The sequence below is a fragment of the Hevea brasiliensis genome, chromosome 11 (genome assembly GCF_030052815.1).
Source record: "Hevea brasiliensis isolate MT/VB/25A 57/8 chromosome 11, ASM3005281v1, whole genome shotgun sequence".
In the NCBI taxonomy this organism is placed as follows: Eukaryota; Viridiplantae; Streptophyta; class Magnoliopsida; order Malpighiales; family Euphorbiaceae; genus Hevea; species Hevea brasiliensis.
Window position 1 is genome coordinate 92804101 of NC_079503.1, and position 72089 is coordinate 92876189.

The 72089-nt window shown below is 33.4% G+C and overlaps 4 protein-coding genes across 8 annotated transcripts; all 4 read left to right on the forward strand.

Annotated features, from left to right (window-relative positions):
- Positions 1-5702: 5702 nt before the first annotated feature.
- On the forward strand, positions 5703-9458 carry LOC110649622 (uncharacterized). Of its 2 annotated transcripts, none has more exons than XM_058130321.1 (5): positions 5703-6366; positions 7207-7256; positions 7530-7607; positions 7940-8552; positions 8690-9458. In XM_058130321.1, the coding sequence occupies exons 1-5, from the start codon at positions 6214-6216 to the stop codon at positions 9218-9220; spliced, it is 1425 nt and encodes a 474-aa protein (XP_057986304.1). In that variant the 5' UTR covers positions 5703-6213; the 3' UTR covers positions 9221-9458. The 2 variants fall into 2 exon arrangements, with proteins under 2 accessions (XP_057986304.1, XP_057986305.1); XM_058130322.1 differs by having other exon boundaries at positions 6211-6347.
- A 10350-nt stretch (positions 9459-19808) lies between these two features.
- On the forward strand, positions 19809-28635 carry LOC110649620 (uncharacterized). 4 transcript variants are annotated; one of them, XM_021804281.2, is made up of 16 exons: positions 19810-20081; positions 21190-21273; positions 21395-21502; positions 22528-22563; positions 22863-22973; positions 23190-23273; positions 23354-23472; positions 23993-24094; positions 24665-24781; positions 24906-24971; positions 25398-25464; positions 25862-25915; positions 26178-26273; positions 26392-26418; positions 26555-26590; positions 27981-28635. In XM_021804281.2, exons 2-16 carry the CDS (start codon positions 21226-21228, stop codon positions 28392-28394), a joined length of 1485 nt encoding a protein of 494 aa, XP_021659973.2. In that variant the 5' UTR covers positions 19810-20081; positions 21190-21225; the 3' UTR covers positions 28395-28635. The 4 variants fall into 4 exon arrangements, with proteins under 4 accessions (XP_057986306.1, XP_021659974.2, XP_021659973.2 ...); XM_021804284.2 differs by lacking the exon at positions 27981-28635 and adding an exon at positions 27065-27554; XM_058130323.1 differs by lacking the exon at positions 26178-26273 and having other exon boundaries at positions 19809-20081.
- A 1574-nt stretch (positions 28636-30209) lies between these two features.
- Positions 30210-30791, forward strand: LOC110649618 (secretory carrier-associated membrane protein 1). The gene has a single exon (XM_021804279.2). It carries the CDS (start codon positions 30210-30212, stop codon positions 30789-30791), a length of 582 nt encoding a protein of 193 aa, XP_021659971.2.
- A 1612-nt stretch (positions 30792-32403) lies between these two features.
- Positions 32404-42403, forward strand: LOC110649619 (secretory carrier-associated membrane protein 3). Its single transcript, XM_021804280.2, has 13 exons — positions 32404-32732; positions 33507-33572; positions 33805-33912; positions 34011-34073; positions 38686-38719; positions 39082-39204; positions 40749-40811; positions 40919-41012; positions 41274-41319; positions 41409-41476; positions 41631-41679; positions 41813-41878; positions 41992-42403. Exons 1-13 carry the CDS (start codon positions 32673-32675, stop codon positions 42076-42078), a joined length of 927 nt encoding a protein of 308 aa, XP_021659972.2. The 5' UTR covers positions 32404-32672; the 3' UTR covers positions 42079-42403.
- Positions 42404-72089: the final 29686 nt, after the last annotated feature.

Consider the following 72089-nt stretch of genomic DNA (forward strand, 5'->3'; position numbering starts at 1 on the left):
ATTTATTTATTTTAATAATAAAATAAATATAATATAATAAATAAAAAGTATATATTTATTTAAATAATAAAATAAATTATGTAATATAAACTCTTATCAGTCAATTTACATATCTCTAACAGTAAATAAACAAAATTTTACTAAATAGTTATTTATTATAAATAATTATCAGTTATCAATTATTAGCTGTATTTAATAGTTAAACTGTCACGACCCAACCTATGGACCGGACCGGTACTAGGACCTGGGCCAGCCTAAAGCCCCCGAGGCCCGTAGTAAGCCTAACCATTCACTAACCCAACTCTAAGGCCCATTTGGGCCCAATTTCAAGAAATCAACCGGACAGAGTCCGGCCATAAAATGGACCTTTCAACGGGGAGTTTTTGACTCGACCGACCTGTAAACACAATAAATACTCAATTGGGGAGCTCAGCTCACCCTCCACATACTCATCAGCATAAAAATAAATGAGAGCTTAGCTCCCTCATCCAATCCATCAAACATGCATAGAATATTAAGTTTACAGGTCCAAAATAATAATTTAGTTTACAGACCCATATCAAATAAACATTTCTAACACATGCGGAAATTCTGAGATTTAACAAGTTTATACAAACATTAATAATCGACCTGCGAGGAACAAAGCAGGTTAACCTAAAAAATATTCTCCTGTGGTCTGGAAAAATATTAAAAAGGAGTGAGCGTTCGACTCAGAGAGTAAAATATCAATTTTAACCATAATCTCTATAACTATCTAAAACTAATGCACCCTGTGGAGTGAAATGCAACACCAGCAATAATTTCACATCATAACATCAAAAAGGCAATTTGGAGCACTCACACACTCAGTGATATCAATCATAATATATGGGAGCTGATCCCCTATACAGCTCTCTTAAATCCAACCTGGTGCCAGCGAAGAATTCAAGCCGGACTTTCGCTTAATAAACCAAATCGGGGGTCCCAGCGAAGAACTCAAGCTGTGACTACCCCCCGAAGGATCGGGTCCCAGCGAAGAACTCAAGCCTTGACTACCCGTCCTATCCATAGTCCACACCACATCACAAGCACGCCAACGCACGCACATTGCTCCAAATTACCACAACAACATCAATGGCACGTTAACACTTATGAATGCAACATAAATCGTGCCTAGAGTTTAACTATATAAATATATGCATATAAGTGATGCATGAACATGTTTGAACATATAATAATATCGAAATTACAATTAAAATTAATATTTTACTCACAAACTTGACAACGGTCACTGTGGCGGCTGGGCGGAGGAAGAAGGCTGTCCCGGCTCACCTGAAAATTACATTACAATTATTTAATACAAATGACTCAATACAAATCAAGAAAAGACCAAATACGTCCTAAGTCGTGCCGAAAATCCGGCATAGTCTCCCCTATACCTAGTACCTACCAAACCTGCAAAATGGCTCAAAACACACTTCTATATTCACAATCCATATATCCATAGCTCAATCATATCACACAGCCCCTCCTGGGCCCATCAAATCAGTCATCCATCACAATACGTAAAATTTCAATTTAGTCCTTATAATTAATCATTTTTGCAAAAACTGCCCAAATAAGCTATAAAAATTCTAAAACTTTGCCCCGTGGTCCTTAACAATATTACTAGGGTATTGCAAAAAGAATCATAATTTTCTGAGCTACCACGAATATTTTATGGATTTTTAATCCTATTTAAGCACTAGAAAATTACGAAAAAGCAAGGTTCGGGTTTACCTTTGCCGATTCCGACTTGAGGCAGCGCTCGGGATGTCGACAATGGGGGTAGCCAAAACTTGGTCCAATTCGAGACTTTTCGGTAGCAGTGCATGCGGCGGAAATTCACGGACCTGGTCAATTGTCAAATTTTCACAAATTGAGGATACCTACACGAAGCCCGCAACACAGGGGTTAGTACATAAATTTTTCAGAATTTTCTAAGCTCATTTAATGCTCGGAAAGACACTGCGAAGTTCCGTGAGACCCATCGAAAAACGGTGTCGAAAAAATTCGAAATTTATGTCGCCGAAACTCTGGACGAGTGGAGCGCTCTGGTACTCTCGGTTTTCTCGTGGGATTCACGGTTTGCGAGAAATCTAGCCCGAAAGTCAAAATGAGCTAAAACTTCCCGAGCAAAAATTGGACAAACCACTTGATGGATTTCGGTGTTCTTGGTGTCTATGGAAAGCTCTCGACGAGTAGATGATTTTAGACACAAGACCCGGTCCAATTGGTGGCCGGATCTGCCGGATTTAGGCCGGGAAGTCGAGGAGTCGCGCGCGCGCTGCGCGTCGTTTTTGTGGCCGTTTTCCGGCGTTCCAGGAGGCGGCCGGCCGTGGGGGAGGGCTGAGGTGGCGCGCCGGCGAGGTGGGGAGGCAGGGGAGGTGGCGGCGCGGCAAGGGGAGGAGGGAAGAGAGAGAAAAGAGAGAAAGAAGGGGAGGAGGTCGGACGCGCGCGGGGAAGGGAAGAAGAAAAAGAAAAGGCCGGTCTGATTCGATCGTTCCGATCCGATCCGGTTCGATTCGGCCGGTCTGATTCGATCGTTCCGATCCGATCCGGTTCGATTCAGGATACAAAATTTTAAATTTTTACTCTGCCTCGGGACCGAAAACGAGGTCCAAAAATTCCGAAAAAAATTTCAGAAAACTCAGAAAAATTCGTAGACTCCAAATATATTTTTAGTTTTGCTACGTGGTCTTTAAATAAATTTTTAAAAATCATCAAAGTTTATATTTTCGGAAAATCGAACCCAATTTTTAAAATCCGAAAAAATCTCAAAAAAATTCCTAAAATTTAAATAAAATTAAAATATCAAAAATGCTCATAAAATAATAAAATTTAAAATTTTGGGGTGTTACATAAACTAAACAGATTCTTAATATAATTTTATTTTAATCTATTGCTATTCAGATTAAAACCTTTATCAATAAATTAATATCATAATGAACTTTTTTAAAATAAATCATTCATAAAAAAATAATTTAATTAAATTTTTACACAATCAAATTTAATTTTTATTTTTTTAAATGAAAATTTTAAATTAAAAATTAAATTATTTCATTGCAAAAATAAGAAACTAATTAAAATAAATTAATTAAATTTAATTATTGTAAAATTTTAATTTTTAGACAATGGGAATATATGATATTTCTAACATAGAAATATTATTGCTTTTATCACATAATGAGGTCGAACATCAATAGTAAATTTATTAATTTAATCATTAATTGTTTAATTTAGTTCATAATATAAATTATTTCTAATATTGGAAAAGTGTTATTTATGCTATACATTTCTACATTTAAATTATAATATAAATAGTAAACTAAAAAAAGTTAAAAAGATAATAATTTAATATCCATAAATATAATAATTTATCGTCTTTACTATTATATTTTCTTTTTAAATAATATATATATAGCTAAAATATAATACTTGAATTAAAGAATGTGAAGTCTCATATCTCATGAGAGGGAGCATGAATTCTAAGAGCACTCAATAATCTCTTTTTTTATATATCTTTTGAGTCGATGGTTTAAGATTATATTTCTATTTTCAAATAATTTTAAAATTACACTTATCTATATAACTTAAAATATTTTAAATTATTACTCTTATATTTTTCTATAAAATCAAGTAAAATAAAATTTATTAAATAAATTATTTAAAAGTATCAGTTTCTAAAAATGAGTATCTGAGAATTTTAAAGAAAAAATATTATCAATTCATCTATTTAATGGAGTCAAAAATAAAAATTATTAAAAATTTTATTTTAAAAAACTATAACTTCTCTTAAATACAAATTCATAATTATTAAATCTTAATTTCTTTTTAATTACCTTATAAAACATCTCAAACAAAATGTTGGAATTAGAATATCCTTTAATAAAATCAATTTTGATACTATCCTATTTCCTTATGAGTGAAACTAAGGGTTTATTTGATTTAATTGTTGAATACAGCTAATAGTATTACTGTGTTAACCGATAACTGATAACTAATAATCGATGATAGTTGATTTATATTAAGTGTTTGATAAAACTATATCTAGCTGATGTTATTGATATGTGAAATGACTAATAAGGGTATATATTACATAATTTATTTTATTATTTAAATAAATATAAAATTATAAATCTATTATATTATATTATATTATTTTATTATTAAATTAAACATATAATTATTAAATTAATATATTGTATCATTTATTATATTATTAAAATAAATATATAATTATTAATTTATCGTATTATATCATTTATTTTATTTTTGAAATTAAAAAATAATTATTTTTAAAAAAATTAAATAACTTTAAAAATATAGATAAAATAATAAAGCAATTATTATTGTTAAAAAAAACCTTATAATTAATTTTAAGTTTTTAGATATAAATAAATATTTTATATTATTAATAAAAATATATTTTAACAAAGTTAAAATACATTAATTAAAATATTAAAATTATAAATAAAAAATATAAAATTATTAATATTATTAATTTTTAAGTTAAATAAAAAATGATAATATAATCAAAATAAAAAATAAAATCAAATCAGCTATCAACTGATGAAAAATAGCTTTAAAAAAATAGAGCTGATATAAACTGCAGCTAATGGGTGCCATATCAGTTACTCATCAGCAATCAACTTTATTTTTATCAGTTATCAGCTATACCCAACAGGTAAACTAAATATTCCCCTAAATCCATTAACCACCATTAGCTTTTATAAAAAAAAAATACAATATTAGCTATTAATCCAAGGCAAAATAATTATTTTAATTAATATTTTAAATAATACAACATGATTTTAATAACCAAAGTATCGGTTAGCCATAAACTTTTTTTTTTTTTTAATTGAATGGAAACATAATGATCAGTAGTAATTAATTATCTAATGAAAGATAGTTTTCTCTTTTCTTAAAGAGACACTTAGTATGACATTAACAAAGCGTGATTAATTATTATAAACTTTTGTCATATATAAATATTATTTAGATATTTTAAAAAATTATGTTAATTTTTCGGGTATTAATATTTATACTAGATTAACATTAAAAATTTCCTAAAAAAAATTAACATTAAAAAATATATTAATAATTATCTTTTTAAATACTAAAATTTATAAAAATAATATTTAACATTTAATTTTTTGTACGTTCTACTAATCACATGGAAATTTAAAGCTACAAAAAGGTGTAATTATAAAAAATTTAAATTTATATAAAAATGAATATATTTATTATTAAATTAAATTTATACATATATATTTATATATTATATATATATATTTATAAATATTTAATTTAATAATAATTAATTATACTATAGGTCATAATTTGACATGAATTAAACTGTAAAACCCAAAGTCCCAAATGATTAGAGAAATTAATGTCTATATTGAAGAAAGTGAAAGACAACTAAAAAGAGAGAGAAAAGTTACCTAGAAAGACCAGGCCAGTCATCACCCACAATATTACCAAAAACCAAACCAAGAGCGGCTAAGGATTCCCTCTCCTATTCCATCTCTTCATCTAATGACACTTTTATCCTCTTTCATACCCTCAAATACACTGTTTTCAACCAGGGACAGAATCGTCATTCCACAATAAAGTTGATACATAATCGAAGATAAAGACCAAATCCTGTTTGCAGAGGGAAGAAGAACAAGTATATATATATATATATATATATATATATATATCTTTGTTTCTTCAAAAGAATTTTAAATTTCGCTTGAAAAGCCCATGTTTTCCCATTAATAACATTCCCAATTCCCTATCTTTCTTTGTAACCAAACAGAACCCATCTCTCTTCATTCTAGTATTATCTGTTTCTTCTCTTCTTTTTTTCTCTATAAACGAAGAAGAATCTGTCAACCCCGTGTCGTACGCAATTATAATTTTCTGTGATTTTTTTTTTTATATCCTACCCAACAAAAACCAAAATTATATAATACCAAAAGAAAACCCCACCTGTTTTTTTTCCCTCGAAACCGCCTTTTTCTTTCGTTCAATACCCAGAAGGCGGTTTTTGGTTGTTTGCTTTTACCCTTTGGTTCCATTCGCCGTTCCTCTTCATTCGTTTCCTGCAAACTCTAAAGTGAGCCAGGGGTGCGTAGGATTAGTAGGTGGAGGAGGAGGTGGTGTGGTGGAGGAATCATAGCTAGGCGTACACGTGGACGGTGAGAGATGATGAGCGCGGAGGTGGTGGCAGTGAGGTGGGGCACATGGGAGAAATTATTGTTGGGTGGAGCCGTGGTCCGGCATGGTACCCGAGATTGGGATTTGGTTGCCGCTGAGCTTCGAGCCCGAACCGTTTGCCCGTATAATTTCACACCTGAGGTTATTTATTTTATTTAATTAATTTTTTAATAAAAAAATGAATTTTATTGCTGTTTTTATTATTAAAAAAATTCCGTACGGACATGGCATGATGATTGGATGGCTGGTTTTTTCTTTTGTCCTTTTTGACCTTTGTTTTGTAGATTTGTGTCATCATGGGGCATAAAATGTCGAATATACCCTCATTATTTGAGGACAAATTTGGAAATACACTTTCTTATTTTCTTGGTGGCATTTAATTATTATTAAAAAAAAAAACTTAGTCCTCTTTGGTTGGAAACTAGCAAGAAAGTGACGTAGGATGTCTTGACTTTGCGCAGGTCAATCACCTTCCTGGCTTACAAGCTAAGTTAGAAATGTTATTCAACTAATGATTATAATAATAATTAAATATATAAAAATAAATTATTTTTTAATAAAAAATAATAATATATTATTGTGTGAAGGGGGTTAGGATTTCGAGGGGGGGGGGGGGGGGGGGGGGTTAGAAGGTCTTCCATCTCGTCCCGCACAATGTCATGTCGGGATGGGATCGAAGAAAACTGATCGGGTGTGGCCAGGTCGGATAGGATCAGGAACTTTTGCCATCCCTGCCTTAGGAAATGATTAATAATGTACCTTTTCGATTTCGGTTGATTAGGCTCACACTGAAGTTCAAACTTCATAGATACATTCATTGCTGATTTAGCCTTTGTTTAAATCAGGTCTATTACCGGATACTCTTCTTTTACTAGCGTGTAAAATCTAATGCTGCTTGAATTTGCTGTTATATAATGCTATGTGTATGTATGCATGTATGTTTGGCAATCCAAGTATAATGAAACAGTATCCCAATTTCAGGTATGTAAAGCCAAGTATGAGGACTTGCAACAGCTTTATTCTGGATCCACGTAAGTATATATATATATATATATATATATATATATATATATATATATATATATTTTGGTAATACAAATTATAGTTTTCATCCAAATTCTGTTGTATTTAAATGGTGAACTTGCAGCTTGATTAGGGTTCTTAAGTTTCAATATCCTTGTTTTACCTTTTGTTTTAAATGGTTTAACTTTAAGCAAAATTAATGTATATCTTTGCATATATTTCAATGATTAAATTCCTAAATCAAGTGGCTTATCAATTACTTAATTTTATATATTCCTCAGAACTCTGTTTGAAGAGCTGCGAAAGCAGCGAATGGCTGAGTTAAGGCGAGCTTTGGAAGTATCTGAAGGCTCAATTGGGTCAGTAAGCTGTCCTTGTTCGATTTCTAGACTTTTTATGAACTCACAATGCTATGTTAAGATCAAAAGACATTCAGTTAGTGTCCTAAAGTGAAAACTGTGGTGCTCCCAAACCTTTCTGCTGAGGTTCTTAAAAGATGGTAGTAATATCTATTCACAACTCTCAAGTGCCATCAGTGGACAAATGATACTATCATCTGGATAGATCTAATGGATTTCTTTAACTTCCTTTTGCTATTCTGGAAATTTGTTCTATGTTTGGAAGGGAATCTTGCAGTCTGCAGCTCTGAATTGTGCATTGTTCTAACCATTTACACACTTGTCTATTTCAGGTCACTGGAGTCAAAGCTTGAAATTCTCAAGTCTGAGAGGATAAATGACAGCAATGTTGGTTATGACTCCAGCCAGACTGAATCACTTGTACCATTTCAGAAATTTGATGGAGTTGAATCTTCCAGTAAAGAGACATCAAAAGGTGGACTATCGGCAGGGAGTTTCACTCAGGAAAACAGGACAAATTGGTCCCCTGAATGTCAAATGCCAGCTTCTGCATCAGTTGAAGATGCTGAAACAAAGCCAGAAGTTCCATCGTCTCCTAAACAAGAGAGAGTTTCAAACATAGGGAATCTTGCAGATGCCATTTTTATTGGACAGGGATGGGGTATAAGGAGAAGGAGAGGGAAGAGAAAGAGGAAAGATTGTAGTAAGGATTTCAAGGAAGGGAGTGTTGGAGAGAGTGCTTATTGGGGGTCAACTGATGTTTTATCAGCTACGCGATGTAAAGAGAATTCAACCAGCTGCTCTGGTCAAATTGGCAGATACATTTGTATTGATGATAAAAGCAAAGGTTCAAGCAAGGATGGACTCACTAATCTCATGGAAATATTTGATTCTATTGCAGAGAATAAATGTGCCACTGTCTTTCGTCGACGGCTTGATAGCCAGGTATAGATGCTAGTCTACCTTCTGAAGTTGGCTGCTTGCCACTGTTGTATTGTGCCCTGGCATGATATATTTATTGCTACAAGAGAATCCTTTGTATGAATCAGCTGACTTGTGCAGTTTTTTAATTCTTGTAACAGAAGAGGAGAAGATACAAGAAAATGATTTTGCAGCATATGGATTTTGATACATTAAGGTCAAGAATTGTAGATCACTCCATTGTATCGGTTAAAGAAGTCTTCAGAGATCTGCTGCTAATTGCTAACAATGCCCTTGTCTTTTATTCCAAGACTACACGCGAATACAAGTCTGCATTACTTCTCAGACACATTGTCACAAAAAATTTGCGACAGCATTTGAAGGATTATATCAGCAAGACTACTATTACACTCCTCTCTACCACACCACCAATACTTGATCCTCCTGTGAAACCCCACAGTCCTCGGCCAGGTAATCACAAACAGTTAGGAACGGTGTCCAAGTCTGGCAACACAATTGCAAAGACTACAAATGCAGCTAAAAAACCAAGTAATGTACATTCTCTTCCATCAGCGGAGTTCATAACTTGGACAAAGAAAGGATCCGGCCGTCCAAGAAAAGCTGGGCCTGGATGCACTACCCATCAACCTGGAAATCTACTAAAAGGAATACAAGGAACTGTGGCTAGGTGACAATGTTGTACACTGTTGTTGTTCTTCTGCCAACATTTTGAAGCACTTTTAGTCGATGTAACAACTCTGGTATAATATAATTTTAACACTCACAGCAAATAGAGAGAGGAATATTGCGTGAACAAAATTAATGTGTAGTTGTAAATTGATTGCGGCTTTGATGGTTTGGCTGATTGCTTTAGCAATTAGAGACCTCGTTTATTATCTATTAAATGGAAATATGTCTCACTTGTCAAAATGGCTGACAATAGCATCTATTTTTACCCTAATTGTGAAAACTTTTTAAAATTTTTGTATCGATAATTGGTGTATCCTAATTCAAAATTTAGGAAATTCTTATCTAGATTAAGTCGATGGTGGACTTAAGATATAAACACATGGGATCTATGGTTTTACTATGCATATTAATGAATTCTTTTGGTTAAAGACAGAAGAAGAAATATAATAGGCTTATTGACCTGTGTAGGATATGGTCAACCTCTGAGGTTTGTAAATTCACATATTCCTTGGCACAATTCCTTGCAAAATTATATAACAGTCATTGTTATTAGAGTAAATAATCAGGATACAACATATATAAGGTTAACAAAATTGAAAAAATGTGTAACGTTGGAGACATTTATGGAAAATCTTGTTGATCATCTTCTAATACTTTTTCAACTATAGCTTTCAAAATGTAATGAGGAGGTTTGTAATGGTTCTAGGTTCACAATTAATTTTTTTTTTTTTTTTTTTTTAGTTCAATTGCTTTTCCACTGGTCATTTTACTTGGTATTTATGAGTCTAATTTCTTATATGTTATGTTATTATAATCATTTTAGGAATATTTAAGTGTTAAAATTCTTGTATTGAAAAAAAGATAAAAAGTAATAGCCATCGTATAAGTGGAACAATGGCAGAGTTATAATTTTTAGTCAGTAGGCGTAAATTTTTTTTTAATTTATTAAATATTTTACAGAAAAAATTTTTTTTTACTCTAAATAAATAAATATATATATATATATATTTTAATAAAATATAATTATATTAAAATTTTGATTTATTATATTTTATCTTGAAATGAAATGTACAATATTCAATTATATCATTCATTATGGCCTTGTGAAAATTTGACAAAAAATAGTTATATATATATATATATATATATATATATATTCTTTAATTATATATTAAATATAAATATTAGTAATTATAATCAATAAAAATAAATAAATAATTTATCATTTTAAATATGAACTTTTTTTTTAAATTTCAACTCCTACACTATAATTAAGCATTTGTATCAATGTAATAATCTCATTAGAAGATTTTTAAGTTATTTATTTAATAAATAACTAAATAATTATAATATTTTTGATATATTTTAGATTAAATTTTTAGTAATCCCATACATCAGAGTAAGGAGAAAAATTTCAATGAAAACATTGAAAAATTTTCAATAGAGGCACCAAGAAGCGAAATATATATCTATATAAAAGAAAATCTTAATAAAAATTAAAAAGACTTCAGAAATTCTAGTGGGCCAATTGCCCTTACTAGCAAAGCCTTGACTCCGTCCTTGATTGGGAATGATTTTATAGTTACATTGCTTTAAATCTTGATTTACATGTGATATCAAATCCATAAATTTATTCTTTCACAAATTCTATTAAGAGAGATTCTCTCCAGTCTTCCTAAACCTGTAACAAATGGTGTTAGGGGTGTGTAAACGGTCGGTTCGATTTCAAATCAAACCGAACCGATAAAACTTAAAATCAAAAATTAAAAATTTTAAAAATCGAATCAAATCAATTAATAAGAGAAAATCGAACCGAATTAAACGATAAATATCGGTTCGGTTCGGTTTTAAATCGATTAAACTGAAATTTATAAATTGAGCATTTGATTTTTAACTGGGTTCGGTTCGATTTTAAATCGATCAAACCTAAATCTTGGGATTCGGTTCGGTTTTCTTTGATTTTCTTGATATATATATATATATTAATAATTTCGGTTCGATTCATTTTTTTTTTATTTTTTTATGAAAATAACCAAACCAAACTGATTAACCGAAATTATTAAAAATTATAAATCGAACCGAACCGATTGAATTTATAACCGAACCAATTGGACCGAATTGACTCAGTTCGATTCGATTTTTCGGTTTAAACAGAAAATTGCTCTTCCCTAAATGGTGTAGCACGAGTTTTTATGTTTTATGGGTTATGACTGAGGAGTAATTGTTGTAATCTTATAAAAAGGAGTTTGTCTTCTAATGGTGGATGTAACAACCAGACAAAAAAAAAAAAAAGATGGGACTTTGGCGTGTGACAGTGGATTTCCATTGTCACTGTCATCTTTTTATAAAAAAAAAAAATTAAAAAAAATCGGGAGGAGGACCCCCCCCAAAAAAATTTCTCTTCTCTCCTCTCTTACCCTCTCTTCTTCTTCTTTCCTTCTCCGGTGACAGGCTAGCGACCTTCCAAGCGGCTCCCCACTAGGCTGGCGACCCTCCAGCGACGGCCAGAACCACCAGAAACGGCGTCAAGAGAGGGAGAAGAGAGAGAAAACGCACGCACAGTGGGCAGCAGCTTTCCGGCGCGATTCTGACTTCATCCGACGTCCGATCGAGGCGATTCAGGTGGCGTTGAAAAGCTTGTTCCGAGAGCTTTCTTTTGATACCAATTTTGCAGCAAATGGAGGTCGGATGAGTGAGATATGGAAGAGAGAAGTTTCGGGTTTTTCAAGCTTTTTCGTCAGATCTAGGACGATCCGACCGTTGGATCGATGATCCGAGACCACATATGGACTGAGGAAGAGGGGAGGAATATGATGGTATGATCAGATCCGGCAAATATCATCGGCGGTCGGCGGCCGGTCACCGTGCGCGGTGGTTCCGGCGGTGGCTCCGGTGGGCTTTGGAGATGATTCAACTTTCATATACTTCTTCATAAATTTTTGGAATTTTTGAGACACAGATAAACTTCGGGTAAGATTATTTTCATTATTTTTCTGTCTGTGGAGCATAAATACAGTGTTTCTTAAACAGGAAAAATTGGAGAAAAAATTCTAAGAAAAATATATAATGAAAGTAAAATTATTTGGAGATATTCTATGGTGTTTGTTGAATTTTTGAGTGATTGTAGAGTATTTTTAAAAAATATAGATGGATTTTAGTTAGATTTTTAACATATGGGCATATAAGATTATTTGAAATTAAGATATTTAAATTTTATATGATTGGTTTTGAGTATTGCTTGGGTTGAAGGGCCCAGGAGGGGCCATATAATGATAATGAGATATGAGTTGAATTTAGAAGTGTTATTTGAGCCTTTTTGCAGATTGAGTAGGTTCCAGGTATAGGGAAAACTCTGTCCGATTTTCGGCATGAATTAGGCTGTCTATTGCTTCTTTAGAGTTTTATCTTAAATTAGTACTAATAAATTTATAATTTAATTATTAGGTGATCGAGGTTAGCTATTTTTCTGCATCCATCAGCCACAATAGTCATCGGTGTACTGTGAGTAAAATATTAAGTTTAATTATAATTTCACTATTATTATATGTTCAAGCATGCCCATGCATCACTTATATGTATATATCTATGTAGTTAAACTCTAGGCATGTTTTATGTTGCATTCACAACTGTTAAAGTATCATGTATGTTGTTGTGGTAATTTGGAGCAGTGTACGTGCATTGGCGTGCGTGTGATGTGGTGTTGGCTATGGACAGGACGGGTAGACACGGCTTGAGATCTTCGCTAGGACTCGGTCCTTCGGAGGTAGTCACGGCTTGAGTTCTTCGCTGGGACCCCGATTTGGTTTATTAAGCGAAAGTCCGGTTTAAGTTCTTCGCTGGCACATGTTAGATTTAAGAGAGCTGTATAGGGGATCAGCTCCCATATATTATGATTGATATTACTGGGTGTGTGAGTGCTCCAAATTATCTTTTTGATGTTATGATGTGAAATTATTGCTGGTGTTGCATTTCACTCTACAGGGTGTATTAGTTTTAGATAGTTATAGAGATTATGGTTAAAATTGATATTTTACTCTCTGAGTCGAACGCTCAGTCCTGTTCACCATATTTTTCCAGGCTACAAGAGGAGACATTTTTCAGAATAACCTATCCCTTTCCTCTCAGGTTATGAAAAGATTACTTAATTGTATTATTATTCTCCAAATTTGTAATTTAGAACTCCGCATGTACTAGTACTAGTATTAATCTTGTCAGGGACTGCGTGAATTTAAGTTTTTGTATTAATAAATGAAAAATTTTTATGAGTTTTAAATAGTTTGTAAATGATGTAACAGGGTTGAGCTGGGCTCCCCTAATTTCAGTTTCTGATAATTACTGGATTAAGTTGGCCCGAAATGAAATTATAACAGTTTGATTTAAATTATTTTATATGCATATTGGGTCTAAATTGTAGGCCTGGTTATGGATTTGAGAACAGTAAGGCTTACTACGGGCCTCGGAGGCTTTATGCCGGCCCAGATCCTAATGCCGGTCCGGCCCATAAATTGTGTCGTGACAGTGGATGTGTATTAATTTACTTAAATTAAGGATGATAGTACTTATGGGTGACTTAGAGCCGAATGAGTAGTGACCAACACATATTACTCCTCTTTTTTTTTTTTTAATTAAAAAAAGAAGTGTTATGGATAAAATTATAATTTTCATAGTGCTTCCACTAATGCTAGTGCATGTTGAACTCAGTTTCTTTGATATTGACTAACATCTAATGATATTGAAGATAAGTTGGAGGTTACTAAGTCCAACCAAAGCTTCACCAGCCTCCTATCCTATCCTTCCACGGAAGGGAAGAAGAGTGCCAACTAAACCCACTCAAATCCCATCAAGTGAGAGGGAGGAAAAGACTCCAAATGTGGAGAAAAATACAAAATTGTATAGAGATATATATGAAAATATAAAGGGGTGTCCTCTATGGTTTTATTTTACTTCATTTTATATTTATTCTACCTATTTCACAATTAAATTAAATTTTAATAATTAAACTATTGATAATTATTTATAGCTTAAGACTGACTTTGCCAATTAAAGAATAGTCTAATTTTTTTTTTTTTTATTTTTGTTTTACATTAGGTATATGGGTTACTGCTTATATTTTAAATAAATGAAAACAAAACCAATCATCATGTGTTTGACAATACAACAATCAATAATCCCATCAAATGAAAGGGTGGAAATTGTGGCATACACACAAATTGATTTTGGTTCTTGAAGCTTGATAGTTAAATATGGACAAAGAATAAAGAATACATGAAAATGTTGAAGCTAAATGCTAAGATATCAAGTGTCCCTTAAGCTATTTCTTTTTGCTAAATTGTCTTTTCAGGCAATACCCATTTATTCATGACAATGTTTGATTTCAGCTCACCATCCATATTCATGAATAATGCTCTTATTGGTTAACGCCTGAATTGGGACAGGTTCAACCTGCAGAATTTAGAAAAAAAAAATGGAATAGATTTTTTTTTTTTTTTTTTGTAAATTTAATCTTTGTTCTTAATTATATCATTTTGAATGCTTAAAATTTTCAATTTAAATACATTCAAGACTTATTTAAATTAAAATGTTTTGATTGTGATTCAATAGCATATAATTGCTTCTTGATAAGAAAAATAACATATAATTACAAAAAATAACAAAACAAAGTTTATGTTTTTATATGACCATTCGTATCTCATATTAAACTTTTAGTATAATAGTAAATATTAGATACTGTAATTGGTATCAGAACTGAAATTATGAATTCAAATTCCTGGCAGGTAACGGATGGATTGTTGACAATGAATTAAGATAGCTTAATGGACCAGCATCCTGCTCAGATTCTTTCAACCCATGATATTTGAATTGTTATGCCATCAAAAATTAAAGTTTCGCTTTTATTAATAATTTAAGTTTTTAGCATGATGATAAACTTCTTGCTCCCTTGTTTTCAAAAGGCGGCTGTTGGCCTTACTAGACTAGCAGCAACCTTTCCCTCTTTTATTCTTGTTTTTTCTTCTAATTAATAAAGGAATTCTTTAATATCCATAAATTTTTTCATGGATTTGTTTAGCTTTTTCACACTTTGGTGGAGATTCGTTTTTATCTTCTGGGTGGAATTTCACATCTTTCAAAAAGAGTTATTAGGTTCTTGAGAAATCTTTGCCTTAGCTTGATAGACAAGTTGGTTTTCAAGTAATCATGAATTTTAAGGTGAGTTTTTCCAATGCCACCAGTTTATAGACAATGAAGAATATTTGGTCCAATTTTTTTTAAGGTTCAAATTACTTTAATTTTATTAAAATATTAAACAAATTGAATTAAAATTTAATAAATAAATCAATATAATTAAACCAACATTTTTTTTATTATTCAGTTTAAATGAATTAACAAAAAAATATAGTTTATATATTATTTCACATTAATTTCTCAATTATTGTAAAAAATAAAAATGTTATAAATAAAAATATAATCATAATTATTTATTAATAATAAAAATTATAATTAATATTTGTTAATTAAAAATTTTGATTGTTTTGTTCAATTTGGTTAATATTTCAAATGTAATTGAACTAATAATTACAAAAATTATAAGTATTAATAACTGAAGTAAATCAATAATTAAATTACTCTTTATCAAAATAAAAGAATTTAATTGATTTAATTTGATTTTTCAGATTATAACTCAATAATGGATGCTTTAGGCATCATGCTTATATGAAATTGTAATTTTTATTTTATTATTAAAATTTTTTATAAAAGTAGGAGATGAATGAAAGTTTTAATAGCAAGTTTATTTTTTATAAAATAAGGACCCTTTAATTTAATTGTTAGAGAATAATTAATTATAGATAAAAATCTTATTATATATATATGTGTACGTCCGCGCACATAAGAGCAGGGTAAATTTGAACCGCTTAATTATTATTATTATTTTTAATTCCTAACATGATTGAAAGATGACCAAACACTTTATATTGTGTGTTAATGGAAAGAAAATAAAAAAAAATTAAAAGAAAATTAATTTTATTTCTCACTCTATTTATATTTGATTAAGAAGAAAGTAAAAAAGAAAGAAAATTTTAAAAATCAAATAAATGTTATATTTCACTTTATTTTTTTTTTCAAATTGATAGAAAAGTGAGAGAAAAATATTTTAAATTACAAAAATATCCATACATTTCTTAGATTCTTTTTGACCTCATTGGCTCAATCTCTTGGTTTCACTTTTACTAGGCTCTCAATAGCATCATAACAAAATTTAACACTAAAAAAAAGGATTAATTTCACTCACATTCTATGACTTTGAGGTTATTTCATCATCTTCAACTTTAATTTATAAGGTAAAAATTCTCAAATTTTAATTTAAAACCATTCAAAGTCCTTTTGGCTAGTAAGAATTGAATACTTTGGCCATAAGCTGATCTTATCTAGATATTAGACATAATAAAAAATATTTCTCTTTTTGTTACTTAAAAGAGAATAGTCTCTACAACTTAGAAAATGCATGAAATGTGAAACGATCCAACCAATGGGCTATTATCAGTGTTAGGGATCAGGTCAGCTTAAGACTGCCGGAATTCGTAGTAAGCTTAAAATTTGTAAAATATACACATATTTCTATATTTCGCCATCTAAGTATTATCCAAACCATTGCACTTTAGTCTTTTCACACATACTTAGACATTCATAACATAAAAGTGATTCATAAATTGAACCTTAACATACATAAGCACTAAAGCGTAATGGTTTAACGTATATACTCCCAAAGGAGTTGACATAAATATAGACATCATTGCTCATACTAAAAAGATTATATACTTCAATTTTCTATTATCACCAGTACAATACTATCCATTCACATATTACATGTCCATCTATCCATACATTATATATAAAAAAAAGCTCTAAAGTTATCCCTGATGCTCTCTCTCCATAGAATTCTTCTAATCTTAAAAACCTGCATCTGAGTATTAGGGGAAAGAGGTAAGCTTACACAAGTTCAGTGAGTAAACTAATCAACATTATTTATATTATTCATTTCATACACATGCAATGCATCATTCGAATGGGTTTTGCACATTACAAATATTTCACGTAAGATGAATTTGTCACCAGTAACTCATCAAATCCAAAGTGCTCGGCTCTTACAGAGACTTCTCAGGACTTTTGCTTAAAACATGAAATGTATCATGCACCCGAAATAACTTAGAGATCTCCCTTGACGGGATATCGTAAAGATCTCCCCATAAGATTTATTTATGAATCCATAAGATACATAATATAACATAGTTATAAATATGGGAGAGTCAGTACATGGTGATAGAAAAATTTGAGAGAAATAATTTCATTCATCAAAAATAAGAGGAGAACAAATGACAGGGAGAAAAATATATTTTTTTATATCTAAAGCATGTTTAGATCAATTTTTTTGTGACGTAATTAATATAATCTGATTAAAAAAATCTTTAAATGACTTAAATTAAAATTTAAGTATTTTCATAATATAAATTAAAACTAATAAATGATAATAAAATAACTCTCAAAATTAAAATTAGTCACTATTAACGAAATTAAAACCCACAAGAACTAATAAAAGTGAATTTAAATGAAAAATCTCCATCTTGCACCAGCTCTCCACAATGAATTGAGAAGATGCCAAGGGATTTATGTACTCAAGGCTTTGCAATTTTGTCAGCGAAAGTGATAGGAGAGGAAATAAAAAATTATAAAAAAATAAATAAATATAAGATTAAAGGGAAAAAAAAGGTCATAGTTAAGGTAATAAAAGTACTAATTTGGAGTTGTTCTAAACAGAAGCTTTTCGATATCCTAATAGTTGTCTGAAAAACTTTGTTCAACATTCACTAAATCTTACTTTAATAATAATAATAATAATAATAATTAAAATTTATTTTCACAATAAAATATATAAATTAAATTAAAACAAAAAATTAAATAAATAAGCTAGTTAAATATTTTCGATAAAAAATATCAATTTATTGTATCCACATTAAAATAAAAATTTGAAATAATTTTATGAATAAAACCATAATTGATTAATGAATCACGGTAAATATGAGTTTAATTTTTATTTTTTGGGAATAATAGCTAGTGAGACGAACATAAGGTTTAATATACTTTTAAGATAATCTTTAAGATTAAATTTTTTATTTAGAAAATTAAATCCAAAATCTGTTGAAATTGCAGAAAAAAAAGTTATAATTAAAGGTGTATGATTGATTAAATATTAAAAATGAAAGATTAAAAAATAGGGAATTTTTTTAATGAGAAAATCATAGTATTAAACTCGACTTGGAACTTCATTTGACTTAAGGATAGAATTGATGGGTTACTGAATGAATCAGTGAATCATTAAAAAAAAATTAATTAAATATATATTAATAAACATTACACAATTAATTTAAATAAATAAATTTAATGAATTCATTTTGTTTTAAGAATAAGCTTCCGGTATTTATTAGGTTATATTTTATATTATTTTAATAATATTTTTAAATTTTATATGAAAATAATAAAAATATTCAAATTTTAAATTGTTAGATATATTTTATTTTCAACTTTTATAAATAATATATGAAATCAAAATATAACTAAAAAACATCTCATTTATTGGTTTTATATAAATTTAAACTTTAAATGTTAAAATCATTTATATTTTTTTAAAATTTTAATTTAAAAATTATAATTAACTAGATCAATTAATCATTAGATTAATTGATTCACTGGTTCACTGGATGAACCTATCGACCGTCCAGTTTTATATCAATGGAAAAAAACAATTATAAAAGGAAGGTAGGTGCCATTCCCTAAGTTCCCAACAACCTTGCATGCAAGGCACGTCTTGGATACAACCCCAGTCTTCTGCTGGGGCAAATCTCTGACTCCTGTTATGTGTTTCTTCTTTATTTTTTCCATTCTTGTAATCTTAGCAGGTGTAGAAGTACAAAGGACCACCCATCACTCTTCGTGACTCACGAACCCTGGCAAATATTTTTCTTTTGTTAATTAATAAAATAATAATCATGTTGTCGCATGCACGCCTACGCTTAACTACTTTGAATTTTGGAACCAACGCCACAACCTCCCCCAGCTGCATTAACAAAATCTTGAAAAGAAGGGAAAGAAAACATCCACCCATGTTGAAAATTGCTTGGTTTTTGAGCACTTGTTCTTCTGAGGTCAAATGCCCACTTAAATACAATTAATGCAGCTTAATTAGCTTCGATATATAATATATTATTTGTAATAATGGTTGCCACCAAGTGGCTTTAGCCACCAACTCATTTGGTGGGTGAACGTCTTCTCCTTCTGCATTATTTTGCTGCCTTACTAAGTGCCATTTGATAATCAACTATAGGAGTGGTTGAGTTTTGTTAACTAAATTTTTATAAATATAAAATTACATTTTTAATTGTTTATTAAATATAAAATACAATATCTTCTTCCGTTATAAACAAAGGAGAGAAGAAAATAATAATTAATAATAATTTATTTATAAACTTAAAAATTTAAAATTAAAATAAATAAATAAATAAATATATATATATATATACACGCGCGCGCACGCATTAATTAAACTCCTAAGCCTAAATAGTCCAACGTAAACGTGGCGCTTCCTACATTTTCGTCTTTCGACTCTCTCTTCTCCTTCTTCTTGTCTCTCTCCTACAAAGTCTCTCACTTTGATTATCTTCTGTCCCTATGTCTGTGTGATTCTGCCAATCCACGGGTGGTAGCCACCGAAACTAAATCCGAAACGCGTTTGTTTTCCTTTTCATCACAGCGAGCTAGCTGCCTGAGCTCAAGCTATGACCTTTTAGTTTGTATTATACATCCATTTTGAAGGTTGGACATCTTCTTTTATTTGTGTTTCTAGATATTGAATGCGATTTTGCTTTGTTAGATTGGTTCTCTCTGAAGATCCGATACTCTGTACTTGTTATTACTGTTTTTAAAATTCTTTTGTTTGTTTCCAATTTTAGAATGCTCTTGTTTATGTTCGGAAAAGAAGCTTGATTGCTTTATTAAATTTGGCGCGATTATAAATTTTTCCTTCTTTTTTGTTTGTGACATTCACTTTTCAAATCGAGGAGCAATTGCTGTTTCTGGATATTAGATCTATGGGCGAAGTTAAAATTTTATATCTTTGTGTTTTGTTACTTTGTATGGATTATCGAACCTGAAGAAAGTCTATTTCTTTCTATTTTTTGAAAAGAATTAATACAAAATGAGTTTAGTGTTTGTTTCATTTTGCGGGAAAATGTTGGGTGTTTACTCGCTGGGTTATTTATTGATTTATTTATTTATTTTTGTTTTGGGGAATTTTAGTCGAAAAAGATCCTTTTTTTTTTTTTAAAGCTTCAATCGGTTTAATGTGTTGTATGTTGTGAATTTAAATTTGAAAATCTGTTTACTGGTAGCCTAATGACTAAAGCGGGGGATCTCTGTCTGCATTGCACCGACACTTCACACTTGCATGCGCCTAAACACGCTTAAATGACCAAATGTTTAGTCAATATTTTCCTCTTTGAGGGATTGCTTGAAATTTCTTCTTTTCTGCTAATAGCCTCCGATCAGGGTTTCAGTGAAAGCTTATGTTCATAAATGGATAAATAATTCATTAATAGTTCAAAAATGGGCAAATTTTATATTGAGAATGGGATGGTGAGTATCTGGGTTTGCTAATCACAAGTTACTTGTAAACTTACGCAACCAGGTTTATTTTGTTTTTATTTGCAATTTTATTTTAAGGGAATTATTACAACTTGGAACTAAAATAACATGCAAAATGAAAACTGCATTTACATTTATTTCTAGTATAGGACATCATTATCTACAAAAAATCAAAATGCAAACTTTTATATAAATTTCAAATTGGAAAATGAAGTACTTACTATATTTTTGATTGGAATTTCCTTTGATATTGTCTCAACTTATTATGTATCATATGCAGTTTGTTATGAGAAGATTATAAAACCCCTGGGTGTCTATGATGTCATTCAAACCATCTCTGAAAAGGAATGCCTTCTTTGATGGGGTATGGTCTACTGTCTTATGTGTAATTGTAAAACTGGAAGCAGCTGCAAATATGGGGCTTCTTTAAATTCTGTCTTCCCTTCTATCCTTGATAATTATCTGACGGTATGATCCTGGTGTAGGGAAAATGTGGATTAAAAATGAAGCAGCTGCCATTTATGGGAGTTTTATTTACAGTGATGTTGTTCATTGTGTATAGAACTACAATTTATCAATATCAGCATACACAGGTACATGAATCCCTTCGCATCTCTAGATATTGTAACTTAAAAAGGAACAACTGGGCACACAAATCTTCTGCTGGTTGCCTTCTAGTGGTCAATTCGTGGATTATTTACTCTGTGTTATTTATTTATTATTTTATTATTATACTTCGCCTAATGAATTCCAACAATGGTACTATTGGTTGAAGTAATTTTCAAATTATAATGTACGTTATCTGTATCCATACTGTTATTCATGTCAGTTTAAGTAATTCATCCTTCATCGTGTAACATTTATAAGCTTATAGTGATGGAAATTGCTTAAGGGAAAAAAGTATCACATCAACTGAGTATGAGAAAATTAAAGGGCATAAAAGTTCAAGGAAAACCAGACCAAAATGGCCTAAGCCATTTTGGTGATGGGGAGTCCAATTTCAAACCCAGTTCTGCATAGAGACCTGCCTGTTTGATGATCCACATTCCTGATCCCTTGATTTCCAACATATAATACTAATCAGTTAATTGTCCATTTACAACATCTCTACTGATGGATTTAGTTTCTGTAGAAAATTATATGGGGTTGAGGCAACGCCGGCGATGTTGATCGGGGTCGAAACGGCCGGATGGCGGCCAAGGTCTCTCCTGAGCTGGGTGGTGAGAGCTGGGCGGTGAGAACAAATAGTCACCCTAGATAGATAACCTGGCTCTGATACCATGTAAAAAGAGATGATTCTCCTTAATTTCAATTAATCTGTACATGGGTATATATATATAATTGATTCCTATAATTGTGTTCTACTAATTAGGAAGAAATCCTAAATAAGAAATCTTAAATAGGAATACAGAATACAGAATATACAGAGAAATAATATAGTAATTGACTTTCCATAACAGTTTCATTGCTCAGAGCAGCTTCATTCTAGTATTATTTTCCAAAATAGGTTTAGCTCTTTGCACTGAATGGTGCTTCTTCAATTAACCTTGTTTTCCTTTGTTCTCATCTCCTGTTGGAAGATTGCTAATTTTTTCCCCAATTCTTGTACTGTTATCAGATGGAATCAAAATTGCACCCATTTGACACATTAAAGGTAATTATAGAAATACCATTTAAATTGCCAAATTATTGTTATTTTTTGGTAGGATATTCTCCTGTTTATCAAACTCATAGGAATTGAAACTAATGGGAAGTTACAACCTGGGGTCTTACTAATTATAAAAAAAAAAAGAAGTAAAATAAAGAGATAGAAGAAAAATGAGTTGTTGCATTTTATGGCTAATATATGAACTTTTAGAATTTAATTGGTTGATTTCCCATGCTTGAATGTGCTTGAATGCGCTTGATGAATGTTTGCTAATATTTTAAGGTGAATATGTTACTCTAATTTAGGAATCAGCTTTGGCTTCTGGATTGTTGGGTGGTTTACCTCTTGGTATCATACAAGCTAGTTCAGATTTGGAGTTAAAGCCTCTATGGTCATCAAGTAGTTCAAGGTCAAAGGTTGGTTTTTGGATCCCAGTATATTTTGGCATCAATTTAAGGTTTTAGTTCTTGATGCAATTTTTTTTTAATCATGTAGAAAACTTATGTTGATTAATAGAATAGCAGTTGACTCTAACGGTTTGAGTAACATTTGTTTGTTTGCTGGTCTTTGTGTTTTCAAATTGATCATTTGCTTCAGCATTATTCATCATTTGTTATGACAATCAAATCTAGGTTGACAATTCTAGCCATCGTAATTTGCTGGCTATTCCAGTTGGTATTAAGCAGAAGGATAATGTTGATGCTATTGTCCAAAAGGTATCCCATTTTGTCTTGTGTAATGTTACATATTTCACAATCAAACTTCTTTTTTTTTATCCTAATTTCATTGAATTCAGTTTCTTCCAGAGAATTTTACAGTTATTTTATTCCATTATGATGGCAATCTGGATGGGTGGTTCGATCTTGAATGGAGCAACAAGGCCATACACATAGTTGCTCAGAACCAAACAAAATGGTAAGGTTGACCTTGGTAATTGATTTAATATTTTACCTTTTTCTGCTGTTGTTGTGCGTTACTTGGACAGATTGTTTTTGTTGTTAATTTAATAGCAAATTGTACATCCGCAGAGAGATGAAGGATTTCATGTTCTAACTCATTTATCCCTTGGCTTTTGGTTATTTAAGCATGAAAGAGTTTAGATCTTGTCTAAGATGTTCATTTTTATTTACTCATGTTTCCAACCAGCTGAGAAAAATAAAAGCATTGAATTATCATTTAAAGTTAGCAGAAATGGGGTTTTGATTGCCTAATACTATTTTACCCCGTAGATGAATTTCATTTTATTGGATCCATATTCAACCTATGTCAATTCATATATGACTTGATGAAGGATCCTACTTTCCATTCCTCACAGCTACTATTTATTTTTGGGTTCATTTCTAAAGGTTCTTACAATTTGATAAACTAGCTCCTGTATTAACACTTCTTCAATTTTGGGTTTGGCTTTTCTTTCCCCCCCTTTTTCTGGTTTTAGGTGGTGTGCAAAACGCTTTCTGCATCCCGCTGTTGTGTCTATCTATGATTACATATTTCTATGGGATGAAGATTTAGGGGTTGAGAATTTTGATCCAGGAAGGTAAACTAATTTGCTTGTTGGACATCTACTGTGCAATATGTTCATATTGTTGACCTTTGAGAATGTTGTCTTTATTCTGGATTTCAGTAAATGTAATATTATTTTGAAGGTTTATAGTTGACTTTGACTCTATAGCATTGCTGGCCTAGGGTCTTCTCATTCCTCCTAAAGATTAGCATCATTCATATTCTAGATGATGTTATCTTCTCTACCTAGAGTGTTCAGGACAGAGATGCAAGCAATCATTTATAGTTGAATTGTTGATATATCAAGAATTTTGTTTGGCCTGCCTAGAATGATGTTCATTAAAACTGTTCCTCTCTGGACATCATCTTCCAAATTTTGGTTTTTTCTCATTTAATTATGTGAGGGTGCCTACACTGCTATTTTTCCTGCTCTCAACAGTCATGCAAGACCTCTACTTACAACCCTGTTTAATGTTTTATTTTACTTTCTCGATCACAATTTGCAATGTTAGAGGTTCTGTTTATTTGATCTCTAGTTATGCTTTATGAGGCTCATATTCTGTTTAGGAAAACAATTTGATTGACTAATAGGTTTTTCTACTAGATACTTGGAAATTGTAAAATCAGAAGGACTGGAGATATCTCAGCCAGCTTTAGACCCTAATTCGACTGACATACATCATAGAATTACCATACGGTCCAGAATGAAGAAGCTTCATAGGTAAGTGAGGTGGTTTTTTTTCTTTGAAATTGTTCTAAAAAGGCTTAGTTGAGTTGAGTTGAGTTGAGTTGTTCTAAAAATTACATGTCATTGCTTGTAATACTCACATGAAATGTCTTTGCAGAAGAGTCTATGACAGCAGAGGCAGTACTAAATGTTCTGATGTCAGTGAGGGGCCTCCATGCACTGGGTAAGTTAATTTAAGTCATCCTCTTTATTTTTTTTTTTAATTTAAAAAATTTTACATACCTACATGACTGGGTGCAGTATAATAGTAATTTAGACAATTTTTCTGCTCGAGCATTATTTTTTTACTTGCAATTTTTGCTGGTTACTATGGCCTTAGCTTTAAGTGCTTGTTTTCCTTTCCACTGCCATCAAGCTACTGATCACAGAGTAAGTATTGTATTGAAACTTACAAAAAAATGTTGAGTAATCTAATATTCTATGCCAAATATTGGGAAACTTTTTCACAATTTGACAAGCTACATCTTGAGTTAAACTCTATTATGGGGCTTCAACTCTTTGTGTCATCTGTTATTGACGGATATTCGATATTATTCTTTTATGGGTGCTAGTGGAATGCTAATTTATTATATATACGTTGCATCTGTAGATTTGTGGAAGGAATGGCTCCAGTATTTTCAAGATCTGCTTGGTATTGTGCTTGGCATCTTATACAGGTAAACATTAATTCTATTACTCAAGCCTACTTTTGATAATTATTTGAGGAGAATAAATATTTTATATATAATATTGTAATTATTTTGACTCAATATTTGAAGTAAGATTTTTGTCTAATCAGATTTTTTTTATAAGTTTACTTGAAGTAATATCTCATGATTTTAGATTTGACTCTAGTTGTAATTTTGAGTACTCTATGATAATGTAGATGATGTGATTGGTTGCTTGTATTTGCCATAATTGTAAAGCACATTTTGTAACCATTATGTTGACAGGTGAATCTCATATAATATTATCACCATGTTTTGTCCAGTGAACCTTTTTCTTTTTAAAATGTTGATAAGTTCATGTCTAAAGTCTAAACTACTGCTCTTTTTTTTTTTTTTTTTTTTTCAGAATGATCTAGTCCATGGATGGGGAGTGGATATGAAACTTGGATATTGTGCACAGGTAAGACATGACTGCTTTTTCTATTTTTAGTTTCCTAACCCTTCAGTTTCTCAATTGTGTAAGTGTTATTGTATCTGCATCAAGTTTGTCTTGTGATTAGTATAACACTATAGAAATTTAATTGAAACTATTTTAGTTGAATTTTTTTATACTTGATGACTTTGTTTTTCTTGTCTATTCCCTTCCTTTCATTTAGATTTATATGCGTTAATGTTGAAAACCATAATTATGAGTGTCTGGATAAATGTGGCATAACACACAGGGAGATCGCACAAAGAAGGTGGGAGTCGTTGATAGGGAGTACATTGTTCATCAGGGCATACAAACTTTGGGTGGGGGTGGACCTCCTGTAAAAAAAGTGAATGCAGTTTACTCACTTTCTTTTTTTTTTTTGAAAAAGAATGCTATATCTATTCATATACTTGAAATTTATGGTTTCTTATCTTGATTATTGTCTGTCTTCTCTTCTTTTGTAGACTTCACACAATGAAGAATTAACCAAGGTAAACTTTACTAACAATAGCCGATTCTTCTTTTCTTTTCTTTTCCCTTTTTCATATGAATTTTTTGACACTTATGGTCATTCTACAAGTTTCACCAATTTTCTTTTTCCCATATGTTTTCTTTCTTTATATTCAGAGACATGGTGCTTCACCCATGGATCCTCGAATGGAGGTGAGACTACCGATCCTCCAATTCATCATCATCATATTTAGTCTGACCATTTTATGTTTTTCTACCTTTTTACCGAGTCTAATTGCCTGGAATCTGGGATGACTTTATGGTTAATGCAGCGAGCCTAGTTAGATTGTTATGGTTTTATACACCTTGTATTTGATTATTACAAAATGATTTGAAACAAGGTTCAAGTGTCATTGGCTCCTTCTTTCCTTTGGTTGTTTTTGGGAGCATAGGCTTTGGTATCACTTGAATTATCAATTTACTGTCACAAATCATAGACTGTGGTTGGATTTGGACTTGAGCTGGATCGTGCCCTCAGTAATTTCATATGATGTTGCTTTGTCCATTTGAAATGAACTACCTTTAGGAATTATATACTGTGGACTTATCTTTTCTTTCCAAGGAAATATATATTACTGTTTCTTCCAATTTGATGGATTTGGTTGGTATTTTAAATGGACTAAGCAGATTAGAAGACAATCGACATGGGAGCTTCAAATCTTTAAGAAGCGGTGGAATGAAGCTGTAAAGGAGGACAAGCACTGGGTTGATCCCTTTAAAGGAAACCAAAAACACAACAAAAGACAATGGCACCACCACCACCACCACCACCACCACCACCACCAAGTTTAACCACTTAACTTAAAACAAGCAGATTGAACAATATACTTGTTTTGATTAGTTCAGCTTCATCAAAACATGCTATACACAGTGGTAACCATACTTGTAATCTAGTTTGTGTAGCCTTCATTTGGTGAGCATAATTATTTCATTAATTTGTTTTGTTCTTGCGATTCAGATTTTGTTCAGTGTATCTAGTTCGAGCTAATTTTCTCCTTGGCTTTTCATGCCTTTAAATTTGCATTGTAACCAAGTCTAAAGGTGTTCGAATACGTTATATATTAAGAAGAAGAATGGAAATTTTTTTGGGAAGAGAGCTTAAGTTATGCTCTGTGAAGTCCTTTTTGCCATTCTGCTCCGTGTTTACACAACTGCAGCAATAGTGAAACAGTAAATTACCTCTAGAGAGACTTTTCCCTTTGTCTGTTTTCTAGCATGGCCAATCGTTTTTAGATGAAATCCAAGAGGGCATAGGGAAGAAAAATTCAACAAGAAAGCTTTAATTTTCGTGCACTGAAATTCTTTCCTCTGCAGAATTTTCTTCTTTCAAATCTTTTTCCTGTCTGAAAACGTGTATGCATTTATGAGTTGCCCTGCATTTATGAGTTGCCCTGTTACCAAGTCAACCGCGTCTGTTTTTGCTGTTGTATTTGCTTTCTTGAATCTCCTTTCCTTCTCTCTGTATAAAGCTTTGCTCGATCTGTATCTATATTTTATTCAAAAATTGCTTTTCTCTGATCCTCTTTCTCTGCATATTTTTAAGCTTCTACGTTCTATGCCCATGACTGGCCATTACCGTAGTCTTATTCCTTTCTATGAGGTGATAAAAAATACCATTTCCGAAGAAATAGAAGATGACCCACAGACGCTGCAGAATTTTGCGTATGGGACATATTTGGGTCTCATTTTATGTCTCTCATGGAACCTCATAGCTGTTGCATCGTTATGGATTAAGGGTGGAGTAGAAAATTTATCTTTGTTCCTAGCCATTGCCTACTTGGTGCTTGGCATTCCAGCAGCATATGCCTCGTGGTATCGTACACTAAGTCTTGCTTTCAGAGAAGAAAACCCTTCGATTTCGATGCTTGATAGGTTTCTCTGGTTCTACTTATTCACTTTGGCTTCTGCGTATATGCTGCAGTTTCTCCTACTGCACAATCTCTCGCTGGCTTGCTGATTGCAATAAATGTTTATTCTGATCATAATTCGATTGGTATCTTGTACTTCATTGGTTTTGGGTTGTTCGTTCTTGAATTCTTGCTCAGCCTGTATGTTATGGCGAGTGTAAATCTATATAAACGTCGCTGTGAAGCTTTAACCTTTTTAGAGATGATTACTAACCATGTATAGCTCTTATCATCTCATTCAATCCTTTTAATGGAAAGAATAAAATGTTCCTGTATTCAATTCTCTTTTAACCTATCATTTATTTTGTTGGTTTTTGGTTGTAAAAGAATAAAGTGCAAGTAATTGGTTTAATTTCTTCTAGGGGTGAGCATTCGGTTTAAATTAAATGGAACTGAATCAAATCAAATCATGAAAATAGAATTATATATTTTAGAAATCGAATCGAACTGAAATGGATGAAAAATTTAATCGAATCGAATTGCTCTATTTCGGTTCGGTTTGGTTGAAACTAATCGATTTTATTTTTCATTATTTTTTAATTTAGACTTGATTTTCAAGTTACATGGTCTGATTTTAATCTTGGTTTGAACCTAATAACCATTAATTAATTAAATTAAACAATTTATAAGTATATAATTACATATAATTCATAAATTCTCCATAAAAATAAATCAATTCAAAAATCAATAAAATGATTTGGTTTGATATGGTTTAACTAATTTTTCTCTCTTTAAAACCGAATCAAACCTAAATAACTAAAATTTTTATAATATAAAATCGAACCAAATCAAATTATCGAATTAAGGTAATTCAATTCGATTTATTTAATTTGAACCGAATAATGCTCACCTTTAGTTTCTTCTGCAGAATCACAGAGCTAGCAAATTTCTGAAAGGGAGATATTATAAAAATCTTTTTTGTTTTTCAAAATTAAAAGGGACAGTTAAATAATTAAAAGATTATTATACTTTATGATCAAATATTTAAGATTTTAATTATTTTTGTTTATATTTTTTATTTTACACTTATCTTAATATTCTTATTAATAAATTACTAAATTTTTATGTAAAAAAGATTAACCCCTTTGTAATTTCTATTTCAACATGAAATTTCAAACTTTGCAGATAAAGTATTATTTTAGATATTATTTAAAAAATTATTTAAATAAAATTATTTTATTATTTTAATATTTTTATAATTAAAACATATTAAATTTAATTTTTAATACTATTTAAGTAACATATTTAAGAAACTTGTTGAATTTCGTTCATACTTTGACTAGCAATCATGTCTAACAAAAAAATTTAATAACTGAATTTATAAATTTATCCCGAAATTTTATAAAAAAAAATCTTCAATGATATATTTCATAAAGTATAATTAGAATATCTTTAAGGCTCCTATATTAAAGAACGTGAATTTAATCATGCTGATATATTTTAAATTATAAGAGTTGAGGTGTATCACAATATTACAAAAATTTAGACAGTGTCATAAGATGTTTTAAAAATTTAAGATTTTATAAAATTTTTTAATAAAATTAAATATGAGAAGGTGTATTGGGCATTAAATAATTTTCTCATACACGAAAATGCCCAATTCTCTGTAATTTCCTTTTTGTATTTTTCGCTTGGTATACTTTTCTAAAACGCGTGCCAGTTGACCGGTTAATGACCGCGTAAAATCCATCTCTTTTAGCAGCTCCTGCACTTCTGCATGGTTTCTTAGAATGTAGTTTCTTCTTTCCTTAGGCAGAATTTTTTTTTTCCCTTCATTTAAAGCTTTTAATTCCCTTTATCTGTATAATCAAAATTGCTCTCCTCTTTTCTCTGCATATTAATTTTCTCCCAAGTTAAATTCTCTCATGGCTGCCCATTACGATAATACAAGTCCCTTGAACAAAGCCAAAGTTCAACCCTTGCATAATGAATCAGAAGGTGAGCCGCAGAAGCTGCAGAATTTTGCATTCGGGGCATATTTGGGACTCGTTGTATGTCTTTCATGGAATCTCGTGGCTGTAACATGTTTATGGATTCTGGGAGGGGCAGAAAATATAACCTTGTTGCTCGCCATCGCCGTCTTGGTGCTTGGAGTTCCAGCAGCCTATGCATCATGGTATCGTACGCTTAGTCTTGCTTTTAGAGAAGAAGATAATGCGTCGAAGTTCCATGAGTTTTTACTGTTGTACCTTATCCACCTTGCCTTCTGCGTATTTGCTTCAATAAATACTCCGGGAAAATATCTCACTGGCATCCAGAGTGCAATGGATGTTTATTTAGATAATCATAATTTGATGATTGGGATCTTCTACTTGATCGGTTCTGTGCTTTTCTATCTTGAATTCTGGCTCAGCTTCTGGGTTATGATGCGTGTACAAGCTTATTACCGTCACCGTCAAGGTGGTTTAGCATCGGTCGATCAAGATTTAACTCTTCCAAGCTTGTAATTAATTTTTTCTTTTATTTTAGGATGATTGTGATTCTGTATACTTCTTTTATATACGAAATCTTGTTAAAATAAATCCACCATGTGATTCTGTGCACTTTGATCCAAGCAAAAGATCAGTAATTAAATTGATGGGCCAAAGCTTTCTTCCTTTTGTATTTTGGGCCTCTGAATTTATCTTAAATTGATGGTCCCATAACTTAAATTCTCTCATGGCTGCCCATTGCAATAATATTATTCCCTTAAACAAAATTTTAGAGATTAAATTATCAATAAAATAAAATTTTATAAAATAAATACTTAATAAAATAAAACCTCAAGAATTAAATTATTTTCAATTTGTAAATTATTTTGCTACAATTAACAAAATTTTAATGAAATTATAACAGTAAGAATTGAATTGCAAGTTTATTAAAATATTAAGGGACTGAATTACTTAGTTTTAGAACTATAGGAATTAAATTATAGGTTTAATCAAATCTTATACATTAAATTATAATTATCTTAATTATTGTAAATTTTTTTTAAATCATTTTGACCACAAGAAATTTATAATATACTATGGAGCACAATAAAATAGATTAAATTTATATATATATATATACTATTTACGCTTGATATAAAATATCGAAGGATCGGTCTCTTATACACGTACTAAGATCTTAATCATCATAATTTTTTTATTAATTTTTTAAATAAAATAAAATTATATACTCAACTTAATACTAATATGATTTTTTAATTAATCCCTTTTATATCACAAAGCATTGTGATGGGAGGGAAGTGGGAACATTGAAAAGTACAAAACTAGATAAAGAGTACATTATCTAATTAATTGTATAATGCTTCCACACATTGCTTTCTTCAAAAATAGATAATTCTTTACTCATATAACTATGCATGAGAGATATGTCCATTGCTATAAATAATTAAACTTCACGCGCTTGTAACATTTAAAAAACAAACACTTTGTGATTTATAAAAATTAATAATTAATATATTTCCATTTTATTATATTATATTTTTATTTTATATTTTTAATTACAAAGTATAATTTTATTTATTTATTTACAATAATTATTAAAAATCATTTTATTAAAAATAAAATCACAGTAAAATCTATCCACAAATTATATAAGTATGTTTTGTGTAGATAATAACTTATTATTTTAATTGGGTTTTAAAAGTGAAAATTTAATTTTATATAAGAATTGGTTTATTAAGTATTAAATTAAATATTTATTTTAAAATTTATGTAGAATTAAAAATGTATAATTTAAATATTAATATTTATTTAATAATTATTAAATTTATTTTTATACTATGTTTTTATCGTACATAGGAATGGGTTGAGAGACGTTATTAGTTATGTCACTTAATTACGAATTTAATGATGAATATTTAATTTCATAAAAAAATATTTTATTAAATAAATTGAAATTGTTTTTAAAATTATAAATTAAAATATTAATATTTAAAAATAAAATCAAAATCAAACTGAAAGTTTTCAGCCGACGTGAAAAGTATTCTTTAAAAAAAAAAAAAAAAAAAAAAAAATTGTCCCGCCGTTTCCTTTCATTCTTCTTACAATAAATCCGAAATTGCAATAAGCTGACGAACACCGGCCTCACCAAACCCTCTCTCTCTCTCTCTCTCTCTCTCTCTCTTCCCATAGACTTGTAAACCAAAACTCTCTCTCTCTAGAAATTTTCTACTCTTTTCTCCTTTTCTTCTTTGTTTAATTTGTGTTATCTTGCCTCAATTTTTTCTTCAAAAATTGCTTCCTTCTCAAGCCTTTTGTCTTTCTCTTGATCTCTCTCTTCGTTTTTTAGTTATTGAGTTTCTCTTCGGGTTGGTTTCTGGTCTCTAAGTGGTTTCTCTCATGGCTGGTCGCTACGATCGTAACCCTTTCGATGAAGAAGAAGAAGTTAATCCCTTTGCTGTGAGTCTCTCCCTCTTTAGTTTCCTTTTCGGGTTTTAATTTTTGGGTTTGATCAATAGTTGAAGTTGAATTTTTGGTCGTTTGGTTTGATGTGCTATGAGTTATGGAAGTGATGCTCAAGAAAACTTGTGAATTCTGAGAATTCCAGGGTTTTTGGCAGCTTTCGTGATTGATGTAGCTTTTTGATGTGGAATTTATGGTTTCATTTTGGTGCTTTGGTTTTTTCAGTTTCAAAATCCACTCCCTCTCTCTGTATGCCAAGCTAATTCTTGCATTTTGCAAAAATATTTTCTGATTTTGAGTTGGTGTTGTTTCGGAAGTGTAATTGAGCTAAGAAGATAATCGATGGTTGTTTGATGTTCTAATTTGTCTATGAATAATCATTCTCCTTAGTAATTTAACGTTTTGTGGATAATCCAATGCTTGAATTGTGATTCTGTGGTTGGGATGGTACCCTTATGTCATTTGTGATTGTGCATGGCTGTCTTTTTCTTTAAATGGTGCGAATTAGCTCAGGAGATACCAGATGCAACCCAACTATGCGACCCTTGCAGGTTCATATACATGCTTATTATGTTTAAAGCGAAATCTTTGAGACATGGGCAACTTGGTGTTTAACGCAAGCCTATATCTTCTTCTGACTGTTTATGAACGTTTTAAAATGTGATCAATATACATATGCGTGGCTATTTGAATTTTTCTGCTTCATATATATTGATTCTTTACACTATTTGAAAGTTAGCTACTTATTTTTAATCTAATTTTTGTAAATAGGATCCAGCTGTAAGGGGGAAAGCATCAGGTCAGCAGAAGTTCAGTGGAGGTGCATTTTACACATCAGTAAGGGTTTTTTGCTAACTTTTTGCAAAAATAGCTCAATGCTTTTATATTCAATTAGATAGAAAATGTTGTTTTTACCTTTTGGAATTAAAACCTTTATTCAGATGAATGTGTATTATTTTGACTGTGCTAGTTGGTACTTTGGTTTGGAATTCTTGCACCAATATCCAGCATGTAAAGTAACTAATTATATTAATTAAATCAAGAACTCTTACACAAAAAATTGCTACAGAGCGCTCCTCCTGCTTCAAACTCGAGGCTTTCACCACTTCCTCCTGAACCTGCTGATTTTGGTTATGATCATGGTGCAACAGTTGACATTCCAATTGATTCTACTACGGTATGATCAAATTCTATGGCTGTTGAAAGTCCTCATTCATATATGCCATCTGTATTTCTTCTTAAAGTTTTCTAATTTTTAATATGGTTTCAATTTAGGATTTGAAGAAAAAGGAGAGGCAACTCCAAGCTAAGGAGGCTGAATTGAGAAGGCGAGAACAGGTATGTGTCAGTAAAAAATTAACAAATTCAAACACTTGTTATGTGATCATGGACCTATCTATTTCATGTCCATATCGCAATTTTGAATTTTAAGTGAAAGATAAGATATCAATTTTTGGAATTTTTAACATATGGGCTTTAGAGGTTTTTGCTTGAAAGCAAACATTATTTTCCTTTCAAGTTATCTTTTAACATTTCAAGGCTCTTGAAATCACGTTTTACTGCATTTAGAGTACTAATTTGCATTAGCGTTGGTATAATTTATTATGTAAGTGATGTAAAAGGAAATTGTGAAGATGTAAATACCATTGTCCTCTCAAAATTTTCTTGTGTCACAATATTTATTCATAAATTGATCTTTCCAAATTCTTAGGGCATTGGTGGATTTCAATGATTTTTGGAATTATTATTGTCAGTGACTTTTCTTGTGTGTTGTGAATCTAATTTCTTCTGTTCCGATTTAACATTACAATGTTGGTTCTTGAAATGATAATTTCAACCCCTTTTCAAGTAACCAGTGTACATCAGTGTTTTTACAATTTTTCATAAGATGATTGTAGAAGTCTTTTGTTCCTATAAAGAGTTTTAAAGTATCTTTCTAAAAGTTGGTACTACAGAATCTTTTGTTGCTAGAGTGATGTTACAAGCACCTTTTTGAAAACACTATTTATATTGATATTATAGAAGTATATTATACTAATTTTCCAATACATCTATGTCTACTATGCATTGATGTCTTTTAATTTTTTGGTTTAAGTAATGTATTTTTTCTTTTTTTTTTTGTGCGAAGGGTGGTTATTTCATTTGAGAGCTAATTTTCACCACTATTCCAATTTTTAGTGTTGTTCATTTTCATCTCTCAACATCAATTTAAACTCAACTCAACTCAACTCAACTAAGCCTTTATCCCAAAAATTTGGAGTCGGCTATATGGATTCGCTTTTTCCACTCTGAACGATTTTGGGTTAAATCCTCAGAAATGTGTAATGCTTCTAGGTCATGTTGTACTACTCTCCTCCAAGTCAATTTAGGTCTACCCCTTTTTTTCTTTCTATCCTCTAACCTAATGTGCTCTACTTGTCTAACTGGAGCCTCCGTATGTCTACGCTTCACATGAACAAACCACCTCAATCTCCCTTCTCTCAACTTATCTTCAATTGGCACAACTCCTACCTTTTCTCTAATACTCACATTACGGACTTTATCTAGTCTAGTATGGCCACTCATCCACCTTAACATTCTCATCTCTGCAACTCTTATCTTAGATGCATACGACTCTTTCAGTGCCCAACACTCACTACCATATAACATAGCCGTATGGTCATGCGGTAAAATTTTCTTTTCAATTTATTGGGAATCTTACGATCACATAAAACTCCCGTGGCACGTCTCCACTTCAACCATCCGGCTTTAATCCTATGACTAACATCCTCCTCACATCCCCCATCTACTGGAAGGACTGAGCTAGATATTTAAAGTGATTACTTTGGAACAGTACTACTCCATTCAAACTAACTCCTTCCCTATCACCAGTTTGGCCTTCACTGAACTTGCAATGCATGTATTCTGTCTTCGTTCTACTTAACTTAAAACCCTTTGACTCTAGAGTACTTCTCCAAAGTTTTAGCTTTCTATTGACTCCTTCTCGTGTCTCATCTATCAGAACAATATCATCCGCAAACATCATGCACCAAGGAATACTCTCTTGTATATGTTTCGTCAGTTCATCTAAAATTAATGTAAAAAGGTAAGGGCTTATGGCTGATCCTTGGTGTAATCCAATTGAGATCGGAAAATCTCTTGTGTCCCCTCCCACTGTGCGCACAATAGTAGTTGCTCCTTCATACATATCTCTCAATACTTGTATGTACCTAATAGATACTCTCTTTTGTTCTAACACATTCCATAAGACCTCTCTTGGAACACTATCATAAGCCTTCTCCAAATCAATAAAAACCATATGTAGATCTTTCTTCACATTTCTATATTTCTCCATCAAGCTTCTAATGAGAAAGATCGCTTCCATAGTTGAACGAACGGACATGAAACCAAATTGATTGAGAGAGATAGAAGTATCATGATGTAGTCGATGCTCCACAACTCTCTCCCACAATTTCATAGTATGGCTCATGAGTTTAATTCCCTTATAGTTTGAGCAACTCTGTATGTCTCCCTTATTTTTAAAAATAGGTACTAAAATACTCTTCCTCCATTCATCTGGCATTTTCTTTGAGTTTAGAATCTTATTAAATAATTTAGTTAACCATGCCACTCCCATATCTCCCAAATACTTACACACTTCAATTGGTATTTCATCAGGTCCACAGGCTTTACCCACTTTCATTCTCTTAAGTGCTTCCTTTACTTCTAAAGATCGAATCCTTCTAGTATAATTCACATTCTTTTCTATTGTTTTATAATCTATATTCACGCTATTACCATTTTGACTATTATTAAAGAGATCATTAAAATAATTTCTCCATCTTTCTTTAATGTCCTCATCTTTCACCAACATTTTTCCTTCTTTATCCTTAATGCACCTAACTTGATTCAGATCTTGACATTTCCTTTCTCTCCTCCTTGCTAATCTATAAATATCTTTCTCCCCTTCTTTAGTTTCAAGTTTCTCATATAACTTTTCAAAGGCCTGTGCTCAACATCAATTTATTACAATAAAATGACTCAATTTTAATTTCAGGTAAAAGAACATCACTTTGACCTCTTTTAGCCATTTCTAGTTACACAACCATCTTCCCTCTCTTTTTCTCTCCAACCCATCTCTCTCAACTCAACCCCTCTTTCTTGTTTCGCCTCTCTCTCTCTCTCTCTCTCTCTCTCTCTCTCTCTCTCTCTCTCTCTCTCTATGTTTTGCTACCATCAACACCCATAACAACCCCAGGAAACCTACAGCAAAAGGAACAGTGAAAATTTACTGCAGTTGTTATTGCCATCACAAACACAAATCCAAAATACAAAATAAAAAAAATTGTTGATTTTCGAGAGAGAAATTCTCAATCTTGTTCTTTCTTCTTTATCTTCTAATGCTACTTGCAGCAATGGATTTTACAACTTCATCATTGGTCAAGGCTCTCCAAACACTGTCTATGGTTTCTTCCTCTGCCGTGGTGATGACACCAAAGATATCTTCCAAGAATGCGTCAGAATCGTGGCTAGAGAAATACTTCGTCATTACCTACAAGAGAAGTCGCTTTAATTAATTACAATGAGTGTATGTTGCATTTCTCAAACCAAGATTTCTTCTCTTTGGTGCAAAAAAAGCCCATTTTACAGCTGCTGAATATGCAAGAAGTTTCAGAGCTCTGGCGGTTCATGGACTTGCTAGGAAAAATGATGAATAATGTTACTGTGCAAGTGGCGAATGATCCATTTGGAAAGAGGATTGCTACAGCAGAAGCTAATTTCTCAAGTTTCCAAAAGTTGTACACTCAGTGCATGCAGGATTTATCTGTGGGTAGAACTTGTCTTGGGGGGACACAAGATTCTCTGTGATACAAGGACTGGATTTGAGTAGAGGTTGAGGAATTGATTGGGTTTGTAAGGAGATGAATGTAGGTAGCCATCTGCCAAAGCTGGAGAGCCAAAGGAATGATTTGGGAAGACTTTGAAGAACTTGGAGAATAAGGAGAAGAAGAAACTAGGCTTTATGGAGAAGAGGGAGGAGAGTTGACGATGTGGTGGTGGTGGTGGCGGCGAAGAGATTTGGTGCATGCTGTTGCTACTGCTAGTGGGGGAGGGGGTAGTTGAGGAAAGGGAGGGTTTTGAAGAGAATTTGAGTTTGGGTTCATGAGGCCTGGCCTAGCTGGAGATTGTGCTATTTGGTGTTGAAGCATTTTTCATCTTTGATGTTAGGATGAACCGTGCAATTGAATCCAAAACCAAATGAGATAGAGGAGACAGAGAAGAGAGGGTGAGAGGGGAGAAATAAGAGAGGGGGCCGTGGGTTGTAAATGGGATGTCAGTTAGAAATCGGTTAAAAAAGGTCAAAGTGACTTTCTCTTTCATATAATTAAAGTTGAGTAAATTTATTATAGCAAATTGAAATTGAGGTGCAGAAATGAAACAAGCCGACGTTGTGTGGAAATTAGCCTTTATTTGAGTTGAGCTACAGCAAAACTTTCAACCCTTATTTAGAATTTTTTTATGAGTTCTATTAAAATCTTTTCAAATAGCATTTCTTGCTTATCGTTTTGGTTTGAGAACTGGATTTCTAAAAATACAAGCTCTAGTCTTTTGATTCAGAAAGTGTTTGCTTATCTTAAGTTTATTATTGGCTGCCTTAGTCCTTTTTCACTCACTACTATTAGCATAGATTCCTTCAGAGTTTGTACATGTTCCTCTGCAATTTGTTTGCAAGGGTATTATATGTCATTCAGATACTAATAGGACTCATGTGAAAAGCTTTTGGTGGAATTTTAGTTTTTTGCAGATTTTATTTAATTATGTTCAACATGTGTTGCTATTTGTAGCATTTTGGTCTAAAAACCATTTTGTGGTTGTTTGATCTTAGCATAATAGCTATTGTTTAGTGACTTTCCTCGTGAACTTTTGCATCTTACAATCCCATTAATTTGCCTTCTTTGGTTATATGCAGGATGTAAAAAGGCGTGAAGATGCAGCTGCACGAGGTAATATTTTCTTAAAATTGTAATTAACCACTGCTATTCATTTCATAATGTCTGGCTTGGGCATTTGTATGTTTTTTTTCCTTCAAAAAAGATGAAAATTATATTGGTCCTTTGTATTTTTGATATTTTATTGAGAAAATCCTTTTGCATTTACAAGTCAACTTGCACATTGTTTCTTCTTAATTTTGTATTTTGCAGTGTTTGCCACACCAGCTCTTTTTGAGTGTAACTTGGAAAACTTAATTTTGTTTGACCATATCATGTAGAACATTGTGGACTGATTATTTTTCTTCAAGATTGCCAGTTGCCATTTTAGTTCAGTTGTATAATTTACACTCTATATTCTCCCTTCTCTTCTGCAGCTGGAATTGTCCTGGAGGAGAAAAATTGGCCACCATTTTTCCCCATTATCCATCACGATATTGCAAATGAAATACCAATTCATCTACAAAGAATTCAATATGTTGCATTTACAACATTTTTAGGTAAGTTATTATCAAATGCTTGCCTACCTGTTTGTGTGCAAATCACTACGTTTGTACTAATGGCTTTTTTTTCCCCTTTGTATAAGAAGAGGAATTTTAGTGGGAGTGTGAGAGAGAGATTATAATATGGTGGACATGGTATTATATTTATATTTCCCCCCTTGTTAAAGTTGCAAAATAAATAAGTAAATAGAGTGCCAGCACAGTTCTTGTCAAGACCCTACCTAACATTAATGCCATCTTTTTAAAAAAAAAAAAAAAATTGGGAGGCAGTGTTGGCAGATGTTTGAGGTATCTAGAGCATTTATAATCTCAGTTAGCATGATTGACCGTATTGAATTTAACATTATTGTGGCTGATGACTTAAGTGTTTGCCATTACTGCCAAAACTGTTAACTCCTTCCTTTTCCTTTCACTAAATTAGTATGCCCTCATATTGAGGCATAATTTTGAACATGAAGCATCCACAAGATTTTTTTGCTTGTTTTCAGTCAGTATCTATGGGACTGTTTTTAATGATCAATCATCTCATAGCAAAAAATTGTGTCATATTCTTCATGTTTAGGTTTAATTTAGTTTTTCCATGTTGTTTGATGCCCATTTTTGTTAGAAGCAGGCCTTGTGAAGCTTAAGCCTTGTCATTATTATAACTGTGGCTGTCTCATTTTCTGTAATGTAAATCTATCATTTTGGTAAATCTGAATTCTCCTGGATGAAGTGCGTCTCTTCCTTATTCACCACCCACTGCTAGGTGCTAGGGTGGTGGGGCCAGCTGCCCAAAAGGGACTGACTTTTCTTTGTTTCCTCATTTTAGTCAAATAGTTCTGGGATCTTTTGAATTGCATTCCTTCTTCTGTGAGCTTCTCTAGTGGCATATTATCTTTGTGTCATGGCAGTTACTGGTCTCCTTACGAATTTCCTGTCATATCCTAGCTTAGGCAAGTTAACATCACATCACATTCCGCAAGACACCTCTGCTTAGGAACGCAACCTATAATTTGGAAAGTTAATATCAAAGAAAGCAATCTAACAGTCCTTATCCTAAAGGTAGAGAGGAGAGTGAATCTTGTATTTGCTATGTTTTAAAAGCACTTTCCCGTCTATTGGTTACGTTCCTGGGAATGGAAATCTGGAGATGTAAATTTTTTTGCATGAAATGGCTGTTTTTGATGTTGAATCTGTGACCTTTCACGGAAGCCTAGACTTTTATGGTGGCACATTTAAACTCAGGAAGGAAGAAAATCAGTCCATGGTTAATTTGACTAAATTTGTTACAACATAGACCTGGATCTTGTTTGCTGCCCTATCTTTGTTTCTTGATCGAATGACATAATTAGAATTTCTTGTCTACTTGTTGCTCACCATTATTTATTTATTTATTTGGAGTCAAATTGTGTAAGGTGAGTGTCTCTCCTGTTTTTCTTTGGGTGTGTCATGTTTGTTTCATGCAATTATCTATTTGCTGTTCTTTTGCATAAGTTAGTTGGTATATACCTTGGAAGATGACCAAGACAAGTAATGAATGTTGATTCTATCTTGTGCAGGATTGGTTGTGTGTCTTTTCTGGAACCTTATAGCTATTACAACGGCATGGATTAAAGGCGAAGGTTAATTTAGAAATATATGTTGCATTTGTCCTCTGCAAACAGTTTTTCACTATGTATTGATGTCTTAAAATGCCATGTAATCTGATCCTGTCATGTTTGCATCCTAGGGGTGAGAATCTGGTTTCTTGCTATTATTTACTTCATATCAGGAGTTCCTGGTGCATACGTTTTGTGGTATCGTCCACTTTATCGTGCATTTAGGTAATGATTTCGACTGCTGTACATGTATTTTCCTCCATTTCCTTCACCTTCCGTTGAAGCTTTATACCTAACTGTTTTGTTGTTGATGATGCCCAAAAATGTTGTATGCAACTTAGAATATATGTAAGATTGTTTTGGAATCATCTGGCATTGATTTATTATTCACTTGCTTGGGTTAGATTACTTTTAGCTGGTGGCTATAGTTATCTGGTTTATATTATTGGGATGAGTAATAAATAAAGGTGCTTTCTTGGCTTGCAGGACTGAAAGTGCTATGAAGTTTGGATGGTTTTTCCTGTTTTATATGGTAAACTCTTGTCTTTCTGTCAACAGGTCTTGTATTCTCCTGTAATAATCAACAAATATCCAATTTACAGTTCTGTTTTATGTCCATAGGTTCACATTGGCTTCTGCATCGTAGCAGCGGTTGCTCCTCCTATAGTTTTCAAAGGGAAATCTTTCACGTACGTCTCTTGAAGCATTTCAATTGTTTCTCTACTTCAATATGTGTTTCCACACTAATCTAAAGTTTCTAGGCTCATTTTTCTGTATAATAAGAAGCTTTCTGAGAAGTTTGACTATTTGCTGATGGTTTCTTGTTGTGGTTCATTGAAACAGTGGCATCTTGTCTGCAATAGATGTTGTGGGTGACCATGCTTTAGTGGGAGTAAGTATGACCGAGCCCAAGAATATGATAGTTGGATATATGGTCTCAACTTGGATGTTTATTAGAATTAACATAGGATTATTTGTATTGCTGTCTGTCTGGGCTGTACTAATTATGTTTTCTTTGCTTACAGATATTCTACTTCATTGGATTTGGATTATTCTGCGTTGAATTGGTGCTCAGTATTTGGGTTGTGCAGGTCCATTTCTAGAACTACATTTTTTCCAGTGAAATTTGATGTTAAATTATACTGGTAGCTCATATTTTTCCAATGGAGATTTTCTTCTTTTAACCTCAGCTTTATTTGTGCAGCAAGTATACATGTATTTCCGTGGCAGCGGTAAAGCTGCTGAGATGAAGCGCGAGGCTGCTAGAGGAGCAATGAGGGCTGCAATATGATGATGATACTATGCTTGTGAACGGGCAACTATTCCGAGCTTATTTGTTGGTTTAGGCTGTACATCTCAAGAGATTTTTGCCTTTATGGTATAATGAAATTTATATTTTACATGTAAAATAGTAAGGATTTGCACCTAAAATAAGTGTATTGAATTTATGATAAATCAGGTCTTTTTTCGTTTCTCCCTTAGGCCTTATCCCTGTAAATTTCGGATAAAAAGATCATGACTTGAGACTGGCTTTTGTTGGACCAATTCCATTATTGCTTATCGCTTGCTTGAGTGCTTGTAAATGCTTTTACTTGTAATATTTACGGGTTCTGTAATCTTGGATTTTTTTTTTTATTTATTTGGAAAATTTAAACTAATGATTTGCCCACTTCACACACACACATATATGTGGATAATTATTTGGTCTTTAAAATTTAATAATATTAATTATTAGATATTTTATTTTTGAAAGGTAATTAATTAATTCGTAATGAAGAATAATTAATAAATAAATAATCATTTTCAATAATAGAAGGCGAAACTCGCATTTATTGAAAAAGAGAAAAAGGACAACCAGCAAGGACGATCGAACGGTGCGTTTGAAATTTTTAGATACTGATTGTTTAACGACTTTTCCTTAAACAGCAAATCCGACTGTTGGTGCTCTCACGTGCATGATATCATACATCAACCGAAAATCTAACATTTATTTAGAAAATATAATTAATAAATAAAAAAATTCTCTTCATTTTCATTTGCCATATTTATTTTTTTAAATTATCTGTAATATTTTTATTCTTTGTTTCTATTAAATATAATAATATTTATAAGAAAATAATTAAATAAGTTAAAAGGGTAATATGATTGATAATATCAATTAAAATTAATTTAAAAAGAGGAGATTTGCTATTTTAATTTAAAATGTTTATTATAAATTAACATAATACAACACACTCCTTAAAAAATAATAGCGATGGGTATCGCCACTGGGAAAAGATGAGCAGAAACTCGGTAAGAGCAAAATTTGGTCAATTAAATTAAAGGTCAAATATTAACCAAAGATATGAATAATTAAGTTAATGAAGTGGATTAAATTAATTAATCATGATTATGAAAAGTTAAACATTAATATTTAATTAGTCAAAAGATGACAAACATCATCTTCATCTTCTTTTCTTCCCTCTTGCCATCCCCTTCTCTCTTTAATCCACCATTGAAGCTTCATTTTCAAGCTTCAAAACTCTTGAATTCCTCGATAAATTTTATAGCAAATCGAGAGAAAACCTTGGATTGAGTTTTGAATTAAAGAAAGCAAGCAAGAAATCAAAGAAACTTGAAAATTAATGAAGGAAGGAATTTTGGTTTGGGGAGACTAACAAGGAAAATCAAAGTTTTGGTGAATTGAAGGTTGATTGAAGGTGATTAGAGCTTGAAATCAAGGTTAGTGCTAAGAAACCCCTTGAACTTTCAAAGTTTTTGCTATCTAGTTAGGGTTTTATACAATTAGAGTTTTCTTGATATGAAGCCTAATTAATACTATTGTGGTTGTTTTATGATTATTTGATGCGTATTGATTGAGAAATATTAATGATTTGTTAAAGAAATTAAATGAATTGATTTTTGCATTAGGTGTAAAATCTGGACAGCTTGAGTCAAGTGGAGTTAAATGCTTATAACTTGAGCTACATAACTCCAATTGATGTGAAACTAATAACAAATTAAAGATAAGACAATATGCTAAAAGTTTTATGAGGACCAGTTACCCAAATTTTGGGTGTAGATACTTGAAATAATTGCTAGAAATTGAGTCACTAAACCTAAAAGCTAGGTATAGGGCACCCTGAATAGTCCGAATTAAATGGGTATAACTTACCCTAGGAAACTCCAAATGATATGATTCTTGATTTTTTAAAAAGCTAAGACATAAAGAAATAACTTTCCTGAAGAACAAAATGACAAATACTGATTGTAACTTATTCAAATTTAGGCTTTAAAAACTGCTCAAAACCTGTCCTACGATTGTATAATTGAGCATCTGAATCTGTCCTGTTTACCTGGACATAACTCATTGTATATAATTCCAAATGAGAAAATTTTACCTCGTTGGAAAGCTAAGACATAGAGGAACAACTTTCATGAAGAATCCTTGACCTGAAACTGACTGAAAGATACCTAAATGTTGGCTGGAATCTGAAAATGCAAACGCTGGGACCCTGAAAAATAACCAAATAAATAGTATACACTAAATTGAGTATAACTTACTCTACAAAACTCTAAATTGAGCAAATATTGAATTTGTGTAATCCTGAAACACAGAGGAACAATTCATATGAAGACCATAATGCTATATTATGACTATAACCTATCCAAATTCTCTTGACAAAGTGAGTCCAGAAATCTGCTTGGATTCTGGAAGTGACCTGAAAACCTGAGATTTGGTCACCTGAATAGTTTTGACAAAATGGCTATAACTCAAGCTACACCAATGTAAATTGAATGATTCTAAAACCAAAATGAACATAAGATATAGATCTACAATTCTCATGAAGAAAGTATGGCATAATTATTGCTGTACCTTGGCCAAATCTATTGAGGAAGTTGAGGTACCAAATTTGGAAATTATGAAAAATGAGCCAAATAAGCCTAGACAATGGGTATAGGATTGGCTAAGTGGGCATGTTAATAGTAAGAGTCACCAAGTGGTCAGTACTGAAAATAAAAATTAGTATTATACCAGTCAGAGCCACTGAGTGGTCAGTAATGAGAATAAAAATCAGTGTTATATTAGTCAGAGCCACTGAGTGGTCAGTACCAAGAATGAAAACTTGTGCTAAACCGACCAGAGCCATCGAGTGGTCAATGTTATGAGCCCATTATCCAATCTATATGCTGTCTGTCATAAGTTACTATGAGTACTGGAGTAAAGCTTCCAGTTGTGATCATAAAGACAACAATTCCAATTAAAATATGATAAAATATTGTAAAATAACTATAAAGATTTGATGTTATAGACTCTACATTCTTCTTAAAATGATTTATGAATATTTAAATGAGCATTTTCTGTATTTCATTTAAGCATGAAATTATTTTTGTTTGTATATGGTATTTTCAATATGTAAGTGCACCACTAAGCGGAAATACTTAGCGCGATGGTTCTCCTCATGCAGGTTTAGAAGATAAGATCCAGTAGACTTGGGCAGGGATTTTGGTGCGACTCTGCAATAGTAATCACTGTCATTTCATCCCATAATTTTGGTAGACGCCATTTGGGCCACAATAGTGCATGCTCATGATGCATTGTCATTAAACACAAAATTTGTAATTTAAATTTTGAGTGTATGATAATTATGTATATTTTGTAAATGAATGTAATGAAAGAACTTTACTTATAAAATGGATGAGAATTGAGAATATGAATTGTGATTTTGAAATTATAGTAAATATGAGACTTTAGCAGGTCAATTCTTTAACAGGTAAAATATTAAAAATACAGAAAAACTCTTGCAGTTTCCATTTAAAATTTCTTTAATTAAATTACGATGAAATTAAACTGGCTCTAAAAACTTATAGGATAAGTTTAGGTGCTTCGACACAGAATGTGACATTTCTTTGCTCTGCTACACTGTAGATCGGATAAGGGAGTGTTACACAACCTGAGGGATTTGTCATTCCAGGTATGAAAAACCATGTTTTGCTTGCTTAAGAAATCTTTATATGGTTTGAAATAGTCGCCTAGGCAGTGGTACAAAAGATTTAATACATTCATGGTTTATAATGGCTTTATTCATAGTTCATATGGTTGTTATGTATATCATAGGAAGCTTTCAGATGATTCCTTTGTTTATTTGCTATTGTATGTGGATGACATGCTTATTGATGCTAAAAGCATATCACATATTAACATTTTGAAAAAGCATTTGAGTGATGAGTTTGAGATGAAGGATTTAGTGTTGCAAAGAAGATATTAGGAATAGAAATTATTAGGGATAGAAGTATTGTGAAGCTTTTCTTATCTCAGCAGGCCTATGTTAAGAAAGTGCTGAAGCATTTCAATATGAAAAATTCTGAGCCTGTGATTATTCTGTTTGCTATCCATTTCAAGTTATCTGTAGGCATGTCACCAAACATATCCAGTGTTCCTTGTTTAAGTGCTATTGGTAGCATCATATATGCTATGGTTTACACCTGACCTAACATTTTACATGTAGTTAGTATTGTGAGTAGATACATGACATGTCCTAAAAAAGAGCATTGGCAGGCAGTGAAATGGATTCTAAGGTATTTAAGGATATTATAAATGTTGGTCTAACATTCGACAAGGCCAAGATAAGTGATTCAATTATTGGCTATGTGGATTTAAATTTTGCAGATGACTTAGACAAGAGGAGATCTCTGACAGGTTATTTATTTACTCTTTCTAGAAGTGCTATCAGTTGGAAGGTGACATTACAAGCTATAGTTGCTTTGTCTACCATAAAGGCTAAATATATGGCTTTAGTAGAGACAGTAAAGGAAGCTTTATGGTTACAGGGTTTGATTGATGTTCTTAGGTTGATACAGAACAAGCCAACAATGTTTTGTGACAACCAAAGTGCAATACATCTCATAAAGAATCAGATGTACCATGAGCGAACTAAGCACATTGATGTTAGATATCACTTCATTCGGGACATTGTATCTCAGGAGACTATTGTTGTGCAAAAAGTCTGTACACATGATAATCCAACAGATATAATATCCAAAGGAGTCCCAGTCAGCAAGTTTAGGCATTGCCTAGACTTGGTTGGCATTTGTAGTGCTTAGTAGTGCCCTTATAAGGGCATTTAGCAAGACAGAGTATTTCTGGTGATTTTATTGATGATGAAGGGAATTCAAACCAAGGGGAAGAATTATTATTTTTATATAGCTTGAATTTTGGAAATGTCTTTATGGACTTAAATTGTGATCCGACCTGAAAGTTTCGTGTTGTGACACGAATGGGATAAAAAGTGAGATCTATGATGGTAGCAGAGGGCACGGGCTGATAGGCCCACTCTCGAGGATCGGGCAATGCTCCTGTGGTATGGACCAATATAAATATTATAATATTCTACCCTTTGCAGTAGAGTTATGAGATATTTAAGAAACACACAGTGATTATGGTTTGAGAGTTCTCAGCGATTATATCTTGCTCTTTTCATTATAGTAGAATTTTTTTTTTATCTTGCTCATAGATGTAGATCATACTGTTGAACCACGTAAATCCTGTGTTATTCTTCTTCTCTTTTTATATATTGTGTGGTTGTGTGATTATGTGTGTTTCTTAAATTTATGTGCCTGTTATAACAGTTTGGGTTCTATCATTTATTTCAACAGTGGATGTAGCATTCTAGTTTTATGGAGATCCATTTCAGGGGTCCTTTTTTTACTTGGACTCGGCTGATGGAGCGTTTGGATCAGGCCATCTGCAATGGGAATTAGAGGCTTAGTTTCCTTGACAGTTATGTGCTCCACTTGCCTAAGATGCATTCAGATCATTGTCCTTTACTTTTATTGCCCACTGTTGACCAAAATATGCACTTTCAGGATCATCTGTTTCACTTCTAAGCTGCCTGGATGACGCATTATAAATTCAAGGATATGGTCCGTGAATACTGGCAGCCGAATTCCTTTTTTATGTTAGTAGTGGGGCATTTTACAAACAGGCTGAAAGATTTGAATATTCTATCTTTTAGGAACATTTTTGTAACACCCTCACTGTAGCAATTCCGCATAGTCTACTGTTCCGGTGACCGGTGTCGGTCCGGACAGCTAGAACGTCCGGAAAAATATTTAAACTAAAGTGAGGGACCATAATTAACTCAAATATTAATGAGAAAAATTTAGTAAAAATTTTAGAAATAAAATACAGTTAAGTCAAAAGAGCCGGTGCCCAAGCGATGGGTAACCAGAGGTAAGTTGCGGTTCTCGCAACGAGGAGCCCTAGACCCGGGGGAAAAATTATAAAATAATTTTTGGGACTCCAGAAAAGGGTTATTGAGGTTCCTATAGCATTAGAATGCCAAGAAAATATTTAGAAAAATTTTTCAATCGGTACAGACAATTTTGACCCGTTAAGCCAAACGGAGGGCATTTTGGTCATTTCGCCTTCAGAGGTGATTTTTGACCTACTTGTCCAGTTGAGTAAATAATTAATATGACATAAAATATGAAGAAATATTGCTAAAATTAAATTGAAATGTGGTAGAAAAGAAAAGAAAAGAAAAATGAAGGAAATTAGGGATAATGACATCACATGATGTCATTTACATACCCTCCACCAATCACCATTCAATAAGTCTTTTTTTAAACAATTAAAAGAGACAAATGGACCTAAAAATTCTACTCATCTTCTTCTTCTTCTTCCTCCAATACGTGACCTCTTCCATAGCTAAGTATATTCAAGCTTTTCAAAGCTTGATTCACCCATTTCTACCCAACAAAATCATAACCTAGCTTCACAAAAAATTAACCTAGCAACTTGAGCAACCTCTAGGCAGCCAAAAGAGGAAGAAAGAAAGGAGTTTGGGTGGCTGGAAATTCTGCCCCATTCAAGGTTAGTGCACATATACACCTAAAGCTCTTTATTTCTATGTTAAAGACTTGAAATAAGTAAGGATTTGTAACTAAAATGAATAAAAACTATGTGTATGTATGCCATCAATTTTGGTAGCCCTAAGGAAGGGATGAGAGTGACTGTTTTGATGGACTTTAAGTGGACTAAAGATCATGATTAAAGAATATATGCATGTGATAATGAATTAGTGAGTTAAACTAAGGTAATATGGGTGAAACTTGAACTTGGGCTAGGGTTTGGAAGTGAAAATTTTGATTTGGCTTATGAAATGGTTAAAGAACATTCTAATGGTCAATTAGTGACCATTTGAGGTATGTTGACCATAAATTGGACTGAAAAATGGCATGGCAAAGTGAATGTGTAGGCTGCCTAGGGACAGCAGCAGGGTGACTAAAATTTCAGTCCACTTGGACTGCCATATCTTGGGCTGTGTTGGTCCAATTGGTGTTTGGCCAATTGGACATGAAACTAGGCTTATAATGGCACATTTTTGCTGAAGAAACCATGCCCAAAAGACCAAAGCAAGAGGACCAAAAGTTGGCCCCATTCCGGATACCACTGCAGCACCTCTGAATGACCAAATGAATAGTAACTGTTCATTTGGCCATAACTCACTGTAGATATGGTCAATTGACCTGAAATTTTTACAGCAACAAGATAGGATATAGACAAACAACTTTCATGAAGAACATCACCCCAAATTATTCCATTAACCCATTCAAATTATTGGGCAAAGTTGAGTTATCAAACCTACAACTCTACAGATTTTCATTTGAGCAGTAATGTTTGGAGGACTATAACTCTCTCTAGAAAACTTGGATTTAGGCGATTCTTGAACCGATGGAAACCTAAGGCATGGTAGAACATTTCATATGAAGAAAGTTAGACCAAATTATGAACTTAACTTGATCAAATTACTGACCAAAATTGGACCAAAATCTGCCAAAACCCAAAATTGCAGCATGAACAGTACACGTGAACAGTAAACTTATTTTGGCCATAACTTGAGCTACAAAACTCCAAATGGAGTGATTCAAAAAAAGAAATTCAACTAGACAAAATAATGAACAACTTTCATGTTTACCATTTCCTCAAATTCCCACTGTAACAGTGCTTAATGGAATAGTAAAGTTAAGCTTCAAAAACTGAAAATTTTGTTTCCCTTGGTTTAAGCCTAGAAATGGTAATGGTGATCACTTCCAACAAGTTTTAACTGAAAAATGTGGTATGTTTGAAGTGCCAAAGCCAATGTACCTACTTTCTATGCAAAAGTCAACTTTTTTGTTGACTAATGAAGTGAATAGTGACATCAAAACTTGAAATTCAAAAATGTGAAACTTAAAAATGCAAAATGCCCTAGTAGGCCTAATGTGATTGGTTTGGATAGTTTGGCATGCCAATAGGGTATTGTTTTAGCAGTACTGCGAAAGGCTTTATGCCGTATTCATGGCTTTATGCCCGTATTCATGGCTTTTATGCCCGTATTCATGGCTTTTATGCCAATTATGTGATATCATGGCTTTTTAGCCATCGCATTTACATACGTGGTTGACGTTCTGCGTCCCATGGTATGACGGCCCGAGGCACCGCGGTGTCCAGTGCCAACGACCCGTTATCCAGTCCAGTCGTCCAGTATAGGTTACTTGGGCATGGAAAAGTATAACTGTGATTGAACTGATTATTAAAGAAAATACGAAAATTAAGTATCAGGAATGATTACAAAAATACAAAGAAGCTCAATATCATGAAGAAAATAATTAACAAAATGCATGAAGAAGTTAATATCATGAAACATGATTAGCCATCGACTACACAATAAGTTAGTAATTATTCATTTCTTATGAACACAATAGCAAGGAAATTATTATTTTTATCTGCATATTGTATTTTCTTGTATTATTGGCACCACTAAGCTTTATGCTTAGCGCGTCGCTTTTGCAACGCGTAGGTACTGAAGATTTGGACAGAGGGCCCAGTAGGCCACAGATTGGGTAAGGCCGTTCACAGTTCTGCATAGTGTCCGTGTCACCTCAACTTCTGCAGTGCATTGATAGGACACTAGGTGTCATTTTGGCATTCTGTAATAAATTTTGATTTTCTCATATGTAATGAAACTTATGTAATGTATTTTGATTTTCATGTAAATAATGCAAATTTGTGCTTGTAAATGGAAAAGTGAATATTGATCTGTGACTGTTACATGACTATCAAACGAGATGAATGATTGAGAATTGAAATTGAGAAATGAATGGTTGACAAATGTTGAGATGATGATTATTGGAGTTTGAGAGTAATTGAATACGAATATATGAATATTGGAAGTGTTTTTAACAGGTTCCGAAGAACTGTTTTCTCCATTTTTAGCCGGTACTCCGTCGAATTTTCTTTAAAATTTTCGGAACCTCAAATAAATAATACTTTTGATAAATGGCTTAAATAAATTATATTTCACAAGTTATATTCAAAAGGAAGAATAAAAATGAATTAAGATAAAATAGAGTGCTCGGCACACTGAGTGGCATAACTTGCTCGGCTACGCTGTAGTCGGGTAAGGGGTGTCACAATTTTTCATCATAAAAATTGTATTTTAGGTCACCTGAGCGGTGTGCAAAGAAGTCTGCAATATAGACCGGCACTATAAAAAAAAATAAAATAAATTAGCAACCAACCGAATCTGTTATTAATCTATTAAAATTGGTTGCTAATCGATTTAGCAACCAATTCAGTTGGTTGCAATGAGATTGGTTGCAAATAGTAATCGATAATCAAATCGATTGTAAATAACAATTGACAACCGAATCAGTTGTTAAATTAATTAAATTTGAAGAAATAAAACTTTTGGTAAAAAACTATCGATTGCTAGTAGTAACCAAATTAACAACCGACAGCAACCAAAATATAATCAGTTGTAAAAAATTTAGTATCTTTAATTTTGTAATTTTGTAACTATTTTGTAAATCAGTTGTTATTTGCAACTAATTTAGCAACTGAAAAGTTGGTTGCTAATTTAAAAAAAAATAAAAATAAATAAATTTCCAAACAATAAATAAAAAATTCAAATAAATAAATTTTTCAAAAATTACTAAAATATTAAATTATTAATGAAAAAATAGTACTAAAAAATTAATATAAAAATATTATTAAAAAATTACTAATAATAACCATTATAAAAAATATTAACAAAAAATTATATATAAAAATATACATATAACAAAAAAAATTATTAAAAATTAATATGATAAATAATTTACTAATAAAAAATATATTTATACAAAAATTTTTATTTTATACCAAAGAAAAATAAATTAAACAAAAAAAAATAGAAAGGAAAAGATGATGAAGAAGAAAATATAGGAGAAAGAAAAAGATCAAGAAAAAAATGCAGATAAGAAAAAAAAATAAAGAAGAAAATAGATACGAAAAAAAAAAGATGATGAAGAAAATATGCTAGAAAGGAAAAGATGATGAATAAAATATATGAGAATGAAAAAAATAATGAAGAAAATGAGAGAAAAGAAAAGAAAAGAAAAGGAGAAAAAAATGAGTAGTGAGGAAAGAAAATGAGTAGTGGTTTATATAAACGAATTAGCAATCAATTATCAGTTGCTAATTTTTTTTAAAAATTGAGCGAAAATTTTTGGGAAGAAAATTTTGTAACCGATTTGCAATTAGTTATAAAATCATTTATAAATAGTAACCGATTTCAATTTGTTGCAAAAATTATTTACTGTTAGCAACCAATTTACAAATCAGTTACAAATCAAAATAAAAAAAAATGGACAGAAATTTTTTAGGAAAAAATCAATTTCAAAAATTGATTGTAAATCAAAATTAAAAAAAAATGAGAGGAAATTTTTGGGAGAAAAAAATCAGTTGCAAAATCAATTGCTATTAGCCACTGATTTTAATTGATTTCAAAAATCAGTTGTTATTAGCAATGATTCGCAAATCGGTTGCAAATAAAAAAAAAATTGGGTTGGAATTTTTTGAGGAAAAAAAATTTAGCAACTGATTTGCAATTGGTTATAAAAATCGATTGATATTAGCAACTAAGGTCTTCATTCCAGCTAGAGCTATAGAGGATAATATAATTGTGCTCATGAAGCCTTCTTTCATCTAAGGTCTTCAAATAGTAAGAAGCATTCCATGGCTCTTAAGCTCAACATGTTCAAAGCATACAATTAAGTGGAGTGGCTTTTCTTGAGAAAAATTTTATTGCAGTTTCATTTTGTAGAATCTTAGGTTAACCTTGTGATGCAATACATATCTGCAGTCAGTTTTTCTATTTTGATCAATGGCAATCCTACAGAGCCTTTTTCTCCTTCTAGAGGGTTTTGTCAGCCCTATCCCCATATTTATTCCTCTTTGTTGCTCAGGCTCTATCATGTCTTATAGCTAATGCCAAAGAGTAGAAGTAGTTGAAAGGGCTTAAGCTGGCAAGAAATGCTTCGCCTCTCACTAATATCTTGTTTGCAGATGACACTCTTTTATTTGGGATTGCTTCTAGAGAGGAAGCTGTTATTATTCAATCTGCTATACATAAATACACTGTCACAACCCGACCTATGGGCCGGATCGGCACTAGGACCTGGGCCAGCTTAAAGCCCCCGAAACTCGTAGTAAACCTAACTATTGCTCAATCCAACTCTAAGGCCCATTTGGGCCCAATTTCAAGAAATCAACCGGACAGAGTTCGGCTATAAAGTGGACCTTTCAACGGGGAGTTTTTTACTCACCCGACCTGTAAACACAATATATCATCAATTGGGGAGCTCAGCTCACCCTCCACATACTCATATCAACATAAAAATAAATGGGAGCTCAGCTCGCTCATCCAGTCCATCAAACATGCATATAATAATAATTTTACAGGTCCAATATGATAATTATATTACAAACCCAAATCGAATAAATATTTCTAACACATGCGGAAACTCTAGAAGTTTATAGAATTACACAAACATAAATAAACGACCTGCAAGGGAGAAAAGCAGATTAACCTCAAAAATATCCTTCTGTGGCCTGGAAAAATATTGAACAGGAGTGAGCGTTCGACTCAGAGAGTAAAATATCAATTTTAACCATAATCTCTATAACTATCTAAGCTAATGCATCCTGTAAAGTGAAATGCAACATCAGCAATAAATTCACATCATAACAGCAAAAAGGTAATTTGGAGCACTTACACACCCAGTAATATCAATCATAATATATGGGAGCTGATCCCCTATACAGCCCTCTTAAATCCAACCTGTGCCAGCGAAGAACTCAAGCCGGACTTTCGCTTAATAAACCAAATCAGGGTCCCAGCGAAGAACTCAAGCCGTGACTACCCCCGAAGGACCGGGTCGCAGCGAAGATCTCAAGCCGTGTCTACCCGTCCTATCCATATCCACACCACATCACACGCACGCCAACGCACGCACACTGCTCCAAATTACCACAACAACATCCATGGCACTTTAACAGTTGTGAATGCAACATAAATCGTGCCTAGAGTTTAACTACATAGATATATACATATAAGTGATGTATGGGCATGCTTAAACATATAATAATAGTGAAATTACAATTAACATTAATATTTTACTCACAGACTTGACAGCAATCACTGTGGCGGCTGGGCGGAGGAAGAAGGCTGTCCCGGCTCACCTGACAATTACATTACAATTATTTAATATGATTGACTCAATACAAATCATAAAAAGACCAAATACGTCCTAAGTCGTGCCGAAAATCCGGCAGAGTCTCCCCTATACCTAGGACCTACCCAACCTGCAAAAGGGCTTAAAACACACTTCTATATTCACAATCCATATATCCACAACTCAATCACATCACACAGCCCCTCCTGGGCCCATCCAAACAGTCATCAATCACAATATGTCAATTTACAGTTTAGTCCTTATAATTGATCATTTTTACAAAAACTATCCAAATAAGCTCTAAAAATTCTAAAACTTTGCTCCGCGGTCCTTAGCAATATTACTAGGCTATTGCAAAAAGAATCATAATTTTCTGAGCTATCACGATTATTTTATGGATTTTTAATCCTATTTAAGCACTAGAAAATTACGAAAAAGTAAGGTTCGGGTTTACCTTTGTCGATTCCGACTCTGGGGACGCGCTCGGGACGTCTGACAATGGTGGGGTAGCCAAAACCTCGATTCAATTCGGAGACTTTTTCCGATAGCCGGTCTGTCTAGCCGGAAATTCACAGACCTGGACAACTGTCGAATTTCCGCGAATTGAAGATACCTACACGAAGTCCACAACACGGGGGTTAGTACATAAATTTTACAGAATTTTCTAAGCTCATTTAATGCTCGGAAAAACATTGCGAAGTTCCGTGGGACCCACCGAAAAACGGTGTCGGAAAAATTTGAAATTTATATCGCTGCAAAGCACTCGACGAGTGGAGCGCTCTGGTACTCTCGGTTTTTTCGTGGGGTTCACGGTTTACGAGAAATCTAGCCCAAAAGTTAAAATGGGCTAAAACTTCCCGGATAAAAATTGGACAAACCGCTCGATGGATTTTGATGTTCTTGGTGTCTATGGAAAGCTCTCGACGAGTAGATGGATTTAGACACAAGACCCAGTCCGATTGGTGGCCGGATTGGCCGGATTTCGGCCTGGAAGACGAAGCAGCACGCTTGCGCGTCACGTCGCTTCAGGCGCCTTTTTTCGGCGTTCCAGGCGGCGGCCGGCAAGTTGTGGCGGCTGGGGATGGGTGCCGGCGGGCTGGGGTGGGAGGAGAGAGAAAACGGAAGAGAAAGAGAGGGAGGAGGAAACGCGCGCGGGAGAAAAAGAGAAGAAGGGGCCGGTCCGATTCGATCGGTCCGATCCGGTCCGGTTTGATTTGGCAGGTTCGATTCAGAATACAAAATTTTGAATTTTTACTTTGCCTTGGGACCGAAAACGAGGTCCAAAAATTCCGAAAAAAATTTCAGAAAACTCAGAAAAATTCGTAGACTCCAAATATATTTTTAGTTTTGCCACGCGGTCTTTAAATTAATTTTTAAAAATCATCAAAGTTTATATTTTCGAAAAATCGAACCCGATTTTTAAAATCCAAAAAATCTCAAATAATTTCTTAAAATTTAAATAAAATTAAAATATCAATATTACTCATAAAATAATAAATTTAAAATTTTTGGGTGTTACATACACGACCGCCTTAGGACAATAAGTCAACACTAAAAAATCTAGCATCTATTTTAGTAAACACACTCCTCGGAATTTGAAGGCCACAATTCTGGATTTTTTTGGGATGAAGGAAATGAAGATCTCAAATAAATATTTGGGCTTACTTGCCATATAGGGAAAATCAAAATCTGAGGCTCTTAATTTTATCAAAGAGCGCATTCATGCAAAAACTCAATCTTAGAAGCAGAATTTGCTTTCGCAAGCTGGGATGGAAACACTGATAAAATTTGTTCTGAGTGCTATCCCTGCATACTCTATGGCTATTTTCATATTCCCAAAAAGTTTCTGTAACCATCTCAATAATTTAATGTTCAGCTTTTGGTGGGGGAGCAAAGATAAGGAAAAAAAATTGTGTTGGGTCAGTTGGGATAAAGCCTGGTCTTGCAAGTTTCATGGAGGTATGGGATTTAGAGATTTTGAGAAGTTTAATTTAGCCTGTTTGGGTAAGTAATGCTGGTGCTTGATTAACAATGCTCAAAGTTTATGGGCAAAAATCATAAAAAGTTTGTATTTTCCCCGATCTTCTTTCTGGCAAGCATTAAAGAAGTCTCGCAGTTCTTGGGCCTGGTAAGTTCTCCTTGCAAGAAGAGATGTATTATGGGAAGGTTTTAGAATAAACATCAGTAATGGCTATCAAACTTTGGCGTGGTCTGACCCTTGGATTCCAGCAGCTCCAAATTTCGTGGCCCAATGTCCTGTGAATTGTCCTATCAATATCAATTGGGTGGCTGACTTAATTGATCATGAAAGAATTCAATGGAGGACAAATCTGGTGCATAGTCTATTCTCTCCTGTTTTAGCTGCTTCTATCTTGGCAATTCCTATTGCTCCTAGAGAAAATGAAGACACTGTTATATGGCAATTTGAGAAATTTGGGGTATACTCTGTTAAGTCAGGATATAGTGTCCTTGTTAATAAAAGTCGAAGCAGGAATTAAGACAGCAGATCTTCAACCTCTCACCAAATTCCTTCCAACATATGGATCAAGACATGGCATTTGCATATTCAACCAAAAATCAAAGTCTTCCTTTGGAAAGCCATTCTTAATGCAATTCCAGTCAAGGTAAATTTAAAGAACAGAGGGATTCATGTGGATCCTTTATGCTCTATATGCTCCAAAGAGCTAGAAACTTTAGAACATGCTCTTTTTTGGTGTGACCACGCTAGAGCCACATGGTTGTCTACTCCATGTTCTTACAAACCAAGCAGTATTGGTTTCTCTACTTTTGCGTAGTGGTGGCAATCACTTTGGGTTGCTTTTGGTAATTAGCTTCATTATCAAGATCTGATGTGTGCTATAGCTATTATGCTCTGGGCAATATGGAAGGAAAGAAATAGGGCAGTATTTGATCATAGTTGTCTAGATCCTACTGCAAACTCTATGAGAATCAAACAAAGTCTTGATGAGTTGCAACTTTAAAGAGTCTCTCAGAAGAAGCTTCTTCTATTTCTTTAAGTCTGGATCCTCATCCCAGGTGGTCTTCCCCTCCCATGGGGACTTTTAAAGTCAATTGCCATGTAGCTTGGACCTCAGAAGATAAGAGTTCAGTGGCTGTTGTTGTGCGAAATCACCAGCGCCATGTTATTTAATAATATTATAATTTTATTTATTATTTAATAATATTAAAATTTAATTTTTAGATTTCAAAAATATTTAATTTCCACATGTCATGTTGTTTTACTATTCTTAAGAAGACTAAAAGGCATCCTTTTTAGTAATATATAATAATGAGAAAATTAAATATAAGTGTTACTTATTTTAAAATCATAGTAATTAACATATTTTAATTACCATCTTAATATATCTAATTATAGAAGCAAAACTATATATCATCGCTTAAATAGAGTTTTGTCTATGTAAGAGTTATTTTTGTATTTTTATTATATTTGAAATATATTAATTTTTAATAATTAGTCACATTTAATTTAAAAATAAGTCGCATTTAATTTAAAAATATATTGATTAATTTAATTTTTATTAATAATTTAAATAAAAAAATTAATTCTTTATTGTTATATTAATTATAAATCATTATTGATATTTTTGACAATTCTTTCTATTCACACATTTATATAATAGATTATAAATATAGATATATAACAAACATTTATTTTTAAGTTATTATAAATAAACGTATTACCATTGGTTTTATTTGATAGAAAATTTTAGATCTTAATTTGCATATATAGATTTTCTAGAATCTAATAGTACGACCTATTCCTCAATTAATGCATAGTAACTTTAACTCATTTATGTGTTCATATATATCAAATTCTTAAAAAAACAATCCAAGTATAAAACATCAAGAGGTTATTTTATAGTTCAAATCAAATAAAAGACAAGTGGTTATTTTAAATATATATATATATATATATATATATATATATATATATATATATATATATATATATATATTTGATTTACAGGAGTTGGTCATATCTCTCTTGTAATTATTATTTGTAATGTTTATAATTTTGATATTATTAATAAATTTATGCTTTTCTTAAAGAAATATTGTAAGAAAATAAAATAATAAATAATTTTCATATATAATTGAAATCTCTTTTTAATATTTTTAAATAAATTTCATGGTAACAATAATTTACAAAAGTTAAATTGAGAAAATAGGATTAAAATATCAAAATACTAAATTTATGAAAATGTAATTTATCTGTCTCTATTTTTGACTTAATTAATTTATATATTTATTATTAATTTCTTATTTTATTTGTTTTCAAATGTTAAATTTTATAAAAATAAATTACATTGATAACATACTAAAATCAATATTTTTAATAAATTAACAATTTAAAACAAAAAAAAAATGATTCTCAAGCAAATATTTAAGAAATTATAATATTTTGATATTAAATTATTTTTAATTTTACGATTAATATACATTGAAAATATTTTATTTTATTAATAAAAATAAAAATTTAAATTAAACATTAATATATAAAATTAAAAAATTAAAAGAAATATTCATTTCAGTTAAATCATTCAATTAAATTAAATAATTCACAAATTAAAAATTAATGAATTCATCTTATTTTATTTTTTAAAAAAATTTATCATATAACTGAATTTAAATTTGGCCCTCCAAAATTAAACCTTTAGCTCCGCCATGATCTGAATATGAACGCTCAACAAAAAGCTCTCAGCTAAGCTCACAAATCCATCTGTACAGTCCCAGTCCAACTTTAGAGTTGTCTTGAAGACATGCGGTAAAACAAACCTTTAACATATCAATTTTATCGTCATTAGCCAAACAAACCCTTGGACCTAAAACAATAGCCATCACTCGCGTGGCGGATTTAAAATATCAATTTTAATATTAAAACAGAGCCTTATTGAATATAAATAAAATGTTTTTATTTAGATTTATTTGTTGAAAATTTTCAAACTTTTGCATTTATTATTATTTCATTTAAAATTTTTAATTTTAAATAATTTAATTATATTTTTTAAAATTAAAAAAATTATATTTTTAAAAATTATATTTTAATTTAAAAATAAATTAAATTTATTAAAAAAATTGTTACATGCCATGTACACCCTCTTATTCAAACGTCTAGATTGAAAAATTACTAATACGATGGCTATTAATTAGGTGGGTAGCATGCCGGTTACCTTGTTGGATCACACTTGAGTAAATATGACTTGGGCTCTTTCAAGTATGTCTATATAAAGCTCAAACTTATATAAAAATGAGTATATTCACTATTAAATTAAATTTTTATATATAAATTTATATACTTTATATATACATATAATTAATTTTATATATATATTGACATAAATATTTAATCAAACGGTAATAAAAATCGGTCTCATTTGAATTCGAGCTTATAATTCTTTCTAGTATTGTTTCCTTTTTGGGCTCCTTTGATAATTTCAAAGGACATTTGATATAGTAATTTATTTTAATTTTTTTTAAGTCATTCTTTTTAAAAGAAAAAGTTATTTTTTAAATTTTGATAATTTTATTAAATTATAAAAATATTTGTACATGTATAATATAAATATATGCATTAATCTAGTATTGCAAGTAAATAATAAAATTTTACATGAAAAAAAAATTTTTTTTACAAGTTATTTTCTGTAAAATAAATAGATTTTAAAGGTGTAGATATATTTAAAATTAATGCCACATATACTCAAAATACATGAAAATTTTCATTTAAAATTTATGCCACATAAAAATAACAATTATTTTTAACTAAAATTATAATAATTCATAATATTTGGGCTGAATTTGATCAATAATTCATAATTCAAATGCCAATTAGCCAACAAAGCCAAATGTTGAAAATGGAAACATATGTGGGACCCATTAGAATAGAGAAAATACATTTATATATATATTAATTATAAAAGAGTTGTTAAGTGCAAATTTTGGATATTAGCTGTATAGATTTTAATTTCTTGGGTTTCTATATATTAATTCATTTTCATTTAAAAGTAATTAATAAAAGGGATTTTTTTTTTCTTACTAAAGTCAAACCTAATGATTTCTATGGCAGCTTTCAAAAATAGAAAATATATAACTGAATTCAATTCAATGCAATCTTGGTCAGAGATCAAATGGCTTCACATTACTTAATGTAGAAGAAATGAGCCAAACTAAATGGGCAAATGGCTTTGCATAATTGTCTTATATTATATTTGGTTGTGTTACCAAACCAATGCCTCTTCACAGTCGGGGGAGGATCTAAAAAGATTCTTTCTAAAATTTAATACAAAAATTATAAAAATTATTTTTTTATTATTTATAATTAGTTAATTTTATATTAATAAAATTTATTATTAAAAATAATCACAATAAAATTTTATATAAACTAAATCCCTCATTATTTACAATCACTTTTAATTAATCAATACTTTAAAACGTTCTCTTATATTTAAAAATTCTTATAATTGATGCAACCAGATAATCAAACCAAACATTCTATTACACCAATAATAATAATAATAATAATAATTATTATTATTATTATAAATAAAGAAAACATATTTTTTAAGAACATAAACATCTTCAAATAACTGCGATAATAATCTGTGCTCGGACGTATTGTAGGATAAGCGATTTCATCTTTCCCCAAAGACATGCTTCAAAAGTTCAAATTTATCCGTAGTTTTGCTGAAATTTACGTTAACTGTCAAATCAAAAAAAAGAAAAAAGAAATTAATTATGTAATATAATTGCATGAAAATCATAAGCTCAGGAATCTTTTTGAATTTTGTTAGAGAGAAAATAAAATAAGGGAAGAAAAAATAAGGAAGAAAAATAAAATATATAAAAATTATTTTTTTATTTAAATATTAGGAAGAAAATAAAAGAGAAAATAATTTTTTAAATAATAAAATATTTATTTTATTTTTTATTTAAAATTAAAATAAATAATTATAAAAATAAATGAATAATTTTATTTATTTTTATTTACTTTCTCTTTAAAATAAAGAAAAAATAAATAATAATATTTATTTGTCATTTTTTATTTTTATTTTTTTTTCATAATTTTTTTTTTCTTTTATTTTTCTCCGATCTAAACATAGTCTAAAACATTTTAAAAAATATAAAAAAAAAGGTGGTTTTGAGTAGGATTTCTTAAATTTTGGATAAATTAAAAAAAAAAATCGAATCCAACTTTCCAAATCCCGAAAATAAAACTATAAAAAAAATATAAAAACAAAGGCAGAGATCTACCTGAAAAAACAAAAGTACGTAGTTACCTTAAATGAAACATCGCTATTACCGGCCAATGCCATCAGGAGGTGAATGGTGAGGTGGAGCGTCGGTCAAAATCCTTCTCATGGTTGTGAAACACCTTCTACCTTGCTCAATATTGCTTCGGTATGAGCCGAAGCCCGAAACAACGCAGCCGCTGTCACACCATCGCCGTTTAAATCCGGCGGCGACGCTGCCGAGGAGGTTCAGAAGGCTGGGTTGGGTGAAGACTGAGGGAGACGGGTAAGGTCGTATTGCAAGGGATCCACCTGGAATAGTAGCAATAATAAGCAAAAGAGGCAGAAGATTAGCAGAAACAATAAGCCAGAGAGTTAAGGGAAAGGCGGTGGCCATGGTCGGCTGATCGACTCCAGGAAAGGGTAACAGCGTGGGTGAGAAGAAGATGATTTTTATAAACAATAGAGAAGTGTGATGGTGTTTTTATAGACGATCAGAGGTGGGGCGAACCCGCTAACGGGCCAATAATAGTTTTTTTAAATAAAAATAAAAGTTAAATTATCTTAAATTCTTTTATTTTTAATAAAATTAACATTTATATATATATTTTTTAAAAAATTTTAATTTTTAATTTTATAATAATCTATTTATACAATTAAAATATTATATAATTAATTTTTATGATTTTACTTTAAATAACATTTTAATTTTTATATTTTTATATAAAATTAATTTTTAATTTTTAAAAAAATTAAAGATAAGAGACTAAAATATTATTTTATCTAAAAAAATATACAATAAAGGTTAATTAACATAGGGATTAAAATATAATAAAAAGATTAGATTTCATATTTTTTAAAAAATAAAAATAATTTATTTTAATTCTTAAAAATTAAATATGTAAATGTAAATTTTATTAATTATTAATAAGTTTAATAACTTTCTCAATAAAAAAAAATGTCACGACCCAACCTATGGGCCGGACCGGCACTAGGACCTGGGCCAGCCTAAAGCCCCCGAGGCCCGTAGTAAGCCTTAACTATTCATTAACCCATCTCTAAGGCCCATTTGGGCCCAATTTCAAGAAAACAAACGAACAGAGTCCGGCCATAAAATGGACTTACCAACGGGGAGTTTTCGACTCACCCGACCTGTAAACACAATAAACAATCTATTGGGGAGCTCAGCTCACCCTCCACATACTCATCAACATAATAATAAATGGGAGCTCAGCTCCCTCATCCAATCCATCAAAATAGACTTAAAACATTAAGTTTACAGGTCCAACATGATAATAATATTACAGACCAAATTCAAATAATTACTACTAACACATGCGGAAATTCTAGGAGTAAATAAAATTACACAAATATCGATAAACAACCTGCGAAGTATAAAAGCAGGTTAACCCCGAATAAAATATCCTCCTGCGGCCTGTAAAAATTTTTGAACAGGAGTGAGCGTTCGACTCAGAGAGTAAAATATCAATTTTAACCATAATCTCTATAACTATCTGTAACTAATGCACCCTGTAGAGTGAAATGCAACATCAACATCATAGTCCCATCATAGCATCAAAAAGGTAATTTGGAGCACTCACGCACACTGTAGCATCCATCATAATATATTGGGAGCTGATCCTATCTGACTCTCTTAAATCCAACACGGTGCGTGAAGAACTCAAGCCGGACTTTCGCTTAATAAACCAAATCGAGGGTCACAGCGAAGAACTCAAGCCGTGACTACCCCTCGAAGGAACGGGTCCCAGCGAAGAACTCAAGCCGTGACTACCCCGTCCTATCCATAGTCCACACCACATCACACGCACGCCAACGCACGCACACTGCTCCAAATTACCACAACAACAACACTCATGGCACATTAACAGTTATGAATGCAACATATTCGTGCCTAGAGTTTAACTACATAAATATATGCATATAAGTGATGCATGGGCATCTTTGAACATATAATAATATCGAAATTACAATTAAAATTAATATTTTACTCACAAACTTGACGACAATTTACTGTGGCGGCTGGGCGGAGGAAGAAGGCTGTCCCGGCTCACCTGACAATTATATTACATCTATTTAATAAATTTGACTCAATACAAACAAAGAAAAATATCAAGTACGTCCTAAGTCGTCAGAAAATCGTGAGTCTCCCTATACCTAGGACCTACCCAACTGCAAAAGGGCTAAAAACGCACTTCTATATTCACAATCCATATATCAACGGTTCAATCATATCACACAGCCCCTCCCAGGCCCATCAAATCAATCATCCATCACAATACGCAAAATTTCAATTTAGTCCTTATTATTGATCATTTTTGCAAAACCGCCCAAACAAGCTCTAAAAATTATAAAACTTTGCCTGCGGTCCTTAGCAATATTACTAAGCTATTGCAAAAGAATCGTAATTTTCTAAGCTACCACGAATATTTTATGGATTTTTAATCCTATTTAAGCACTAGAAAATTACGTAAAAACTAGGTTGGTTTACCTTTGCCGATTCCGACTTGGGGACGCGCGGACGTCGACAATGGGGCTAGCCAAAACCTCGGCCCAATCGGAGACTTTTCCAGAAGCAGTGCATGCGCCGAATTTTGTAGACCGATCAATCGCCGAATTTCCGCGAATCGAGGATACCTACACGAAGCCCATAACACGGGGTTAGTACATAAATTTTTCAGAATTTTCTAAGCTCATTTAATGCTCGAAAATACACCTGCGAAGTTAGTGGGACCCACCAAAAGCGGTGTCGGAAAAATTCAAATTTATGTCGTTGCGAAGCTCTCACGAATGGAGCGTGCTGGTAGCCTCGGTATCCTCGTGGGATTCACGGTTTTCGAGAAATCTAGCCCAAAAGTCGAAATGGGCTAAAATCTTCCCGAGCAAAAATCGGACAATCCGCTCGATGGATTTCGGCGTTCTTGGTGTCTATGGAAAGCTCTCGCCGAGTAGATGATTTTGGACACAAGACCCGGTCCAATTGGTGGCCGGATCGGCGGATTTGGCCAAGGAAGTCGGCGGCGGCGCCGCAGGGCATTTTCGCGCGTTTTCCGCCGTTCGGCGGCCATTGGCTGGTCGGCCACGCGGCTGGCCGGGCTGGCCGGGCTACCGACGGCTAGGGGTGGAGAGAGGAGAGAAACGAGAGAGAAGAGAGGAGAGGGCGTCGCGCGCGGGAGGAAGAAAAAGAGAAGAGACCGGTCCGATTCGATCGGTCCGATCCGGTCTGCCGGATTCGATTCGAATACAAAATTTTGAATTTTACTCGCCTCGACCGAAAGCGAGGTCAAAAATTCCGAAAAAATTCCGTAAAACTCAGAAAAATACGTAGACTCCAAATATATTTTTAGTTTTGCCACGTGGTCTTTAAATTAATTTTTAAAAATCATCAAAGTTTATATTTTCGAAAAATCGAACCCGATTTTTAAAATCCAAAAAATCTCAAAAAAATTCCTAAAATTCAAATAAAATTAAAATACCAAAAATACTCATAAATAATAAAATTTTGGGGTGTTACATTCTTCCCCCCTTACAGAAAATTCGTCCTCGAATTTTTACACAAGGCAGAATAAAGTACATGATTATACATTGAACAAGTAAGGGTACTTGCTACGCATGTCCCGTTCTGACTCCCAGGTGCACTCTTCCACCGACTGACTCCTCCACAAAACCTTAACCATAGGGATCTGTTTGGATCTTAGCTGCCTTACTTGGTAGTCCACTATGGCTACAGGTTGCTCCTCAAATGTCAAATTCTCCTTTAGCTCTATCACATCCGGCTGCAGTACATGAGAAGGATCGGGAATGTATTTCCTGAGCATGGAGATGTGAAACACGGGATGAACGTGAGAAAGGTTGGGTGGTAGCTCCAGCCGTGAGCAAGCTGCTCAACTCTATCCGTAACCTCAAAGGTCCAATATACCGAGGTGCCAACTTGCCCTTCTTTCCGAATCTCATGACTCCTTCATTGGAGATACCTTGAGAATACATAGTCGCCATCGCAAACTCCACATCCCTCGTCTCAGGGTGCGTAACTCTTACATCTCATCGAAAATTTGTCCTCGATCGTTCACTGATTAAAGGAACTACCTCAAGTGTCTTGCACTAGGTCTACATCATGCACCCTTGCTTCCCCATTTCTCCAACACAGAGGAGACCTACACTTTCTTCCATATAATGCCTCATAGGGTGCCATCCCTATCTTTGGAGTGATAAGCGTTGTTATAGGCAAACTCCACCAAAGCTAGTGCTCATCCCATTGACCTCCAAAATCCAAGACACTCATGCGAAGCATGTCTTCGATGTTTGGATTGTCCTTTCAATTTGTCCGTCATGCGAGGGTGGAAAGGCATCTTGAAGATCAATTGTGTGCCAAGTGCCTCCTGCAACTTTCTCCAAAACCGAGAAGTGAGCTGGGGCCCTCTCCGGATATTATGGGCGGAACTCCATGCAATCGACTATTTCTCGAATGTAGAGCCGGGCATCTTGTGCCACGCAGTATGTAGTCTTCTGGTAAGAAGTGAGTGATTTGGTCAAGCGGTCTACAATTACCAAAATCGACTCATATACTCGCGTGGTACGAGGCAACCCATTCACAAAATCCATAGTGAACATTTCCCACTTCCATTACGGGATAGGAGCTCTTGCGGCTTCACTGACGGTCTCTGTGTTCAAACTTCACCTTCTGACAAGTCAAGCACTTGAACACAAAATCTGCGATGTCTCTCTTCATGCCATTCCACCAATAGCTATCTTTCACGTCATGGTACATCTTGGTGGAACCTGGATGGACACTGTAAAGTGTATAGTGTGCCTCTTGCATGATTTCATTTCTGAGATTGTCCACATCGGGCACACATATCCTAGAACCTTGTACTAGGGCACCATCATTGGCAAATCCAAACTCACCACCTTCACCTTGCTGTACTCTTTCTATGATCTTCATCAATTGTTGGTCTCTGTGCTGGGAAACTCTAACTCTGTCCCTCAGGTCTGGCCTCACTGAAAAGTGAGTCAACAATACCCCCTCATCTGAAAGATCTAGGATTAAACCTCGATCCATCAGCTCATGTACCTCCTGAATCAATGGTCTCTTCCCTACTGAAATGTGCGCCAAACTGCCAGAAGATTTTCTGCTCAAGGCATCTGCCACAACATTGGCCTTCCCAGGGTGGTACTGGATGGTGCAATCATAGTCTTTCAGAAGCTCCATCCACCTCCTCTGTCTCAAGTTCAAGTCCCTTTGTTGGAAGATGTACTTTAAACTCTTGTGGTCGGTGTATATCTCGCACACTTCACCATACAGGTAGTGTCTCCAGATTTTTAGTGCAAAGACTACAGCCGCCATTTCCAAATCATGGGTGGGGTAGTTCTGCTCATGCCTCTTCAGCTGCCTTGAAGCATAAGCCACTACCTTTCCATTACGCATCAAACACACCCCTCGCCAACTCTGGGCGTCACAATACAGTGTATCCTTCACCACTCAGTGTAGTGTCAACACGAGCGGTGGTTAGACACTCCTTAAGCTCGGAAACTCACCTCACAGTCATCTGTCCAAATGAATGGAACATTCTTCCTGGTCAACTTAGTTAGGGGAGCCGCTATCCTGGAGAAATCTTGTACAAAACGCCTATAGTAGCCAGCTAAACCCAGAAAACTTCGCACCTCGATGGTATTGTAGGCCTAAGCCAATCGATTCTGACTTCAACTTTCTTGGGATCCACTTGAATACCGTCTCTAGAAACCACGTGTACCAAGAATGAGATGCTTTCTAGCCAAAATTCACATTTGAAAATTTGGCGTATAGTGGTGCTCCTCAAAGTCTGCAACACCATCCTCAAGTGCCACGTGTTCTTCCTCGATGCGAGAATATACCAAAATGTCATCTATGAATACGATGACAAACGGTCCAAAAATGGCTTGAACACCTGTTCATCAAGTCCATGAAGGTCTTTGGTGCATTAGTGAGTCCAAAAGACATCACCAAGAACTCATAATGACCATATCTTGTCACGAAAGCCGTTTTGGACACATCCTCATTCCCGATTCTCAAGCGATGGTATCGATCGCAGTCTATCTTGGAAAAGAATCTAGCTCCTTGGGTGATCAAACAAATCATCGATCCGAGGAAGTGGATACTTGTTCTTCACTTTGTCACCTTGTTCAAATTGTCTGTAGTCGATACACAACCTCAATGACCCATCCTTCTTTCTCACAGATAAAGCAGAGCACCCGGGGTGAAGTGCTCGGACGTATGAAACCCTTGTCCAAAAGCTCCTGTAGTTGCTCCTTGACTCTTTCAATTCTGCTGGTGCCATCCTGTAGGTGGCATGGATATGGGGTTTGTACGGCACAACATCAATGCAAAACTCTATTTCCCTTCTGGTGGCGACCACGAAGCTCCTCGAGGAAGACATCCATGAATTCTCGACAACAGGAACATTTTCCATCGACACCTTCTACGGATGTATCTCTCACCAATGCCAAATACCCTTGGCATCCACGCCTCAACATTTTTCTAGCACTAATTGCGACACCAAATTATACGAGCCACGCTCTGTCACCATCAAAGCTAAACTCTTCCACACGGTATGTGGAAATACACCTTTGTTCCTGCGGTCTAAGGTGGCAAAATGAGTTGCCAACCAATCCATCCCGAGGATTACATCGAAATCCATTCGGTAGAGGAACCAAGTCTGTGGGAGGATCTTTCCATCCACTACCACTGGCTACCGGAAATACCATGTCTACATCTATGTTGTCACTAAGTGGGGTAGCTCTGATAAAGGGCACTCTAAAGTTGTAGGGTTTCTACCCAACCTCATGGCAAACACGGGAGACAAGCGAGTGCGTAGCACCGGATCTATCAAAACACGAGCCTCATAAGAATGGACTGGAAGAATACACGCCTGCGCATTTGAAGCTTGAGCATCACGGTGGGTCGGGGTGAAAACCCGAGCTTGACCCCTACCCCGAGTGGCGAGAACCACGATCGACTTCTACCTCGACCGCCTCCAAATCCACGTCCCCCTTGTCCTCGGCCTGGTAGCCATCGGTCACTGCCATGTTGGAAGCACCGGATACAAGCCGAGGAACATTCGCAACAAAACCTTATGACCCCATCGTGGCTTCTTGAACACGGGGCATTCTCTAGCAAAGTGACACAGTTGGCCACACAGAAGCATACTCTCGATCCGTCAAACAAGGTCCTGAATGTCCTCTTCCACACTGTGCACAAGGTGCCAAGGAGGATCCTGAGCCAGACCCAGAACTACTGTACCCTGAACTGTAACCACTGCTGGATCCGTACCCTGGTCTGAATCCTCGTGGTTTGTGTCTAAAACCACTTTTCTTGTTCCTACTCTTTCCTCTGTAATTACTCTGGCCACCACTATCCGGAGTACCCATGGAAGGAACACCTGAGGAACCCTCTGCTCTGTTTTTCTTTGCTCTTCCATTTGTCATCCACAAGATAATCGATCTCAATCATGCGGCTCGATCAACCACCACATCAAAAGACCGATCGGACATCATGGCGAGGTTGCATATCTCTGTCAAGCCCCTTTAGGAATCTTTTCACCTTCATAGTCTCTGAGATCTGCTTTGTAGGGGCATATCTGCTCAATTCGAGAAGTGCAGAGCATACTCATCTACGGACTGCCATTCTGTCTTAAGGCCTCAAAGGCCCACGCTTCGATCTCTGAAGCTTTACGCACAAACCGATTGATAAAAGTTCCACAAACTGAGCCCATGTCAAACCCTCCATCCGGGGTAACACGTAGTCATTCATCCATTGTCTAGGCATGGGTCCCATGACGTGCTGCATACACTCTATCAATCTTCTATCAGTCAACTGTAATTCTGTTCCTGCCTGTCTGCAGGAATCCAAAAACCGATATGCATCGTCTGACACATCATAGGTACCAGGCACCAACTTCTTAAAATTTATGATCTGTTTGTAAGATTCCTCTCTTGGTGCAGTGGACTGCTGCTGCTGTAGAGGGTGGACCATGTACTGTGCCATCATGTCGATAGTTCTCTGCAGACCAGCTAGAGTAGCTGCCATGGGGTCCATGGGACCCTGTGCCATAAAAGACTGTTCCTGAACTGTGGGTAGCTGCTCTTCTACTTGAGCAGCTCTAGGCCTCCTACCCCGCCTCCTCGGGGCAGGCGCCTCATCCTGTGCTGACACCTCGTCAGGCACATCTGGCTCTGGTGCGATGCGGCTCTCACCTTCTACGCATTTTCCGAAATTCAGCATTAGCCCACAAAATTCAAAGCGCACATTACAGCTCTATAGACTCATATTTATACATAACATATGGAGCGAAACTAGAAGCAAAGATGACAATGCAAGGCGAATGTGGACCCTATATTTCGCATGTGACTCCTAGTAGACTCTTCCCAACACTTTAGACAACATTCCCTAAGAATGGAGCCTAAGCTCGATACCACATTTGTCACGACCCAACCTATGGGCGGACCAGCACTAGGACACAGGCCACCTAAAGCCCCGAGGCCCGTAGTAAGCCTTAACTATTCATTAACCCATCTCTAATGGCCATTTGGGACCATTTTCAAGAAAACAAGCGGACAGAGTCCGCCATAAAATGGACTTACCAGCGGGAGTTTTCGACTCACCCGACCTGTAAACACAATAAACAATCCATTGGGGAGCTCAGCTCACCCTCCACATACTCATCAATATAATAATAAATGGGAGCTCAGCTCCCTCATCCAATCCATCAAAATAGACTTAAAACATTAAGTTTACAGGTCCAACATGATAATAATATTACAGACCAAATTCAAATAATTACTGCTAACACATGCGGAAATTCTAGGAGTAAATAAAATTACACAAATATCGATAAACAACCTGCGAAGTATAAAAGCGAGTTAACCTAATAAAATATCCTCCTGCGGCTGTAAAAATTTTTGAGCAGGAGTGGCGTTCGACTCAGAGTAAAATATCAATTTTAACCATAATCTCTATAACTATCTCAGAACTAATGCACCTGTAGAGTGAAATGCAACATCAACATCATATTCACATCATAGCATCAAAAGGTAATTTGGAGCACTCACACACCTGTAGCATCAATCATAATATATTGGGAGCCGATCCCTATCTGACTCTCTTAAATCCAACTGGTGCGGTGAAGAACTCAAGCCGGACTTTCGCAATAAACCAAATCGAGGTCCCAGTGAAGAACTCAAGCCGTGACTACCCCTCGAAGGAACGGGTCCCAAGAACTCAAGCCGTGACTACCCGTCCTATCCATAGTCCACACCACATCACACGCACGCCAACGCACGCTGCGCTCCAAATTACCACAACAACAACACTCATGGCACATTATGATTATGAATGCAACATAATTCGTGCCTAGAGTTTAACTACATAAATATATGCATATAAGTGATGCATGGGCATCTTGAACATATAATAATATCGAAATTACAATTAAAATTAATATTTTACTCACAAACTTGACGACAATTTCTTTGTGGCGGTGGCGGAGGAAGAAGGTGTCCGCTCACGACAATTATATTACATCTATTTAATAAATTTGACTCAATACAAACAAAGAAAAATATCAAGTACGTCCTAAGTCGTGCGAAAATCGTGAGTCTCCCTATACCTAGGACCTACCCAACCCGCAAAAGGGCTAAAAGCACTTCTATATTCACAATCGATACATCAAGAGTTCATTCATATCACAGAGCCTCTTCTGGGCCCATAAAATCAATCATCCATGTCAATACGCAAAATTTCAATTTAGTCCTTATTATTGATCATTTTTGCAAAAACGCCCAAACAAGCTCTAAAAATTATAAAACTTTGCCTCGCGGTCCTTAGCAATATTACTAAGCTATTGCAAAAAGAATCGTAATTTTCTAAGCTACCACGAATATTTTATGGATTTTTAATCCTATTTAAGCACTAGAAAATTACGTAAAAACTAGGTTGGGTTTACCTTTGCGATTCCGACTTCGGGACGCGCCGACGTCGACAATGGGGGCTAGCCAAAACCTCGCCCAATTCGAGACTTTTCCAGAACAGTGCATTCGCCGGAATTTTGCGGACCGATCAATCGCCGAATTTCCGCGAATCGAGGATACCTACACGAAGCCCATAACACGGGGTTAGTACATAAATTTTTCAGAATTTTCTAAGCTCATTTAATGCTCGAAAATACACCTGCGGTTCCGTGGGACCCACCAAAAGCGGTGTCGGAAAAATTTGAAATTTATGTCGTTAAGCTCTCGGCGAATGGAGCGTGCTGGTGGCCTCGGTTTCCTCGTGGGATTCACGGTTTCGAGAAATCTAGCCCAAAAGTCGAAATGGGCTAAAATCTTCCGAGCAAAAATCGGACAATCCGCTCGATGGATTTCGCGTTCTTGGTGTCTATGGAAAGCTCTCGCCGAGTAGATGATTTTGGACACAAGACCGGTCCAATTGGTGGCCGGATCGGCCGGATTTGGCCAAGGAAGTCGAAGCGGCGCGCGCAGTAGG

Coding starts and splice junctions, on each gene's coding strand:
- LOC110649618 (XM_021804279.2), top strand. CDS start 30,210: ATGGCTGCCCATTACGATAATACAAGTCCCTTGAACAAAGCCAAAGTT.
- LOC110649619 (XM_021804280.2), top strand. CDS start 32,673: ATGGCTGGTCGCTACGATCGTAACCCTTTCGATGAAGAAGAAGAAGTT. Junction 41,320..41,408: donor GGTTTTTCCTGTTTTATATG/GTAAACTCTTGT, acceptor TTATGTCCATAG/GTTCACATTGGCTTCTGCAT. Junction 41,680..41,812: donor GTGACCATGCTTTAGTGGGA/GTAAGTATGACC, acceptor CTTTGCTTACAG/ATATTCTACTTCATTGGATT.
- LOC110649622 (XM_058130321.1), top strand. CDS start 6,214: ATGATGAGCGCGGAGGTGGTGGCAGTGAGGTGGGGCACATGGGAGAAA. Junction 7,257..7,529: donor CAGCTTTATTCTGGATCCAC/GTAAGTATATAT, acceptor TATATTCCTCAG/AACTCTGTTTGAAGAGCTGC. Junction 8,553..8,689: donor GTCGACGGCTTGATAGCCAG/GTATAGATGCTA, acceptor TTCTTGTAACAG/AAGAGGAGAAGATACAAGAA.
- LOC110649620 (XM_021804281.2), top strand. CDS start 21,226: ATGATGTCATTCAAACCATCTCTGAAAAGGAATGCCTTCTTTGATGGG. Junction 21,274..21,394: donor GGAATGCCTTCTTTGATGGG/GTATGGTCTACT, acceptor ATCCTGGTGTAG/GGAAAATGTGGATTAAAAAT. Junction 22,974..23,189: donor CAAGTAGTTCAAGGTCAAAG/GTTGGTTTTTGG, acceptor AATCAAATCTAG/GTTGACAATTCTAGCCATCG.